This window comes from Molossus molossus, unplaced genomic scaffold, assembly GCF_014108415.1.
Source record: "Molossus molossus isolate mMolMol1 unplaced genomic scaffold, mMolMol1.p scaffold_m16_p_7, whole genome shotgun sequence".
NCBI classification, from domain to species: Eukaryota; Metazoa; Chordata; class Mammalia; order Chiroptera; family Molossidae; genus Molossus; species Molossus molossus.
The window spans coordinates 108,015,869-108,086,908 of NW_023425401.1; the positions used below are offsets into that span (position 1 = coordinate 108,015,869).

Genomic DNA, 71,040 nt, shown 5'->3' on the forward strand with positions numbered 1-71,040 from the left:
CAACCTCCATGAGGTAATAGCTGTGGTTTTGGATTTTCAAGAAAGACACCTCCTCGTCTACTACCATCACCCAGAGCCCAGCCCTGGAGTTGTGCCACTCAGATTTCTGTTCAAGAACTTACCATTCACCTGCAAGGAGCGATTCAACGGACCCCTCCAGTTATTAACTCCTTCAGGAAATGCCTTGGCTTTAAAAAAAAGTTTTTATTGATGCTGAGAGAGAGAGGGAGAGAGAAACAGCAATATGAGAAACATTGACTGGCAGCTTCCCGTACTAACTGGGGGTCGACACCACACAGACTGGGGCAGTGCCTTGGATTTTAAGCTAAGGCCACAATTTTCTTTTTATCGTTTTAGTTAATCCTCACCTGAGGTTACTTTTCCATTGATTTTTTTTTTTTTTTTTTTTTTTTTAGATAGCGTGGAAAGGAGAGAGGGAGGGAGCGAGAAACATCGGTGTGAGAGAGACATCAATGGTTGCCTCCTGTACAACCCCTACCACCGGGGCTGGGGATCGAACCTGCAACCCAGGTACATGTCCTTGACCGGGAATCAACCCCATGACCCTTAGGTTTGAAAGCCAGTGTGCTAACCACTGAGCAACACCAGCCAGGGCTAAGGCCACAGTTTTCTTGGGCAGCCCCAGCCCTGTGAGTGGGTGGGGTCCTAGTGCCTGGTTATTTCTGCCCAGCACAAGACGCCTCGAACAGGCAGGATTTGCTCCAGAGCCCTGTGTTCAGTTGGCTGAGACCGTCAGAGCTGCTCATGTTCCTGCTGCCCGCACCTGCTTCCTCTCCTTTCCTTTCCTAGATGTTGGATCTACATCCTGCTCTAGGACTTTGCCTCCAAAACCCTGCTTCCTCCTCGTTCTGCCTTTCACGGGCGTTGTCCCCCAGTAAAACTCTCGCACTTCTGTCTCGGCACCCACTTCCCGAGGACACGTCTTCTGGTGCTCAGTTCTGTCTTCACTGCTGGCGCACAGGGATTTCCCTCTACTCCTTTCTCCCTTAGCTCGAGATTTAACATTATGTTACTCACATCCATGTGGAATTTCCAGGTGTTTGTATCAGGAGCGTGTTTCCGGGTATACAGTCCACAACATGTGCATTTTTTTACTTTTTGACCAAAATTTCTTAAAGGCGGAAATTATTTAATTGCATATATTTAATGTCTAAATTGTGCTTTAAATGCTTGTAAATAATCATGTATATATTGTACAAGACTCAGGGTTTAAAGGGGTTTGACAGTTATTCCAAATCAGGAATTTCGTTGTATAGCTGGCAGGGAATACAGCCTTGCTATGGTGAGTCTACCGCCTCGTTTTATACACACACCTTCATACACATTTCCAGGAACACGTTATATACAAAGTCAGGGAGAGGCTGACAAGCTGACAAGAGTCTGAGCAAGGGTCCCTAGAGAAACATGGGTGGCATCAGAGACGGGGCACAGCTGGGTGAGACTAAGCCATGACCTGAGGGGTGAGGAGTGCACCAGGTGGCTGCAGCAAGGGGACGGGAGGCGCTATGCAGCGGGAACATGTGCAGGGACGTGGAACAGCAGGGCAGGCACTTCACCTAGAGGGCGCAGGAGATGAGGACGAGGAAGGAGCCCCACCTCACGAGGGTCAGATGTCCCGTGCTTAATGCAGGCGCCTCTGCAAGTTCAGAGTGGCAGAGAGACAGTCTCCTCTGGACTCCCCAGAGGAACTAGCCCAGCTGACACCTTGATTTTAGCTCCATGAGACTCATTTTGACCTTCTGACCTCCAGAACTGCAGGATCAATCTGTGTTGGCTTAAGATACAAGGTTCAAGATAATGTCACAGCAGTAGTGGGAAACTAACATACGAACGGACCACTGTGCTTTGGCCTAGACACTTCAAGAGCAGTAGGTTCAGAGCGAGGGTTCCCAGGAGTTTGGGAGCAGTGTTGGGTCCCTGCCACTGGTGGTCTCCCTAACTACTGATTGGGAACCCCCTTCTGGACATCTAAAACAGAACTCAACCCAAACCCTCTCCTCCCGAGTTCTTTGTCTTGGAGAGCACAGCTGAGCCAGAAGCTTCTGAATCATCCATTTAGTGAACCACTAAATGGTCGAAGGTTCTGGCAGAAAGTGTCCTGCAGGCAGAGCACCAGGCGAGAAGGCATGAGGACTGGGAAGGGGGTGGTGGTGGTGGAGATGAAAACATGAGGTAACTCTTAACTTGTTAGCTCTGGTTGGTGGGAATACCGGCGTAAGCCTGGGTCTACAGCCACGGGGCGGACTTCACTCCAAGACCCGGGACACAACTACGAGGATCACTCGTCCTTTCCGTGCCTTGGCCCCGCCAGGAGATGCAGAGAAAACATCCCGCGTCAGCTTTGCTTTGATGGTCTGCACTTCTCCTGACCTCCCTATCTGCACGTGTAGCATATCACGTAAGACTAAATTACATAAACCGTGATTATCTTCTGAAGCAAAGTGATGGGATGTTTCGATTCCCCCCTCCCAAATGTCATTTTTGCCTCCACTGACTCAAATTTTTCAGGAATCTTCCATTCCTAGCTCTTAGGGGCTGTCTTCTCCCTGGGCCCTGGGCAGTCTTCCCAAGTGCCTGAGGAAGACGCTGGCAGTGCCCACACAGCCTTGGGGGGGGGGATGTTGAGACGTATCAGCACCAGAGACGCAGGTCTAAGAACAGAACCCACCAAACCACCTCGGTGCTGGTTAGGTTTTATTTTAACAGGGCATTTCCTCTTCATTTGTTTTTCAAAATATCAGTTATATCAATTAGAGGTGTAAACAGGTACAAAATATACAGTACAAAGAAACAATTTTCTTAACTAGTCTATTGTCTAACAAAAGTACACATGGGGGAGCTGAGTGAATAGCAGCCCTGGTCTCTCCTCTGCGGGGTTGGGGAACACGTCACCCGTTTTGGATAAGGGATCCAGTGGCAGCTTCAACAAAACAGGAATGGTTACTTGTGTGGCTGGGGCCAGCACTGTGGAATCAAGAAACCCGGGCCCACGTCTGATTCCACTGGTAGGATGTCAGCGGAGAAGGAGCAAGCATCATCCATACCCCACCTCTCAGGCCTTGCTGGGAGCACACGCCAGGGAGGCCTGGGCTCAGCTAAAGCCTGAGGCCTGACCACTTTGCTCCTGCACTTGTGGAACGTCCCTTCTGAGAGGGTGAAAACGAAGAGCTTCCCTTCCCCAAACAGGTTCTGGGAGGACAAGCGGTGTCCAACCTGAGGCTTTTCCCAACTGCTGGCCCCAGCGGCCTCCACAGTGCAGGCTGAGATGTATCCCCTTTGAGTAATTTACTTCCTCACCTTTAACAAGAAAGAAGACTTGCCCTGCGGGTTTTACAAGGTCACGGTAACAATCAAATGGGATGTAATGTGAAAGCACTTTGACAATGAAAACCTCTATGCAGGGGTCACGAGCATGTTTGCAGAGTGGAAGCAGGTTCAGGTGCGGTTGGTAGGCCAGGCTGTTTCTGGCTCCGCTGGTTCCTAGCTGGTGGCAGCACTACTCCTGCCCGGTCACCTCTGCAGCCCTACCCCTGTGTTTTCAGACAACTTTCCTTCCCGAGGTCATGCAACAGGGCAACACTGTCGAGCTCCCTTCTGACGGCAGAGGCGAGTGGGGAATGGAGCTGCTGCTCCAGGCAAGTCCTCTCCCTGCTGAGTGAGGCTCGGAGCCCCAGGCTCAGCCCCGCCGCCCCGGCCCAGCAGCGCCCAGCTCCGCCAGGGCTCCGGGCTAAGGCCATCTCATCCCTCGGAGTCAGTGGGGCCAGGGAGCTCTCGGTCCCTCCTCACTGTGTCCCGAGCCCCGCCAACCTTCCAGCACACTCTGTCTGACTTGGTAAGGACACAGCCACATAAACACACGCTCTGGAAACCGAAAGTATGCTAGAAAGTTTAAACTGGTACTACGACTATTTTCCAGCTTCTTCAAGAATAAAAAAAAAAGTTTCGTAATTAAATTACTTAAAATTCTATGGTGCTGTTTCACAATCAGAGTTCTACTTTGTTTAGAGGTGGAAGCCATATTAACAGTTTCTCTTCTTCCAGTGATCAGTTCAGCAACGTGGGGATTTAGTCTCCCAGTGTCCACTCCCGCCTCTGCGTGAGCCGCCCCCCGACGTCTGGAAACGGGACTTTTTACACGCCTGGCCCGCAAGGATCGGAGGGCTGAGCCGACACTGGCCGTCCTGGGGTGCCTCACAGGTCCCCGCCATCGGTGGGTCCCAGGACACTCAGGCCACAAGTCCAGTCGGTCACAAGGTCTGTGGAGGCCAAGGGTCCTTTGGAGGCGGGGCTCTTGAAGGGGTCTTGGGGGCCGGCCGGGAGGGGAGGCAGCGGCTGGCCCCGGGCCGGGCCCTTGGCCCCGGCCGCGTGGTTGCGCTGGTGCTTGCGCAGGTGGTCCTTGCGGATGAAGCTCTTGCCGCAGACGGTGCAGGTGAAGGGCCGCACGCCCGTGTGCGTTCGGTAGTGGTCGATGAGCTTGGAGCGCTCGGTGAAGCGCTTCTCGCACTCGGTGCAGGGGAAGGGCCGCTCGCCCGTGTGCAGCATGCGGTGCCGGATGAGGTGGGCTGGCCGCGTGAAGCAGCGCCCGCACTCCCCGCACCGCAGGGCGCTGCCGTCCCGCGCGGCCCCCGCCGCCCCCGCCGCCCCGTCGGGCAGCCCGCAGCTGCGCTGGTGTGCGCTCAGGCTCACCTGCAGCTGGAAGCTCTTCCCGCATGTGGCGCAGGTGAAGGGCCGCCCCCCCGTGGCCGTGGCCGGGTGCTTCTTCAGGCTTGGCTTGTGGCCAAAGCTTTTGGTCCGGCCAGGGTATTTACAGGGGTCACTGAAGGGTCTCGGGGCCTGGCCTGGGTCCAGAACAGCCTCTCCATTGTCAGGGGAGGTATAGGGCAGCCCCTCGGGCCCAGTCCTCGGGTTCAGACCCACAGGAGGTTTACACCTGAAATTCCAGCCCCACCGGACCCCCCCAAGGAGCCAGTCTCCTGGCGGGGTCTCATCCTGGGCCACGGCAGGGCTGGGCTCCCCCATGTCCCGCTCAGGCCGCGCGGGCTCTCTAAGCCCCAGCACGGGGTCCTGGCTGGGGAAGGAGCTGCCCTGGCTCTCCCAGGCGCCTTCCTGGACAGGACTAGGGAAAAACCTCGCGGCTTGGCCTGGTCCAAATAAAGTCCCGTGGGCCTCTAGGTCAGTAGGGTGCACTGGTGTAGCCACCACCTCCTCTTCCTGGACTTCCGTTTTTATCACAATTTTTACATCTGCTGAGAAAGACAGAAAGACCAGGTATCATTCTATCCCCTGACCCGCTTAGAGTGAAGATCTGATACTTTAACCTAAAGATTCAGTAGCTCCTCGGCCCTCACCCAGCATGCTGAGCACTGCTCTGCGAGCCTAGGGATCCAGCTCAGCAGAGCGCCCCCAGGTGGTCATGCAGCTGCTTCAAACCCTGCACAAAGACACCCCAGTTCTAAAACCTCACAGGTAAAGCAACCATCGCATCTGCTCACCGGGTTCCATGTCTGCTTTGCCTGTTAAGCCTAACCAAGAACTTATCTTGAGGAAGGAACTCTGACCACCAGTGGCGATGTATCTGAGGGGCAAAGGCACCAGACTGGGGCTCAGATAGATCTGAGATGGCACCATGGCTTCCCACAGACCAGCTGTGGACTGCAGGATAATATTTTTTCTTTTTTTAAATCCTCAACCAAGACTATTGCTCCATTTATTTTCAGATAGAGTAGGAGATAGAGCAGGAGGGAGGGAGAGAGAGAGAGGGAGAGAGAGAGGGGGAGAGAGAGAGAGGGAGAGAGAGAGGGAGAGAGAGAGAAACATCGATGTGAGAGAGACACATCGATTAGTTGCCTCCCACACAACTCCAACTAGGGATGGGGACAAACTGCCACTGAGGTACATGCCCTTGACCGGAATCGAACCCATGACTTTTGGTCCATGGGCCAACGCTTTAACCACTGGGCAAAACTGGCCAGGGCAAGGATAATTTTTTGTTGTTGTTGTTCAGACAGAGTGGGAGGGAGAGAGAGGAAGAGAGAGCGAGAGAGAGAGAGAGAGAGAGAGAGAGAGAAACATCGATGTGAAAGGGACACATCGAGTGGCTGCCTCCCACATGACCCAACCAGGGCCAGGGACAAACTGCAACCGAGGTGTATACCCCCAGTGGGAACCGAACCCAGGCCTCTCTGGACCGCAGGCTGATGCTCTAACCGCTGAGCCAAACTGGCCAGGGCAAGGATAATTTTTTTATTCTCATTCATAAAAGCAGATATGTTTTTATTGGTTTACTGAGAGAGGAAGAGGGTGGGGGAAGAAAGAGAGCGAAACATGGATGTGAGAAGGAAACACTGATTAGATGCCCTCTGTACATGCCCCGAATGGGGATCGAACAGGCAATCTAGGTCGTGCCCTGACCGGCTGTCTGGAATGAAACCCGCAACCTTTTTTTTTGGTGTTATCAGACGACACTCCAACCAAGTGAGCCACCTGGCTAGGGCTGTAGGATAAGTTCTTAAGCAGCAGCACATCTGTGAACATCCCAGTCACAGGGCTGTATGAGGGCTACACCAGATAACATGTCTAAAGGCATCTCGCATGATATTTGGCATGCAGCATGCAGCCAATAAATGTGGTCCGCGAGCTAACAATATTATTAAAACTGTAAACGTGATTTGATGTAAATGTATTTGAATTTCATTCCTGACGTTTTATATCAGGGATCTAGGCTTTTAGCACATATTTGGGGTGCTAACATATAAAGTAACAGAAAACGGGTCTTCACAACAGAAGTAAATAGAAAAGAAACACATAAATTTGGAAGTTTGCTTCCCAATTTTGGCCTTTGGACACCTGTCTTTGGCAGTGCCGATATCTAAGAAGTGCTTCTGGGATGGTTGTTTTTTCCATGCAAGAGAGGAGCCAGGCTCCGGGCCTGTGCAAGAGGTACATCCTCTCAAGGGGTCAGCGTATCAGCACTGACTGGTTAACATGAGAAACGAGCAGTTGGAGACATCAACATGCTCAAGGAAGGCCGTCCAAGCCTAAGAATCTGGACGGAGATAAAAGACAGACCCTAGTCCTAACATCAGACACCTAAATACCCACTGGCTGAAAGGTCAGAGCAGTTCACTAGTAAGAACGAGGCCTGGGCCCTGGCTGGTTTAGCTCAGCGGTTAGAGCGTTGGCCCGCAGGATAGAGTCCCGGGTTCGGTTCCCGCTAAGGGAACATACCTCGGTTGCAGTTGTCCCTGGCCCTGGTTGGGGTCGTGTGGGTGGCAACCAGTCTATGTGTCTCTCTCACATCAATGTCCACCCCCCACCTTCCCATTCTGTCTGAAGATAAATGCAAGAAAAAGCCCTGGCCGGTTTGGCTCAGCGGTTAGAGCGTCAGCCTGCGGTCCGGAGAGACCCAGGTTCAGTTCCCGCTAAGGGCGCGTACCTCGGTTGCAGTTTGTCCCCGGCCCTGGTTGGTCGTGCGGGTGGCAGCCACTTGATGTGTCCCTCTCACATCAATGTTTCTCTCTCTTCTCTCTCTCCCTCCCACTCTATCTGAACAAAAAGTGGAAAAACCTCCTCAGGTGAGGATAAAAAAATAAAAAAAAGATAAATGCAAGAAAAGTCCTTGGGTGAGGATAGAAAAAACAAAAACAAAAATCGAGGCCTGGGCTGAGGCAGCCTTCAGGGCAGACGTGAGTCTTTCCCGCCCTCCCTCTGCCACCCATACCTTCCGTGGAGGCGGCCGTGTTGAGCTTCAGGGTCCCGTCGGAGCATGCGGATGAGGGGTGGTGGGGAGGGAGATCCGCCTGCCAGGAAGTGGGTGCAATAGTGGTTGAGAAGCTGGAGTGGACCCCTGCCAGGAAGAGAGCAGAGCCTGTGTGTTAGAGAACAGAAGTGGCAGAGAAGCCCCACCGGACAGGAGAGCAGGCAGACCCTGAGACCCCACCCTGGGCTTTCTGCATGAGCCTAAGGACCCCACTGCTCCTGAACGCAGGTTTCTCTGGCTCCCCTCTGGGAGGCTGAGACATCACTGGCTCATTTCATGCGGCCCCTCCTTACTATGAGGCAGCCGGTGGCTCGCACGCCCAATGCCGAGGGCAAGAGAAGTGCGGCTGCTGAAGGCGAGGCGGAGAAGCACCAGGACAAGGGCATCGCTGAACCCAGAGGGGCCCAAGGTGTCCTTTGGTGCAGGCCCTGTCTTAGGGTGGGGGAACTTCTAAGCTAGGCAGGCCAGATGTTTGAGAGCCCACAGCGCCCACAGTGCGGGCTTCCAGGCACTCCTGCGCCAGGTTTCTGCCTCTCACTCCGGGTGTCTGCTCCCCATCTGAGCCACTCACCAGAAGCAGCATCTGTAGAGACGTCTCCTGCCCCGGAATCCAGCTGGCTGAGGCCCCAGGGCTCCTCCCCGATATCTGGCTGTCCGGCTGCCCACGCCTCTACACCCAGAGCCTGCTGCTCCTGGAGCTGGAGCTCACCCTCCTGCTTGATCTGCATTAAGAGGTCAGGGGCAGGAACCGGGGGTCCCGAGCCTAAGAAAGGGAGAGTGTGTGAGCACACAGCATCAGGGCCCCTCGGCCCTGAGGGGGACACACAGCCAACCAAGGAAACAGACCTGACAAAGGTCACACAGCAAGAGATCCTGTAGGAAGGGAAAGCGAGGGCAAACAGGGCCCAAGGGGCTCCCTGGCAGAGCACAGCACTGAGCATGTGGGGAGGGAGCGGGAGGGTGAGGGACACACCAATGCATTCTCAGGGCTACACCACTGGTACATGGGGAAGACTACGCTGCTCTGGGGAGATCTTTCTCTCACTTTGAACATACATGTATTTAAGTGAGCACAAAAGAAAAAAGATTCTAGGTATGAGAATCAAAGAGAAAACACAGTGAAATCAAGAGTTTGAGTAGGGGCCAAGAGACCCAGGAAATAGTTGGGACTGGATGCAGGCCTTAGGGGCTGGGGCTTTGATGTCCAAGTGGAGCAAAAGGGAGTTGGGCTGCCTGGTTCACGTGAAGCCAGGAGCCATACGGCTCTGTCCCAGCTGTGAGATGGGAACTAGAAACACTCCATCCAATGGGCCTATAAGGAAGCCGCTATGAATCCATACTACCCACATAGTGCAGAGAACCTAACCTGAGAAATTCACAGAAAGACCGACTGAGAACCACGGCAACCCAGGAGGCCCAGCACAGGCAAATGCCAACCTGCCCCGCAGGAGCCCTTACTAAAAAGCTAAACTTACAAACCATACGAGGAGCCAAATGACATGACAGTTACAGCAGAATCCATGCCCCAGAATTATAGAAAAAAGAATAAGCTGAAAGATACAGTAATATATCTAAAATATTCAAATAAATACAGGAAAGAAGGAAAAGAATCTCTAAGGCAAGAACAGGAAATTATTTTTTTAAAGGCAGATTTGAAAAAGAACTAAATATATGTGACATTCTAGGAATGACAAAATAAATGAAAAATTCAATGGATGGTTTAACAATAGACTGAACAGAGCTAGAGAGAAGATCGATGACTTGGAAGATGGATCTGGGGAGATAATGCACAGCAAGGCACTGAGAGATTAAAAAAGTGAAAGGAAAGTAAGAGACAAGGAGGACAGAATGAGAAGTTCCCACACATGCTGGTTGCTGGTAGAAATCCGAGGAGAGCACAGAGAAACGAGTGAAGAGGAATACGGAAGGAAATAATGGCTGAGGATGTTCTCAAATTGAAGGCATTGAGACCACAGTTTGAAGGAACACACCAATTCCTCCTAAGTAGGACATAAAAAATATAAATCTTGACAATGTTCTGTAAAATGGCATAACAGCAAAGACAAAATCTTAAAAGGTACCAAAGAGAAAAGAACAATATTTGGACAGAGAGCAGGTTTCCATCAGCAAACAAGGTCTCAGAAGATAATGAAATATCTTCAGAACACCAAGAGAAAATATCTGTCAACTCATTTTATGAGGCCAGTATCATTTTGTTTGCACAAACTTGAGGACAGTATATAAAAAAGGTTACAAGAGCTCTGGCCAGGTGGCTCAGTTGGTTAGAGCATCGTCTTGTACAAAAAAAAAGTTGTGGGTTCAATTCCCAGTCAGGGTGCATATGGGAGGCAATTGATCAATGTTTCTCTCTCACATTGATGTTCTGTCTAAAAATCAACAAAAACACATCCTCAAGTGAGGATTAAAAAAAAAATTATAAGATTATTTCCTTTATAAACAGATATTACAAGATTCTAAATGAAAGAATTACATATCAAACCCAGTAATATATTTTCAACAAAGAAAGAGACGATACATTATGAACAAATGGGTTTATCCTGAGAACTCAAGTTAACTTTAGAAAATATAGTGATATAACTCACAAAGTTAACAGATTAATGGAGAAAACAATGTAACCATTTCAACAGATGGAGAAGTGGCATTCAGCACTTCCATTTCTGATATGTAGCCTGATGTGCAGAGAAATCCCTCCCAGTAAGGAGTATCTACCTAAAAATGCTGGGTGAAGTATAAAACAATACAAAAAAATAGTTAAGCATGGATTACCTAGAAATAAAGGAAGGAAAATAAATGAGGTCAGAACCTCTAAGAAAGCCTAAATCATCCACAGTAAATCGTAGGGCATCTCCTGATCCCCTCCTACCTGGGCTGTAACAGATGGTACACATCTGGTATAGAGGAGTGTGGAAAGTCTGGGGCTCAAGCAGGGTGGGCTGGAGACAACTTCCATCACATATAACCCTGGGACCACAAAGGGCAACATTCTCAGTGGACTAAATTTAAAACAAAAGGGGAAACCTACCCTGCAGAAGAAACATGCCTATTCAGGCCTTGGCTACATGCTGTTTACAAGACACACCTAAAACAGAAGGATGCAAAAGCAGAATAAAAGAATAAAACATATACTAAGCTGCCCTGGCTGGTGTTGCTCACTGGTTAGAGCATCAGCCTGCACACTGAAGGGTCCCAGGTTCGATCCCCGGCCCTGTCGGGACACGTGCAGGAAACAACCAATTGATGTCTCTCTCTCACATCAATGTGTTTCTCTCTTTCTTTCTCTTCCTCCCCTTCTCCCTCTCCCTCCCTTCCACTCTCTCTAAAAATCAATGGAAAAAATATTCTCGGGTGAGGATCAACAACAACAACAAAGATATACTAAACCAAAATAAACATTAAAAAAAAAAAAAGGATGTAGTTACACCATGGCACATGGTGTAATAGACTTGAAAAGAAAAATATTCACAGAAACAAACAGGGACTACTGCTCAATGTCAAACAGCCCAGGACGATAAAGTAACTCTAAAGTTTTAATCTAATAACACAGCTTCAAAATAATAAAGCAAAACTGACAGAATTCCGGGAGAAACGAACAAATGCACCTTTGTCATTTCGACATACCACTTTCTGCAATGATAAATCTTGCTGACTAAAGGCTATAGGAAATCTGAACAACACTACTAACTAAACCAATCAAATGGACATATGTATAATCTAAAGAGAAGGAAAACACAAGCTTTTCAAGACACGCAGAGCATTAAGGAAAATAGAAAAGATTAGTATTTTACACAACTATTTTCTAACTACAACACTATTAAGTTAAAAATCAATACCTAAAATTAAAAAATATGTATTTGCTTTCTAAATAATCCAAGGCCCTATGCACAAATCACAATGAAAATGAGGTATCTGAAAGCCAGTGATAATGAAAGTATCACTTATCAACATGTGTGGGCTGCATCTGCAATGGAACTTAGAGGACATTTGATAGCCTCGTGTGTTCATATTAAAAAGGAGTAGACAGGTCAAAAACCAATGGGTCAATGCAAGATGTCAGAAAAGAAAAACAGCAACAGAAACCTTTAAAAAGTAGAAGGAAATTATATGAGTGTAAATAAAAGAGAGCCAAAAATCTTGTTTGTTTTATTTTTAATCCTCACCCGAGGACATTTTTCCATATTTTTTTGTTCAGATGGGGGGGGGTGGGGGGAGAGAGAGAGAGAGAGAGAAACATCGACGTGAAAGGGACATATCGCGTGGTTGCCACCCGCACAACCCAACCAGGGCCGGGGACAAACTGCAACCGAGGTACGTGCCCTTAGCAGGAATCAAACCTGGGTCTCTCTGGACTGCAGGTTCACGCTCTAACCACTGAGCCAAACTGGCCAGGGCCAAAAATCTTGTTTTTTAAAGAGAATATTAAACCAGTACATTGCTAGCAAGATTATTAAGAGAAAAAGAGAACGCACCAATAACTAACATGAAGAATTAATAGGGACACAATTATAGATGCAGCGGAGATTTAAAAGATAAAGAGAATAGTATGAATGTTATTCCAGGTAGTACGGAAACTCTGGAGACATAAAAAAATTCCTTAAAAAAAAAACTGTAAGTTGCCAAAACTGACTAAAGAAGGAATGGAAAACTGAAACAGTCCTATAATTATTAAGGATGTAAATCTCCCTGACAACGAAAAGTTTGGGCCCAGATGGTCTCACTGGTGTTTTCTACTGAACATTCAAGGAATAGATAATTCCAATATTACACAAAGTCTCTGAGCAAATAAAAACAGACGGAACATATCATAGCTTATATCTTTATGTCCCAAACAAAGACAGCCTGAGAAAGAAAAGTTACAGGCCAGTTTCATGAACAAAGATCCAAAGAGCCTGCACAGCCCTGGCCAGTGTGGCTCAGCTGGTTGGGCGCGTCCCATGCACCAAAAGGTTGCTGGTTTGATTTCTGGTCAGGGCACAATTCCCAGGCACATGCCCAGGTTTTGGGCTTGATTCCCAGTAGGGGGCGTGCAGGTGGTAGCCGATGGATGTTACGCTCTCACATCCATGTTTCTCTGTCTTCCTCTCCCTTCCTCTCTCTCAAAATCAACAAAAATATATTTTTTAAAAATCCCAAACAAGATAATTAGTACTAAATGCAGCAATGTATGTAAAGGGTCATGACAAAGTTAGATATATCCCATTACTGCAAGGTTGATTCAACATTAGAATGTAACATAATTCACCATACTAGCAGGTTAAAGGAGAAAAATCATATCTCAACAGATACCCAAAGAGCATTGGAAAAAAAACTCAACTGCTATTCCTGTTAGAAATATATCTGTCTGTTCAACTAGAAATATAGGAACCTTCTTTAACCTGATAAAGGCATTGATATACATTTATTATACTCAATGTGAAAAGTTAACAAGCCTTTCTTTAAAATCATGAACCAATAAGATACTTGTTATCATCACATCCATTAAAGAAATTTCTGGGAGTTCTCAGCACAAGAAAACGAAAAAAGTTTCCTGAAAGAAACAAAAAATTCTTATGGCTCAAATTTGATATATGATTATCTTTTTAGGAAATTTGAAAATAATCTATTATTAGGAAAGTTATTAGCATTAATCAGAATTTTAGCAAGTTTCCTGGACAGAAATACCGATAAATGAAAGAGAACTGCACTTTTGAACGCTACTAGGGTTTTAAGGGAGCCCCTTAATGACTATGTTTCTTTCTGTCATGGTTTCTTTTTCTTTTTATTGAATTTACTGGGGTGACATTGGCTAATAAAATTATATAGTTTTCAGATGCAGGAGTCCAGAACACATCATCTGTATATTGTACTGTGTTCACCACGCCAAGTCGAGTCTCCTTCCACCACCAATTATCCCCCTTCACCCTCTTCTAACCCCCCGTCATGGACTTTAACAGAGGAAGGCAGGTGTAAAGTATTTTTATCACTGATAATTGAGGGTGCAGCTTTTATCTGTGGGCATGAGGGGTTCTTCTACTGACATCAGGATCAGGAAGTCACCAGCTGGACCACGGACGGTCAGGGAGGCTGTCCCAGCACAGCAGCATAGCCGCGTGTCCCCTGGGGGTGGCCCGCTGCCCAAGGGCAGAATGGGCAGGACCGGGCTTGTTCAGCCCTTGCTCCCAAACTGTCTGCTGAGGTATGTCTGTGGTGGGACCCCTGGCGGGGTACACAGTGGGGCAGAGAGTGGGATGTTACATAACTGGGCCCTAGCTGCACGAGAAAATGCATGGGGGGGAGGGGGTTTGTTCTTGTCTCAAGCCCTGAGCCCATAAAAGCAACAAATAGAAAGTGCAAGTTACAACAGGTACTACTACTGTCCTAGCCGGTTTGCTCGGCGGTTAGAATGATGGCTCGTGGACCAGAGTCTCAGGTTCGATTCTGGTCAAGGGCATGTACCTTGGTTGCAGTTTGATCTCCGGCCCTGGTTGGGGTCGTGTGGAAGGCAACCAATCGGTATGTCTCTCACATCATTGTTTCTCTCTCCCTCCTACTATCTGAAAATCAATGGAAAAATATCCTCTGGTGAGGATTAAAAAAAAAAATTTGTTTTTTAATCAAAAGGTACCACTGACAATAGCGACTAAAAATAAGTTAATTAATTAAAAAACTATATATACATATATATATATATATGGAGCCCTGGCCAGTATGGCTCAGTTAGTTGGGCATCAGCCTATGCACCGAAAGGTCTCGGTTCCGTTCCTGGTCAGGACACATGCCTGGGTTGCAGGCTGGATCCCTGGTCGAGGTGGGTATGGGAGGCAGCCATCCTCGGGTGAGGATTAAAAAAAGAAGAGCCCTGGCCGGTTTGGCTCAGCGGTTAGAGCGTTGGCCTGTGGTCGAGAGAGACCAGGGTTCGGTTCCCGCTAAGGGCACGTACCTCGGTTGCAGTTTGTCCCCGGCCCTGGTTGGGTTTTGCGGGAGGCAGCCACTTGATGTGTCCCTTTCATGTCGATGTTTCTCTCTCTCTCTCCCCCTCCTACTCTATCTGAACAAAAAATGGAAAAATGGCCCTGGCCGGTTTGGCTCAGCGGTTAGAGCATCGGCCTGCAGTCCAGAGAGACCTGGGTTCGGTTCCCGCTAAGGGCACGTACTTCGGTTGCAGTTTGTCCCCGGCCCTGGTTGGTCGTGCGGGTGGCAGCCACTCGATGTGTCCCTTCACGTCGATGTTTCTCTCTCTCCCTTCCTCTCTCTCCCTCCCACTCTATCTGTACAAAAAATGGAAAAATGTCCTCGGGTGAGGATAAAAAAAAAAAAAGGGAGAAAAAAAATCTTAAATCTTAGGGAAAAAAGTACAAGGAACCCAGGACAATATCTAACAAAGAAATGTACAAGCCCTTTTTTGGAGAAAATTATTAAACTTCATCGAGGCATTACAGATGAGTTAAAAGGAAGGACTTATACTATACGCAGATAATAAGCCTCACTAGAGTAAAGGGGCCAATTCTATCCAACATGATTAATAAAACAAACGCAGTTCCAACCACAAGCCTGCAGGGATTTTCAGGGACCTTGGTAAGGTAGTCTGAAAGTTCACCTGAAAGAGTGCGGGGGAAGAAGACCCAGGGTGCTCGTGAGAGAGAACCAGGGCCTGACCCCTACTGCCACGGAAATCCATTCCAGGTGGATTCAGAACTTGGAACACTCAAGGCAAAGCTTTTAGTAGAAAATATAAGATGGTGTATTACGACCTTGAGATAGGGGAACATTTTTTTTTTTTGGTACGTGCCCTTAGCAGGAACCGAACCCGAGACTCTCTGGTCCGCAGGCCGACGCTCCAACCGCTGAGCCAAACTGACCAGGGCTATTTCTTCATTTTTATGACATAAGGAGAAATCATAAAGGTAAAAACTAAAATATGAATATATTAAAAGTGTTTGTTCTTTAAAATACACCATAAATGAAGAACTCAGCAATAGTATTCAGAATATGTAAAGAACTCTTACAAATCAGTAAGTACAGAGAAGACAACTGAAAAGAAAACAGACAAGACAAACAGGCATTTCACAGAAGAGGAAGGAGAAGCAGCCCACGAGTAGGGTACAACTCTCAATCGCATTAATCAGGAAAAATGCACGTTTCAAACTACAAATTTTAACCAGTTTCACTCCCACCAGACGGGCAGAAGATGAAATGTAGGCCATGTCCCGGGCTGATGAAGGTGAGGTGCCGCGGGGACCGCGGGGACCGGGGGGCCCGCGCGGCACGCTGACTGGTCCCACCAGCTTGGAGAACTCTCGACATTACCTGGAAAAGCCGAACATGCATGTTTCCTGCGACCCAGCACTTCCACTCCCCGGTCTATACCTGGAGAAACTTTTACACGTGAATTTTCACAACAGCATTGTTCTTGAAAGCAAAAAAGTTAGGAACAACACGGACACTCGTCAACAGTAGGAGGAGTACATGCAGTGTGTTACATCCATGAAGCAGAAAACGACAACGTGGTGAAAGTTGTGAGGATGAGTGAACTATATCTGCATGGATGACTCTCAAAAACATGTCAAGTGGAAAAAGCAAGTTAAAGAAGAATATATATGGTATGATTTTATCCATAAACAGTTCAAAATCGGGCAAAACTAAACGTTATTCAGAAATACATACATAGGAATGAAAAAGGAAAGAAAAGCAAGAGACCGATCGTGTCTGTTTCTGAAATTTTTGTGTCTGTAAGAAAAACAAAGGGACACAGGCCCAGGGAGGGTCTGGTCGTGATTTGTTTCTTATGCTGGGGTGTTGTGAATATGGGGTTTTACTGTCTTTCTCTAAACTTTACCTGACTTTTGTTCTGTATGTAATTTTACGTATGTTATATAAAATACACAGTAAATGTACTTTTAAAACAGTCAATCCAATATGACACTTGTTCACAATAAAAACTTGAACTAGCAATGGAAGGAAACATATTTAAGCAAAGAGACTCTTCAAGTCTATGGTAAAAATCACCCTCACTGCTGAAACGCTAGAAGCTCTCACAGATGCCAGCCAGCACCACCTCTGTTCAACAAGGTCTCAGCCAGACAGCTAAGGAAGAAATATAAAGTTATAGACATTTAAAGAGTGTTATCTGCCCTGGCCAGTTTGGCTCAGTGGTTGAGCGTTGGCCTGTGGACCAGAGACTCCTGGGTTCGGTTCCCGCTAGGGGCATGTACCACAAAAAATAAGTAAATAAATAAATAAACTCTATTAAAAAAAGAAAAAAAGAAAAAGTGTTGTGTTATCTGCCTGGTGTGGCTCAATGGATTGACCATTGTCCCATGCACTGAAAGATTGCTGGTTCACAATTCCTGGTCATGGCACATGCCTGGATTGTGGGCTCAATCCCCAGTATGGGGGTTGCAGGAGGCAGCCAATCTATGTTTCTCTCTCATCGATGTTTCCATCTCTCTCCCCTTCTCCCTTCCTTTCCATCTGAAAAAAAAGAGCGTTAACTGTGGAGGGTACCACTGCACACATAAAAAAATCTGAGATAATCTGAACAGACAAGTCATTAGACCTAAAAACAGAGTTGAGCAAAATTTCTTTTATTAAACAATATCAAGAGCATAGCCATTCACCTGAAATAACTATTTAAAACATGTAATTGATTTAAAAATCCCATTCCGCCCTGGCTGGTTTGGCTCAGTGGTTAGAGAATCAGCCCTTGGACCAAAGAGTCATGGGTTTGATTCTGGTCAAGGGCACATATGTACGTTGGTTTGATCCCTGGCCCTAGCTGGGGTCATGCAGGAGGTAACCAATTGATGTGTCTCTCTCACATCAATGTTTCTCTCTCTCCCTCCCTCCCTTCCTCTCTCTCTCTGAAAATCAATGGAATAGTCTCGTGTGAGGATTTAAAAAAAGCAAAAAAACCCCCAAAAGCCCCATTCAATATTGATTGGTGTGGCTCAGTTAGTTGGAGCATGGTCATGTGCACTGAAGGGGTTTCAGGTTCAATTCCTGGTCAGGGCACATGCCTGGGTTGTGGGTTTGGTCCCTGGTTGGGGCACATATGAAAGGCAGCCAATCGATGTCTCTCTCACGTTGATGTTTCTCTCTCTCCCCCTCTCTCTCTAAAATCAGTAAAACATATCTTTGGGTGAGGATAAAAAAAAAAAAAAATCCCACTCAAAATACAAATAACAACTCTGGGGAGAAAACTAAAACATGTGCAAACATACACAGAGAAGCCTTCAGGAGATGAGTCTCCCCATGGAGAGAGGGGCTCAGTGTTGGAATAAGGGTAATTCTCCAGAAACAAAATTATGAAGTGCAATTCCTATCAAATTCCAACAGGATTTTCTGAGAACGTGACACAAAGATTCGGAAATTCACGGAGAACACAGATTCAAGAACAGCCGTGAAGAGTTTTGAAGAACAAGTGGGGAAGGCTTGGTCTTTTAGAGTCAAGGCTTCCTAGGAAGGTCAGACAGTCCGTGTGGGCGCAGACGGACAGAGACCACGAAACAGAAGACAGAGCCCGGAAACCACGTTTCCTTGTGGAAACCTGGCTCATGGCACAACTGGCATCACCAGTTACCACAGGAAGACAGAATACCCAGCGAACTTTGTTGGAAAGTCAAACGTGCTTGTGGGGAAAATTTTTTAAATTCTCTCTTGCCATCTACACATATATTAATTCTAGGTCAATTAAAGACTTAAATGTGAAAAGCAAAACTTTAGAAGTTTTATAAGAAATTACTGGAAGATATCTTTCTGAGCTGGGGAGAGGTAGGGAAAGGTATCTTAAGACAGAAAAGCACAGCCCTGGCCACTCTGAGTCAGCAGTTAGAGTATCGGCCTGAGAACAGAAGGGTCTCAGGTTCGATTCCCAGTCAAGGGCACCTCGTACCTGAGTTGCAGTTTGATCCCTGGCCCTGGTCAGGGTCATGTGGAAGGCAACCAATGGATGTGTCTCTCTTTCTCTTCCTCCCTCCCTCTCTCCCTTCCTTCCATTCTCTCTGAAAGATCAATGGAAAAATAGCTTCAGGTGAGGATTAACCAACAACAAAAAAGAGAAAAGCACAGATCAGAAAGGAAAAGGGTGATATGCTTCCCCGTGAGGACTGTGCAGCGAGAAGACCTGCTGCAGACCGGGAGAAGGTACCTCGACGCAAAGAAAGGCTTGTGTCTAGAACCTATAGAAAGAAGTTCTGAATCAATAAGGAAAAAACAATAGAAAAACAGAAAAAGACACCACACTGGGGAAGAAACCAAATAAACCTATGAAAAGGATGCTCAACTGCAAATGCAAATTAAAACGAGATATGATTTCATTTCCATCAGATTGACAAAAATCTAATTCTGAAAAGTGGGCACGGATGAAGAAAACAGGCACTCCCTAGGTGCTGGGCAGCAGCACATGCGTGTGCCCACAGGAGAGCACCGTGGCCACGGCACAGGTGCAGACCAGCATGCCCATCCTTCCATGCAGGGCCCCACCCTGAGTCTATTCCCACGGAGACATCACTGTGTGGCCACAAAGAGACAAGTTCAAGAATGTTCACTGTAACGCCATGTGTAAGAGAAAAATCAGATGGATGATAAATTGTAATACAGTTGCTTTTGGACTAGGAAGCATCCATGAAAATGCATGAACTTCATCTATATGCATCAAGAGACATAAATATGAAATACAGAATATTGAGTGATAAATGACACTGATGTAATTTTTCAAAACAAGGAAAACCATGTTATATATTATTTATGGCCAAATATGTACATAATAAAACTTTTAAAATGTGTGGGGAAAAAATAAACACCAACTTGATGACGATGGTTGTTACCCGAGGGTCAAATGAGACAGATCTACAAAGGAATTTAGCTCCGGCCAGTTTGGCTCAGCAGTTAGAGTGTTGGCCTGAGGGTTCAATTCCTGGTCAAGGCCACGTACCTGGATTGCAGGTTCCATCCCTGGCCCTGGTCAGGGTGTGGGCCAGAGGCAACCAATCGATGTGTCACTCTCACATCCATGTTTCTCTCTCCATGTCTCTCCCGCCCCTTTCTCCCTTCCACTCTCTCTAAAAGCAATAGAAGAAATATCCTCAAGTGAGGATTAACTAAAAATTAAAGAGGAATTTAAACTGTATCAGAAATGCTTTCCATACACACACGTATTTTCAACGACACACAGCACACAGCCAGCACGTACTGAGGGAACCCCTATGCTGGGCCAGCAGTATTCTAGGGCCCAGAATGATTGCATGAGCAAGACAGTAACAGTTCTTGTCTTCTCGAAATTTACATTCTAAGGGGGTGGGGGGAGGCACAACCAGGCATACATACATCTATAAATAAATATGAAATGTTTAAAATGTAACAGATGACGATATCTTCTCGAAACAAAGCGGAGAAGGGGGGCTGGAGCTCCTGGGGAGCAGGGCTGCACCTTCAAACAGGGAGATCAGGGAAAGTCACACTGAAGCAGAGGCCGGAGGTGATGGACTGAGCGGGGAAACACCCGGAGAGCTGTCCCAGAGGGCACAGCAGGTGCGAAGGCTGGCAGGCGGGTGCTGGAGCGCTGGAGGAACAGCAGGGAGGACGTTAGGTCAGGAAGAGCGAGGGACACAGCAAAGGAAAAGTGGCGAGTGAAGTGGCAAGTGAGGGCGGGGTGTCCTCTCAGACAAAGCGCATCTGGGAAGCGAGTGACCAATAGTGCAAATGTCAGCATTTGGGGGTCAGGGAGGGGGACAGACTGTCTGCACCACGGATCTCCCTGGTGCCTGGACAGGAGTAGGTGAAAGGGGCAAGACAGTGGGAGGAGGGGTGGAGGCAGCAGGGAGTGCGCACAGTGGGGGACAGAGAAGTGGGGTGGGAACTGCAGGGGCAAGAGGGTGTCTATGTCCAGACGGGGGAGGAGGGAGGCAGGTAAGAAATGCTGGGCCATAGCCTGGCCAGTGTGGCTCAGTGGTTGAGCACTGACCCTGCACCAAGAGGTCTCCGGTTCGATTCCCGGTCAGGGCACATGCCCAGGTTGTGGGCCAAATCCCCAGTGGGGGGCGTGCAGGAGGCAGCCAGTCGATGTTCTCTCTTCAATGTTTCTCTCCCTCTCTCCCTCTGCATCCGTCTCTCTCTAAAACCAATAAATGATGGTGATGGGCCCAGAACCTAGGCTGGCTGAGCGGGAAATGCAGCCAAGCGGGGCAGTGAAGAGGCGGCAGGCCCAGGGCCCGAGGGAGCTGGGGGACAGGAGGGATGCTGGAGTCAGCAGTGACCCTCGAGGGCAGGAGGATGGGGAAGGTGTGCTGAGGCCGAGGAGATGGAAGAGGTACATTACTGTCACCCCCGTCAGGGGAACGGCCACGGGGTGGGTGGCAGAGACGGAGTGAGGGTGGGGGGCAAAGGACCACCCTCGTGGGGGCTGCCATCACCAAGAACGATGACAGGAGCAGAGATGAGGGTGTGGAAGGTCTGCAGAAGGCAGTGAAGAGATGGGGGGCATGTAATTCAAGGGAGGGGAGAGCCTGGCACAGAGCAGCCCCTGCCAGACCAGGGGTGGGAAAGGAGAGGCTGCCGGGGACAGTGTCCCTGGACCCAGGGCTCGTCTGAGCAAGGACAGTGGGGAGGGATGCTCAGGAAGAGCCTGAATGTGGGGGTCTTGCGAAGACTGAGTTGCACAAGGCACGGCAGTAGGGAGCTAAGACGCTGGAGAGGAGGTCTGATAGGGGCCGCACCAAGCCGAGGGGTGAGGGTGAGTGGGGTTTGGATCAGGGCCGTACAGGGTTCCCCATGACGTGCTCAAGGCCAAGAACAGAGGGCAGGACACTGTGGGGGTCTTGCCAGCAGCCACCCTGTTTCCAGGTCCCCTTTAATGGTGGTGTGGAAACCAGAGAGGCCCATGTATAAATGCTGTAAATGTAATGAAACAAGCCCACCATGAACCTCCCACCCAGGCTAAGAAAGTACAAGCCCCTGTGTCACCACCTCTTTCTGCCCTTTGTCCTCTATCTTTCAGACTGTCCTCGGCACCTGAATGGTGACTACTCTGGGCACATCTGCTGACGAAGTGGCTGGTTGTGTACCCCATCTGCCTTTGGAAAAGTGGAAGTCTAATCTCAGTGAAACAGCAAACAGAGAACACACTTCATTCACCACGAATCACACACAGTAAGACTCTGGTAACACAGGTGTTCGGAAGAAAGGGAAACCCAGGCGGTGGGGACAGACGAGGAGGAGGCGGGTCTGCCTTGGCAAGGGGCAGACTGTCATCCCCCCCCAGCCCGGCCAGGGTTTCACTTCAGTCATGTGGCTTTTCTTGCGCATCTACCTGTCCTTTCCTTAACTTTCAAAGGTGCTGACTGGCTCTAGGAAAACCTGAGACAGTGATATCCGGTATCCAGATTCACTTTAAACCAATCTGTGGTTCTAAATCATAGCGAGATGTGTGGTTAACATGTGGCTAGTGGGTTAATGTTCTGTGACGACTAATGAATTTCAACGAGATGTGGTTCTTGGATGGAGGAGAGGCTGACTCTTTGTGAAGCTAGCTATGCACGAATTAAATGTTGTCTTAAAGAGAATCCTACCTTCCCTATCAATGCCTTTCCTACACGTCCGCTAATTCAGTGCAGCTGGCTCTCTCTTCCCCAAAAGGCTGGGTTTGCTGCCTGTTTCCTCACTGGGATGTATTCCTGAGTGTTAGCGGATAGGTCGTAACTCAACTATAAAACAACACTTAGAAAGCCACACCCTCTCTGGCCCTTTACTTCTGTTTCCATCAGATTGCCTGGTGTCTCCCTGGCCCCAGCCCAGACCCTCACCTGGACTTGGGTCCACAGGAACATCCGGAACCTTGGGGGCTGTGCGGCGCCAGCCACACGGCTCCTTCCCTTGCTCAGTCTGGGACAGGACCTCGGGCTTGGAGATGGCATAATCTGAGGAAAGACGTACAGGTTAGCTTCTGCCTTGTGGTTCCTGTCAGAGCTGGGGACAGGCAGCTTGAGAAACCAAGAATGGCCAAGAAACTAATTTCTTGATTGGTGGAGAGCAGTGTTCTCAACCCCAGGCAGGTCTGTCCCCAGGGAGACGTCGGCTGGAGGAGAGGTGCACCTGGGGGTGGAGGTCAGGATGCTGCTGCCCCACAACACAGTCACCGGCCCTAGCTGGCACAGTGCCGAGGTGGAGAACTCTGGTCTCGTCTCCACACTGAGAAGTGGTACACTCGGGCCAACTGAAAGGTACGCTCACTCCCGCACCTGCTCCGTTCTCACTAAGGGAGCCTCACTGCCTCCAGGCCCGGGGCCAGAGATGTTCCGAGAGGAAAGGAGTCCAGGGAGAAAGAGCCCGGCCCGTCTAGGGGCATCACATGCAGAGAGCGGCGGCAGCCCCAGGGTCTGGGGAGCAGTCTTGGGCGTGAAGACAGCACGGCTGCAGGGAGTGTGGTCTGCCCACACTCTCCTCAGACCCAGAGGAGTGTCACGGTCAAGGCCACGCATCTCAGTGAGAGGCGGCTAAAAGAAACATTCTTTCTCCCATGTGGGTGGATTAGATCCTAGATCTGAGTGGTAGGGGCCTTCTCCACTCCAAGTCTCAGCGGGAGGATGGAAACGGCCATGCTCCATCCCTGGTTAGGAGAGAGGCCACCCCGCCTCTGTCTGGCATCTCATGAGCTTCACCAGGTAGAAGGGAGCTTTCAAGGCAGTCAGCCAGTGCTCACCTTTAAAAGAGGAGGTTCGCCCTGGCCGGTTTGGCTCAGCGGTTAGAGCATCGGCCTGCGGTCCAGAGAGACCCTGGTTCGGTTCCCGCTAAGGGCGCGTACCTCGGTTGCAGTTTGTCCCCGGCCCTGGTCGGTCGTGTGGGAGACAGCCACTCGATGTGTCCCTTTCATGTTGATGTTTCTCTCTCTCTCTCCCTCCCACTATCTGAACAAAAAAAACAAAAAAAATGTCCTCAGGTGAGGATAAAAAATAAATAAATAAATAAAAATAAAAGAGGTGGTTACTCTTTACATGGTCAGAGTTCCTAGGGATTTATGCAGCCTTGCGATAAAGCCCACCGGCATGAAAAGAGAGGTCTGAGGACTCCCCAAATAACACTGAACGGGGAAGCGAGCGTCCGGCCTCACCCAGGGAGACGAGCGTCTCGTAGTTGCCCCTCATCACGTGCTTGTACAGCTCCTTCTGCCACTCGTCCAGCTTGCCCCACTCCTGCTCCGAGAAAGACAGCCATGTCACCAGCAGTCACAGGCACCTGGAACCACAAGTTCCACCAGGCACAGCCCCGCGGGCAGTCCTACCCCACAGGCCCGGGTTACCTTGGGGGCCTCCCCCTTGCTGCCCGGGGGCAGCCGCAGGACCCAGAAGTTCCTGTTCCTCAGCAGGTTCTCCATGTTCTCCAGCCGCCTCTGCAGCAGCCCGTACTCCTGCAGCAGGGTGCCCAGCACGGCCCACTTGCCCTCCAGCTGGTTCCCGAACTCCACGGCCGTCTTCTCGCAGTCGGCCAGCTTCTTCTCGGCCATCCCCGCTCGACCTTCTAGGGACAGCAAGCGGGCAGCCTGTGATTCGATCTTCCTCTCCATTGCCTGAATTGTAGCTGCCATCGTCCAGGGAGAAATCTTCCAGACACAGAGAGAGAAGACCAGGATCAATCCTTCCACCCGTGGTGCTCCATTGTGCCAGCTGCCCTAGGTGTGGGGGAGCTGGGCTGGGGGCAGGAGCCCCTATGTGAAAAGTGGGGATACCCTGTGCCACATGCCAGGTCTCAGTCTAGCGATCACCTCCTCTGGGTGTCTTAGACATCACCTAAGCCTGGGCGGCCGCTGTCCCCCCAGGCCTCTGCAGCACGCCATGCAGACCCGCGGTGGTGGTGACCGCCCTGCAGTGATCTCCTGCATCTCCTGAGTGGCCTCGGAAGGCTGCAGTGCCCCTTCTCAAAGCACGGCGCATGGCCTGCGGGAGGCGCCCAGGGCAGTTCTGCTAAACACATGGCGGCCGAGCACTGCTGGGTGTTACAGTGGAGAAATGGTAAACTGCAGGTTTACGAGAGCCCAGCCAGCACTTCCCATCACGATCACATAGGACCCGGCTACTGATGATGACCTAGCAAAAAATACAGCTGGTTCACCGAAACGGCACAAACAAGAGCGCTGCTCAGTTGCTTTTTTTAAAAAAAAAAGCAGTTCCTGTCTCCTTTTACTAAACATAAAAATCGAATGGTCATTTCCTCTCCTCACAGGACAATCTGAGTTTGTCCCTTCCCCAGGCGCCACCCCCCAAATTAAAAATCACCGTCATTGCAAATCTCTACCAGCCAAGAGTTAGACTTTTTGCTATAACACGAGTCCCCCAGAACCCTCGAGATTCTGACTTTTTCTCTCACTGTTCCTACTTCTCCCAAGGGGAGAATTATTGTCATTTTTTGTTGTCGTTAATCCTCACCGAAGGATACTTTTTTTCCATTGCTTTTTAGATAGAGTGGAGGGAGGAAGGGAGGGAAAGAGAAACATCAATGTGAGAGAGACACATCGATTGACTGCCTCCTGCATGACCCAGACTGGGGCCAGGGATAGTGCCCTTGACCGGGAATCAAACCCGAGACTCTTGGGTCCTCAGGCTGACACTCTGAGTGCTGAGCCACACCAGCCAGGGCGGTGTCAGACATTCTTGTAGCTGCCCCGGCTCAGTGACACACCTGCAGACTGGGGGGAAGGTGAGACTGTGGCATGTGCGGCAACCATGCCACAGACATGGAGCTTCCCCACACAGTGACTTTCCTGTCTCGGGAAAGTTCACACATTGGCTTGAATGATCGGCAGTTGGGGACACTGAGAAGAGGGCACATATTGCTTTGGGTGGGGGCTGGACCACCTGACTCACCCACACCCACATCTGAAGGTCACACCCACATGTCACAGAGTGGGGGCACTACTCATGCCTCTTCCTGGCGTGCCTGAGGATCCGCGGTTCCTTACAACATCCTGGAAATTACTCCTAAACAAATGGTTGGTAACTATTTGCAAAATAAAGAAATGACTACGAGGAACCAGTGTGGATTAACTTGGACAAAGTCACTGAGCACTAGAACATGAGTGGACACCTCAGGAAATAGTGACAGAAGGAGAGTTTGAGCAGGGGCCGGACAACTGTCAAGGATGGAGTGTCAGAGAATCTGGCTGTTTGCAGGGAGGCTGGACCAGATGACCCCTGACCTGAAGAAGGAAGGGCTCTGGCTGCATCTCAAAGGATAGGGAGGAGCTGGACAGGCAGAGAACTGTAACAAGTGGACGTGTGTGGGACTCCTGCCCTCCAGAGGCTGCAGGTACTGCACTGGGGTGGCACCTCTTCCCCTCCCCCCGTCAGTCCCCACTCTGTGGTCTCAGCCTCCAAGAGTTTGCTCCAGAATTCTCCTTTTACTTCATTACCTAGCTGCCCACCCACTAAAGTCCTACGCCAGGGGCCTCCAGGTGCACCTGACTGCCATCATGACAATCTTTGTGTTGCAGTCAAAGGCCTCGGAATAAACTCCTGTTTTTATAAACAATAAGGCACCCGGTTTTCTTACCATTTTAACAGGACCAGGGAGCCCCGTTAAGGCCTTCACACTACCTGGTGTGAGGTGGCGCCTATTTCTGCTCGAGTACAGCTCCTTACTAAATGGTGGCTGGACAATATGGGGCTGTCCCCAGACTCCTGCCGGGGAAGCCGGGGCCTCTGTGCTTGAGAGGAGTGGGTGGTGAGAACCCCCGACCCTTCAACAGCTCCTCATCCATGTGGTGGAAGTCCTGGCATTCAAACCCCTTCCAATCCTCCCGCAGCCGGCGACCAAAGCCATCTTTTTCAGGCGCAAGGACACCTTTCCGTTCCTTGAACATGCTGGCACTGCCGCCTCTGTCGGTGCCCGGAGCCGTCCTCCCCACCTGAAATCCTAGCCTTCCCTGCGAGCCCAGCTCAAATCACAGAGGCGCAGGCCAGGAGAGGTGCGGATTGCAGAGGGCGGCCCCTGCCCTCGCCTTCCCCCGCCTCCCAAGCATGTTCCACCTCGATGCAGGAAGCACTCACCTCTGTTTTGCACTCTTATTGCCTGCGTCCCTGCCAGCTGCCCCCAGTGTGGTGTGTTCCCGAACACACAGCGGCTGTGTCTTTGCACACACTTCCTAGCTGGGCAAGTTAACTCTCTAGGCCTCAGGTTTTCCTTTTGTACGACAAAGAGAGCCAGTACCTACCCTCTGGGCTTGCGGGGAGGGCAAAATCATGCCTAACCGGGCTGGTGCGGTGCCCGTTTCTACACACGGGGGCAGCTGTCTTCCGCCCGCAGCCCAGCGAGCTGGGCACTCGGTACTGGGTGTCTGCGGAATCCAAGCCGCTTCGGACACCTCCCAGGTGCCACCAGGCCGCTGGGGGGAGCTGCGAGGGCAGGGAACGCAGGGCAGAGCGGTGGGCAGAGAAAGGAGACGCGGGGGGTGGGGGCGCCCAGATGAAGGGGCCCGCGGGTGGGGCCGGGGCAGGAAGCCGCGGAGGGCTGCAGGAACTCGGCGCGGGGCCGCCTCTGGGGCGGGGACGGCCGGTTCCGTCCCGCTCGGGCTCATCCCGGAATGGGGGGGCCCGGCCGGCGGGTGCCGTAGGCCCTGGCGGACCCTGCGCCCCGCTCGCCGCAGCTCCAGGCCCGGTGGCCCAGCCCGGTCCCCGGAGCCCCTCCCCGGGCCTGCGGCGCCGTGTGCTGGGCCCGGGCCCCGAGTCCGCGCGCGCGGGCCGCCCTTACCGGAGCCGCGGCCGCCTCGGCCATGGCCCTGCGCTGTCCGGCCCGGCCCGGAGGAAGTCGCCGCCGCCGCGCGGCCCCACGCAGGCCGGCTCCGGCCTCTCCGCAGGCGCCGCCCGCGCGCCCGGCCCGCCGTCCCCGTCCGCGGCGCGCGCTCCTCGCTGGCCGGCCCGCGCCGCTCTGTCCGCAGACGCGCCGCCGCCGTCAGCGCCCGGCCGGTCCACACTGCATCCTGGGAGCCGGCGCAGGCCCGTGAGGCTTCCTGGAGGCAGCGCGGCCGCACAGCCCCACCTGCAGCCCGAGAGGCGAACGGCAGGCGCCGCCGGCCCCGCCCCGCCGCGCCGCGCCCCGCCCCGCAGACCCCCGGACCCCCCGGAAACGGCCGCGCGCGCGCTGAGTCACCGCCGGGACCCGCGCCCCACCTGCCGCGGGCGCCTCCGGCTTCGGAGCCGGCGTCCCGAGGGACTCGGGGTCGGAGAGGGGTCGCCCCGCTCCGGGGACCTGCCGGGCCGCCCCCGTCCCGCCGCGACCCCCGGGGCCCCGCTGCGCCGCACCTGCCGCTCTGGACGCTGCCGGGCGATCCGGGCCGCTTCCTGCGTCGCTGCCTATTGGGCGGCCGCGGCTCGCTTCTGCCTTCGGTGGGAGACGGAACAGACTCTCCCAACAATAGGGACGCAGCTCGGCGAACCCCACTCGGAACTCGCCACCGTGTTCATTATCACCCACACGCCCTTTTAGTGAAATGATCAGGGGAACACGGGGCCGGCATGTAAGATTCTTTGGGTGGAGAAACTGGCACGGGAAGATGTTCTGATATTTGAAGAGACGCCGGTCCAGAACGGTCCGGTTTTATTTTTTAAAAGGAGTAGGTGTGGGTAACAGGACAAGTTTGGAAGCATCGTCTAAGGGGTCTTTTTTTTTAAAAAAACTGAGACTGCAGGCCATGTTTACGCATTTTTCTAATTTCTCCCAGTTTAAAATGTTTGTAATAGTATTGTGTCGTAGTTTGTAATACCAAGAATCGTGTCTTTAAACAAGAAGGAAAAATAATAATAATAAATTGGAAAGACTCCCAAGGTGAACCTGAGCGGGCGGATGGAAGGAGCCTTTGAAGGGGGCCCCCCTGTGGTCACAAGGATGCATTTCCTTTCCGTTTCTTCTACGTGGGGCTCCTTCCTGAAGAGGAACCCGCACCACGTGCTGCAGACTGTGCCCCAACTCCCACCGAGCCTCTCCACCCCCACCAAGCCTGCAGCCAACTGTGCCGTGGCCAAGCCCATAACTTTTAATATTGGTACCATTCACTTGACACTTAGAGAAAAATGTTAATACAGGGGAAGAGTGTCCTAACTCACCTTATAGATGATACGTTTCTTGAGAACAGGGCTTAATCCTTATTTCTTTTCTCTCCCTAGGGTACCTGAGACAGGGTAGGTTTACAGAGCATAAAGTAATGAATACACATCTTAACTGACTGTGATATGTGGTGTGAACTGTGGCCCCAAGAATCCGTCACTCTCTTCTGGTCTGTTACCACTGCCACCTCCTTCACCCTCCTAGAAAAATCTAAGGTGGGTGGTCTGCAGCTCACCTGGGGAGCAGGCTGGTGAACATGATCCCCATGTTCTGCTCTGGGCCTTGTCTCTCCAGGGTGGAAGAGAGGTCACCTTGAGCAAGTACAGATGAGGAGTACAGATTCATAGGTGGGTCTTACTTCCAGCAAACTCCCAATGTGGAAGAATCCAGACGTAGGAAACAAGTATCAGTTTGTTTTTAGGTTTATTTTAAAAAATTCAATAACTAAAGTTATTATTGAATTGGCCCATAACTAAGTTTTCTACAGCTTTTGAAAATAGTGCTTTGGTTACAAAAATTAGATTTCTCACCATGTATATTCAGGAACACTTATTGTGTGAAACGTGGCCAACCCAGCAATGACATTATTCATTATAAGAGAAACAAGCTCTTTACTCGGACTCTGACTCATATTTTAAGCAATTTTGTTTTATAAGGCTGCACCTTGAGTCTTCACTTTTTTACGAACTTGTGATGAATACAATACTGCCTATGGCTTTGGGGGGAGGGGGTGGAGAAGCCAGTCACATCAAAGACTAGTCAGATGAAATTGGCATAATTTTATAGGGACACCTAGTCCCTTCTAGCTTGGCTGGGGACAAAGCTCAGTAGAAATTAGTCAACAAGTCCATACTGCATACCAACCAGATCCTAAGCCTGGTGATGGTCATAAAGACTATGTAATCAAGGTGATCATAGTTCACCTTGGTTTCATAGAAACCAGGATTTTTAGTATAATAATGGTGTGGGTTTTTTTTCAAAAATTTTTTTCAAAACATTTTCTTCTTTTATTGATTTTAGAGAGAGAGGAAGTGAGAGGGAGAGAGAGATAGAAACATTGATGAGAGAGAACATCAATTGGCTGCCTCCTGCATGCCCCCCCCCCCCCCCGGGGATGGGGCCCACAACCAAGGCATGTGTCCTGACCGGGAATAGAACTGGCAACCTCTTGGTGCATGGGTCGAGGCTCAACCACTGAGCCACATCAGCCAGACTAATAAAAGTTTTTATGTCACTTATTGGTGCTAAGAGATAGTCTGGGAGATGTAACTTGAACCCCAAATAGAGACAAACCTGGGACAATTTATAGATTCATGTGAAAAAAAGAGAACATCTGAAATCATAAGAATGATTTCTTGTCCTAAGAAAACAAGCATGTAAAGTCATTTATTCAGTTGGTTGGAGCATCATCCGGATGTGCCAAGGTTGCGGGTTCAATAAATGGGTAAAACAACAAATCGATGTTTCTCTCTTGCTCTCCCTTCCTCTTTCTCTAATATCAATACATTTGAAATATAAAATAAAAAATAAGACATCAAATACTGAGGAATAAAAATAATCAAAGATGTGCAATGTCAATATCTCCCTATAGAAAACTACAAAAATCACAGAGAAATAGTAAAGACCTCAAAAATGGTGGGATATACTAAAGAGAATAAGACACAAAATATAGTAACAATATCAGTTCTCATTCCATCTTTATCTATAGATTTCAGAGTAAGCTCAACCACATAATTTTTTTGCGTGGATAATTACACACTGATACTAAAAATTTCTATGGGCATTTAAAAGGCTGGGAACTTTCTTATCCATTAGAAAGTTAGTCGAAGGCATCCTGGCACCTCGAAATATTTCAACAAGTATTTTCTAAGAACAAATGCATTTTTTGCCCAGCCGGTGTGGCTCAGTGGTTGAGTGTTGACCCATGCACCAAGAGGTCATGGTTTGATTCCCGGATTGATTTGATTCCTGGTCAGGGCACATGCCTAGGTTGTGGGCCTGGTCCTCACTGGGGGGAAGCAGGAAGCAGCCAATCAATGTTCTCTCTCATCAATATTTCTATCTCTTTTTCCCTCTCCCTTCCCCTCTCTCTAAAATCAATAAAGAAAAAAAATTTGTTTTAATGTATTCTCCTACAGCACACTCAGGAAGTTTATTAGTGATACAATTTGATCACCTATTCCAGAGATTTTCAACCTTTTTCATCTCATGGCACACATAAACTAATTACTAAAATTCTGTGGCACACCAAAAAATATATTTTTGCTGATTTGATAAGAAAACAGATATAATTTTGATTGATTTACAAAATTATCATCACCATCATCTACTTTTTTGCTCCAACGTGACTTTTAAAAAAATCTGGTGCTTATACTCATATATAAGGTTTCTGGTACCAAGATTAACCAATCAGATGCACACTTATTATGCAACATGACCAATAAGATGCAACTCTATTATATGACCTGTATACTTATGGTTCAAGGCAGGGCATTCATACCAGATGGCTATGGTTGTGTTGTCTGTTGTCATTTTTTAATTTGACAATCTAAGGGAAAAGAGATCGGTACCCTTGACTAAATAGTCAGGTATTGCATGTTTTAAAAATTATTTTGGAACATTGGTTGAAAATCCCTGATCTGTTATACAATCTATATTCTATATAGGGTGGGGGAAAAGTAAATGTACAGTTGATAGTATGGAAAATAATACACTAATTGATAAATAATAAAAGAATAAGCTCTGCTTTGCATACTCACAACTGTAAACGTACTTTTCTTCTATGCTGTATGTCTCAATTGTCCCAATAATGTTATTTATTTTGTCTTTGATTTCCAATACAAGACCCAATCAAGGCTCATGTATTATATGTGGTAGTCCTATTTTTAGATCACTTTAGTCTAGAAGAGTTCTCTGGTCCTCTAGTTTCTTTCATGAGATTGACATTCTTGAAAGGTCAGAGCTAGTTGCTTTGCAGAATGTCCCTGTAGTCACTGTACATAGGACAGCAAGGGTGGGTCTCACGAACATAACATTGGGAGAAGGAGTTTAAAAAAATAGGCCAATAAATATGTTAAAAGCTGAGAAAGTGGTTACTTTTGGAGAGAAGGATTTATGTGATTGTTTCCTCATTATTTAAAGGTCAATATTCTAGCAAAATGACTACATGGATGATATTATGTCCTTCTCGGTGCGTTCCATTGAGGGAAATGATGTCAATGTGTTCTACTATAGATGAAGTTGCATTTGATTATTCAATTAAAGTGGTGTTTGACAAAATTTTCTATATCCTGTTCCCCCCAATTTTCACCAAACAAATTTAGCATCCATGAATGATTCTTCCCTAAATCAATATTTACAGTGATGGTTATAAACGCGATTTTATATTTCTATCATTCCTTTTACATTTATTAGTTGACTTTTTTGTAAAGAAGAGCTTCCCTTTCTCCACCCAAAATTAAGAAGCTTATTAACATGGATTCATGGATTATTTAATTTAATGAGCTACATAACATATTCCTATCTTTATTCATTTTGATGCTCAAATTGTCCCCAAGTTAGCTAGTGGTGAGCATCTTCAGGCTGGCCCGGTGTTCTGTTGCATGTCCCCATCAGATTTTGAGCACTTTCTAACTTCTGGCACAAAATGTTCTGTTGTTCATCTTTTAGGTTTCTTGCCCAGCCCTGGAATCAGCCATTTCTCCAAGAGTTCCTGTTTCCTTTCAGTGGTATTTGGTAACCACGACCCGAGCATAAGGAGTGCTCAGTGCAACCGAGCTGTTGCTTCTAGCCCCTTTCAAAGGACAGAATTAGGACGTGTGTGTGTACGCATGCACGCACGTGTATTCACACAGTTATGCACAATTCCAGTCCAACTCCACAGTTCTTCCTTACCTCTCTCAGTTCCATATTTACATTTCCTGCCTCAGTTAGACTCCTGGTTACCCAAAGTATCAATATATTTACTCATTTGCTCAAAAGTAGGTTTTGAAAGTTATACCAAAACAACTTACTAAATCAAGTTCAATCTCTCATTGTAACTCAATATCCCCCCCCACCCCCAAATGTATACCACTGTGCTTTCTTCATTTTATCAATGTTAGGGGTTTTTTGGTTGTTGTTAATCCTCACTGAGGATATTTTCTCCATTGATTTTTTTCTTAGAGAGAGAGTGGAAGAGAAGGGGAAGGGAGAGAGTGAGAGGAGAGAGAGAGCAAGAGAGAGAGAGAGAGATCAATGTGAGAGAGTCACAAGGATTGGTTGTCTCCTGCATATGTCCCGACCAGGGCTGGGGATTGAACCTGCAACCCAGGTACGTGCCCTTGACCAGGAATCAAACCCTAGAACCTCCAGTGCACAGGCTGCTGCTCTAACCACTGACCAACACTGGCCAAGGCAGGGTTCTCGTTTTTATGTTTATCTCCTCAGGCTTGTTACTTTAGTTTTGGAAATGCAAAACATTAAAATGATTCATAGGTTGAGGCTATAGAAAGGTGTATACACAAAGAAGAGTCATTCCCTACTCCACCCCTTATCTCATTTCCATCACCTCTGAGTAATGTTCCATTTCTTGATCTGGATGTGGGGTTACACAGGTGGTATTTAATTTGTAGTATTCACAAAGCTGAACACTTACGATCTGTGAATTTTTGTATGTTTCATACTCGAATGAAGAATTAAGTGAACCCAATGAAATATGCCAGTCCGCGTTTGATCAGAGCAGCCTCATCATCAAGTATTATTGAATAAGGGAATTATTATAGAAAGTAGACCTTGCACAGTTGTAGGATGAGCTCGGAGAAGTAACAGTCCAGAAGGGGGAGTTGGAGGATCAGAGAACAGTCACTAAGGAGCCTTCGTACAGCAGAGCACGGTGACAAAGTCAGAGACATGGGGCCATCAGGGAAGGCACGTGCTGATCTTGGCACTGGCATGGGACCACGACGGGGCTGGTGAAAAAGCTGATAGAAAATTGCCACTCTGCTTCGCGACCACCTCTGTAGGTCCTCAGCCAAGCACCTGGAGGCTGCACAGGATCTACTGGGTAGGGACAGGCCTGGTGGGATAGCAGGCCTCACGTGCTTCTTTAGGTGGTATCTTTTCTCTGTCCTTTGGGATCTATGTGGCCTTTTGATTTCAGTGGTGCCTTCCCGTGTTCCTGCCAGTTGGCAAGGGCTTGGTTCACTTTCCAGGTCTGCAGTGCTGGGCCTCAGGCCAGCGTTGGTCCAGCACAGGCATCTCTGGTCATGGTTCCTCCGCACAGTCCCTGCCGCTTCAGCTGTGCTGACCTTCTGGTCTGAGCTCTCTTGGGACAGCTGGGTGGCTTCCTGGGCCCCAGGATGGAGGCTGTGGCCTCTCAGTCCAAATTATTCCAATAATTTGCCTGGGCCCTGGCTGTATGGCTCAGATGGTTTGGAGCATCACTGAAAAGGTTGTGGGTTCAATCCCTGGTTGGGCACGTATGGGAGGCAACCAACTGATGTTTCTCTCTCACATCAATGTTTCTCTCTCTCTCCTTTTCTCTCCATAAAATCAATAAAACATATCCTCGGGGAGGATTAAAATAATAACGATAATAACAATAATAATTTGCCTGGGCTTCCTGGGTTCCGTGAAGACTCTGCCAGAAGCCAAGAAGTAGCTGTGGGGAGAAGAAAGCAGAGCGGAGGAGGAGATGGGCCACAAGGCTCCCAACCCAGCCCAGGTGTCAGAGGGTGGGGGAGGGGGAGTGCTGCAGGCCAGGCGTGTTTAAAGTCAATGGAGTTTGCTGGGAGAGGAAGGATGGAGGGGACGGTTCAGCTCTCAGCAATGAGTTTCCAAACCGGTACCTTTAAAGTGACGCTAAGAAAGATGAGATTGGAAGATCTAAGCAGGGTTTTCTCAGGGCCAAAGGTACTGACTAATTTTGCTGTAAGGCAAATTTTTCACATCTCCAGAACCTTCTAAGAATTAATAGAAAGTGCACAGATGTGGGTGTTGCAACACAGGTGAAAAGGTATCTAGTCAGAGGTGTATAGCAGGTAAGGGGGTATAGCTCAGGGGTAGAGCATTTGACTGCAGATCAAGAGGTCCCTGGTTCAAATCCGGGTGCCCCCTGCTCCATTGGTTTTCTTATTCATAGCCATTGCTCATATTCCCATTTCCTTTCATCCATGCCAATCACGGACCTTCCTGTAATCGGAATGCACAGGTACAATTGCTTTCTGGGTGGGTTGCTGCTCCCTTGTCTCCCCGTACTAACTTTGGCGTCTGGTGTTGCCTCTTTGTACTGTCTCATTTTTCCAGCTCTGTTGGGTCCTCAAAGAGAAGGCGGGGACCCTCAGGCAGAATTCTGCTGGGCTTTCCCAGGGCAGCAGAAGAGAGCTGTGGATACAGGACTTTGCAGGAACAAACAATAAATGGGAACCCTAAGCCATCACCCTCGCCTTCCCACCGACAGCTTGGCACAGTGGAGTGGTGGTCAGAATTACAGAGACGAATCCGCATCCAGGATCCCTGTGCGGGGTTGACCTTGCCCTCGGGGAGCTGGTTTCTCCGCGCCAGAACTCACTTTCTTCAGCCTCAGGCCAAAAGGCCGTCTTAGCTACTCCAACAAGGGAGACAGAGATTCTGCCGTGTTGCTCCTCCAAACCCCAGCTGATGGGGCTCTGTGACACTCTGAATCAGGCCCCTTTCTGTCCTCCCTGAAGGGAGAAAGGTGAAGGGCTGGGAGTCCAGGTAGGTGGGTCCTTTTGGAAATGGTGGGCCAGCTCTTGGGTTAAACAAAAAAGCAACGGGAAATGTTTTGGGGTTTCTTCAAGCAGCTTCTCTCCTCTTCTCCTTGGATGACCCCCCCAAGGAGGGAGGCCAGGAGAGCTGCAGAGCTCAGGATGGTGTCTCATTATGTACTGGTCCGGCAGCTTCTAAAACATTAGTCCAGGGCCTTGCAGAGCCGCGTGTACACGCACACACGAAAGGTATCAATTAGGCTTCACGTTAATATCCAAGGGGGTATAGCTCAGGGGTAGAGCATTTGACTGCAGATCAAGAGGTCCCCAGTTCAAATTCGGGTGCCCCCTGTGTACCATTTTGAATAATCTTCCCAGGTCCCTTCAGAGCCCGCCTTCCATCGACAAGCACGCTGGGAGGTGAAGTCCTGAAGGAGGTTGAGGACTCAGGAGGCTGCAGTCCAGTCACACTGCTGGACTCATTAAGGGTGAAGGTGAGCTGTTCCCTGCAGACCTCTGGCGGCAACCGGAGCACCCGGCCAATGTCAGCTTTATTTTCTAAGTGTCAGAGCCTCCCAGGTGCCCAGGGGTGAGTTAGACAGTGTTACCTTGGATGAGTCGCTCAATCTCTCAAGCTGATTGGCTATTTTTTTTTTTTTTTTTTAATCCTCACCCGAGGACATTTTTCCTTTTTTTGTTCAGGTAGAGTGGGAGGGAGAGAGAGGAACAGAGAGAGAGAAACATCGATGTGAAAGGGACACATCGAGTGGCTGCCACCTGCATAACCGACCAGGGCCGGGGACAAACTGCAACCGAGGTACGCGCCCTTAGCGGAAACCGAACCCTGGTCTCTCAGGACCGCAGGCCGACGCTCTAACCGCTGAGCCAAACCGGCCAGGGCCTGATTGGCTATTTTTAACAAGTTTCTGGTTCCTGTCAAGTCTAAGAGTATCCAATTCCAGATGAACAAAGAATCTGTCTCTCTGTTAGGGTTAGGGTTCTCTCTCTACCCCTTTCCCTAGTCCTGTGTGCCTAGTCCCACCTGGGACCCACAGATCTCGAGGGCTACTGAGGACTGTGAAGCAGAAACTGGACACTGGGCTTTATCTGGCCCTGCTGAAGACACGGATGGACTTCTTCCACGGCACGACGGAGGGAAATGGGACTTTGGAAGCCCAGGGGCAGGAGCAGCCACCACCAGTAAACCACCTTGCCACCTCACAACCTCCCGTGCATGGGACCTGGAAATGCTCTTCTCAAGATCCCGTGGGAGAGCCCGACTCCCACCCACAGCACAAGGAGCATTTCTGTGACCCAATGTTGGAGGCCCATGGTTAGAGCAGAGAGAGTCTGTGAGGAAGGTGCTAGAGATCTGACTTCGTTCTGTGGACAACAGGAGCCCTGCACACAGCAAAGATACAACACAGTCAACTCCTTTATTTCAGGACATCGCTTAGGAGACATCACAAAGAATGGAGTTTGCTGCCAGACAAGGAAATAATATGACCTTTTTAAGCACCTACTATGTGCTAGTACCATGCTGGGCAATTTATCTTAAGTTGCCATATTTGTCACAGAAAACTTGTCCCCATTTAAGGGAAAGAAACGGGAACGGATAGAGTTCAAGAGCTCGCCCAACAACACACAGAGCAAGGAACCCCATGCAGAGGAGAAAAGGAATTCTGGAGAAACTTACAGGATAAAACCATAGGACTAGGGGACTGATGAGATGGAGAGATGAGGAATAATTTGAGGAAGTCAGTCAGATCATGAAGATTACCTTAATCCAAAGTGAAAGAGGACAAGGTGGGAAACCTATTCTTATTTAGGTTCGAGACTTGAGTGTGCTTTTGGCAGGGGAAGGAACAGGACTGAGAAAGAACTGAATTCAGTTAAGGGAGAAGAGTACAGATAGAGCCCGTCCGGTGTGGCTCAGTGGTTGAGCATCGACCCTGCACCAAGAGGGGCCAGTTTGATTCCTGGTCAGGGCACATGCCCAGGTTGTGGGCCAAATCCCCAGTGAGGGGCATGCAGGCGCAGCCAATCGATGTTCTCTCTCATCCATGTTTCTATTTCTTTCTCCCTCTCCCTTCATCTCTCTCTAAAATTAAAAAAATAAATAAATAACAACACTTCAACTATATGATGTTCATGGGAGACACCTATAAAACATAAGGATAGAGTCATTAAAAATAAAACCACAGAAAAATATACTAATAACAACCTTATGTAGTGTGGTTATATTATTACCAGATGAAATAGTTTTGAGGCAAAAAGGGATTTTAAAAAGGCCTTTTTTTTGTAGTGAAAAAAGTTCAATTTACTAGGAAAGTATAGCAATTCTAAATTTGATGCACCTAATAACATAGTCTTAAAACATATTAAGTAGAAATGAACAGGATTAAAAAAGAGAAATGGATAGACCAACAATCATGTGAGATATTTCAATATTCCTCTTTTGTGAATTGATAGAACAAGCAGATATAAGAGCGGGAAAATAAAGAAGGTTTGAACAACATGATTAACAAACTTATTTAATTAACATGTAAAGATCATTACACTCCATAGTTGCAGAACTTGCCTTTTTTCCCCTAAGCACACACGGTATACTGACAGAAATTGACTGTATACTGAACGTAAAGCAAGTCTTCACAAATTCCAAAGCAATTAGATCACAAAGAATATGTTTTCTGACTAAAATAAAGCTAGAAATCAATAACATAAAAAAAATTCTAAAAGATACAACAAATAACCAGAAAACTCCTATACGTTTGGAGTTTAAAAATTATATGCTAAATAACTGATGGAGAAAAGCAGTAATTGCAGTTGAGTTAGCAATTAGAACATATTTTTATTTAAATGATGATGAAAACACTACATATTGAAACTTGTCAGTTGCAACTATAGTAGTACTCAGAGGGCAATGTATAGCCTTAATGGATCTACAGTATTATGAAAAGAAAAAGCAAAAATTAACTAACTAAGTGTCTATCCCCCAAAAAGGCATGACGGGTACAATAAAATAAACCCAAAGAAATAAGGAAGAAAATAATAAAAATTAATTAGTGAAAGTATAAATTGATGAAATAAAAAACAAATTTATGCCCTGGGTGGATTGGCTCAGTGGTTAGAGAGTCAGCCCTCGGACCAATGAGTCATGGGTTCAATTCCTGTCAAGGGAATGTACCTCGGTTGCAGTTTGTCCGCAGCCCTGGTCTGGTCATGCGGGAGGCAGCCAGTTGATGTGGTTCTATCTCGTCAATGTCTCTCTCTGCGTCTCTCTCTGTCCCTCTTTCCTACTCTATCTGATGATAAACAGAAAAGTACCCTTGGGTGAGGAATCAAAAAAAAAGAAAACAAATTTATGAGATAAGGTCAATGAAACAAATATTGTTCTTTGAAACAAATAACGAAAAGGATAACCCAGACAAGACTGACAAAGTAAAAAGAAAAACCACTAATAACCAATATAAGGAATTAAAAAGCAGACATTACTACAATATCCAAAGATGTTAAAAAGATCGTAACAATATTATGAGTGACATCATGCCAATTAAATGCCAATATTAAGATGGCATGGCAAATTTCCTAGAAAAATACACCTTACTTGAGTAGAGAAGAATCCTTAGTCTGATAGATGGTGCTGGTCCTCTCTTCCTCCTCATTACGCCACTCTAGTTGGTGTAGCAGAACAAAGCTGGTTCAAGGAGACAATACAAGATTTTGGCTGATACTGGTACTAGTATGCCAACCTCCTGTGCAATTAGTGGCAAAGCTCCATGCTCTCCTGTCTTTCAGCAAGGTTCTTTCCTTCATTCCAAGGCTTCCACTGTTATGTAGTCCTTCCAAACTTCTCTGTAAATATATAAAGGTGGCACAAACTAAAAATGTCTCCTAGAATACCGGGGAGGGTATATCTAATTGTGTCCAGCTCAAGAATATGTTTTCTTCGGGGAAAGAAAGTATGGGGAAATATAGACATCCTGATGTATTGTTTGTAACTTCTCTCTAATAAAACCTTACTTTACACTGACACTAGTAGTATTTGTCCTCTGGCTTAGTTTTACCAAAATTGACACAAGAAGAAAAAGAAATCATGAATTATTCTTTAACTACTGAGGACATGGAATTCATAATGAAAATATTTACCATTGTAAAAAACCCTCCAGACACAGGTAGTTTCAATATGTGTTATACCAAACACTTAAAGAACAATGCAAATTATTATTTTTATTATAAGTTACATGAACACTTCTGGAGAATAAAAACTGAAGCAGTGGTATATTTTCCAGCTCATTTAATGAAATTAGTTTAATGATATATAAAAAAAAAATCAAACACACACACAAAATCAAAGACAGGATAAGAAGACAAAACAACCGTCCAATATCACTGGTCAACATGGATTTCTAAACCATAAACAAAAGTATTAGGAAATCAAAGAACTGTATTGGCATAAGACCATTAACACTTTTAGGGCCTCCTATGTCTGCTCATCCGCATACTTTTGTCAATTTCTTGGAGTGGATCATTCTCTATCTATATTAACTGAAGAAATGGGAGTTGGGACGGTCATCCCGTGTCCTAGTTATATTTTAGTAGAAAGTACCCTCAATGGAATGTCAGGCCATGAGGGTCAGCCCCTCTACAAGTGGGTTTGGATAGACACCTCAATGAGGTGGAGTTTGTGTTTCTCAGGCACCCACCATGATGGCACAGGTGTTTAACCTGAAGGTCATACTGACAGCCAATGTCAGAGCTTCTCCAGGCTGCTTGCCACACCCCGGGACTGTAGGCCAGGACACAGGCTTTGGGCTTCTGAGGAGGGAGCCTGTCTCCTGTTGTACAACAGCTTGATGAGTTTTCACTGAAGCAGGTCTGGGAACTCCCAACAGAGGTCCATTCTGAAGTGGCAACTCATAAGTTTATAGGTAGCCTGGGTGTGGCTGTAGAGATGAACAGTGTTAATTAAGTCATACCATAGCAGAAGGGGGTATAGCTCAGGGGTAGAGCATTTGACTGCAGATCAAGAGGTCCCCGGTTCAAATCCGGGTGCCCCCTGTGTACCGTTTTGAATAGTCTTCCCAGCTCCCTTCACAGCCCGCCTTCCATCTGACAAGCACGCTGGGAGGTGAAGTCCTGAAGGAGGCTGAGGACTCAGGAGGCTGCAGTCCAGTCACACTGCTGGACTCATTAAGGGTGAAGGTGAGCTGTTCCCTGCAGACCTCTGGCTCAACTGGAGCACCCGGCCAACGTCAGCTTTATTTTCTAAGTGTCAGAGCCTCCCAGGTGCCCAGGGGTGAGTTAGACAGTGTTACCTTGGATGAGTTGCTCAATCTCTCAAGCTGATTGGCTATTTTAAACAAGTTTCTGGTTCCTGTCAAGTCTAAGAGTATCCAATTCCAGATGAACAAAGAATCTGTCTGTCTGTTAGGGTTAGGGTTCTCTCTCTACCCCTTTCCCTCTGTCTCTCTCTCCCTGCATCATGTGTGCCTAGTCCCACCTGGGACCCACAGACCTTGAGGGCTACTGAGGACTGTGAAGCAGAAACTGGACACTGGGCTTTATCTGGCCCTGCTGAAGACACAGATGGACTTCTTCCACGGCACGACTTAGGGAAATGGTATTTTGGAAGGCCAGGGGCAGGGGCAGCCATCACCAGTAAACCACCTTGCCACCTCACAACCTCCCATGCACGGGTCCTGGAAATGCTCTTCTCAAGACCCCTTGGGAGAGCCCGACTCCCACCCACAGTAGAAGGAGCATTTCTGTGACCCAATGTCGGAGGCCCATGGTTAGTGCAGAGAGAGTCTGTGAGGAAAGTGCTAGAGTTCTGACTTTGCACCAAGAGGGGCCCAAGCACCAAGAGGGGTCAGTTCAATTCCTGGTCAGGGCAAATGCCCAATTGTGGGCCAAAACCCCAGTGGGGGGCATGCAGGAGGCAGCTAATCAATGTTCTCTCTCATCCATGTTTCTATCACTTTCTCCCTAACCCTTCGTATCTCTCTAAAATAAAAAATAAAAATAAATAAAAACAACAACGCTTCAACTATATGTTGTTCATTGGAGACACATATAAAACATAAGGATACAGTCATTAAAAATAAAACAACAGAAAAATATTCTAGGAACAACTATATGTAGTGTGGCTATATTATTACCAGATGAAATAGTTTTGAGGCAAAAAGGGATTTTAAAAAGCCCTTTTTTTGTAGTGACAAAAGTTCAATTCACCAGGAAAGTATAGCAAAGCAAAATCTGATGCACCTAATAATATAGCCTTAAAACATATTGAGGAGAAATGAACAGAATTAAAAAAGAGAAATGGATAAACCAACAATCATGTGAGATATTTCAATATTCCTCTTTTGTGAATTGATAGAAGAAGCAGACATAATACCGGGAAAATAAAGAAAGTTTGAACAACATGATTACCAAACTTACTTAATTAACATGTAAAGATCATTACACTCCATAGTTGCAGAACTTGCATTTTTTTCCAAAGCACACAAGGTATACTGACAGAAATTGACTGTATACTAAACATAAAGCATGTCTTAACAAATTACAAAGCAATTAGATCAAAAAAAAAATGTTTTCTGACTAAAATAAAGCTAGAAATCAATAACAAAAAAAATACTAAAAGATCCAACAAATAACTAGAAAACTTCTATACGTTTGGACTTTAAAAATTATATGTCTAAATAACTGACTGAGAAAAGCAGTAATTGCAGTTGAGTTAGGAATTAGAATATATTTTTATTTATTTATTTTTTTGGTACGTGCCCCTAGCGGGAACCGAACCTGGGAGTCTCTGGTCCGCAGGCCAACACTCCAACCGCTGAGCCAAACCAGCCAGGGCAGAATATATTTTTATTTAAATGATGATAAAAACACTACATATTGAAACTTGTCAGTCGCAACTATAGTAGTACTCAGAGGGCAATGTATTGCCTTAATGCATCTACAGTATTATGAAAAGGAAAAGCAAAAATTAACTAACTAAGCATCTATCCACCAAAAAGGCATGATGGGGACAATAAAATAAACCCAAAGAAATAAGGAAGAAAATAATAAAAATTAATTAGTGAAAGTATAAACTGACGAAATAGAAAACAAATTTATGCCCTGGGTGGATTGGCTCAGCGGTTAGAGAGTCAGCCCTCGGACCAATGAGTCATGGGTTCAATTCCTGTCAAGGGCATGTACCTCGGTTGCAGTTTGTCCCCAGCCCTGGTGTGGTCGTGCGGGAGGCAGCCAGTCGATGTGGTTCTATCTCGTCAATGTTTCTACCTGCGTCTCTCTCTGTCCCTCTTTCCTACTCTATCTGATGATAAACAGAAAAGTATCCTTGGGTGAGGAATCAAAAAAAAGAGAAAACAAATTTATGAGATAAGGTCAATGAAGCAAATATTGTTCTTTGAAACAAATAACGAAAATGGTAACGCAGACAAGACTGACAAAGTAAAAAGAAAAACCACTGATAACCAATATAAGGAATTAAAAAGCAGATATTACTACAATATCCAAAGATATTAAAAAATTCGTCACACAATATTATGAGTGACTACATGCCAATTAAATGCCAATATTAAGATGGCATGGAAAATTTCCTAGAAAAATACGCCTTACTTGAGTAGAGAAGAATCCTTAGTCTGCTAGATGGTGCTGGTCCTCTCTTCCTCCTCATTACTCCACTCTAGTTGGTGTACCAGAACTAAGCTGGTTCAAGGAAACAATACAAGATTTTAGCTGATAATGGTAGTAGCATGCCAACCACCTGTGCAATTAGTGGCAAAGCTCCATACTCTCCTGTCTTTCAGCAAGGCTCTTTCCTTCATTCCAAGGCTTCCACTGTTATGTAGTCCTTCCAAACTTCTCTGTAAATATATGCGGTGGCACAAACTAAAAATGTCTCCTAGAATACCGGGGAGGGTATATCCAATTGTGTCCAGCCCAAGAATATGTTTTCTTGGGGGAAAGAAAGTTTGGGGAATTACAGACATCCTAATGTACTGTTTGTAACTTCTCTCTAATAAAACCTTACTTTACAATGACACTAGTAGTATTTGTCCTCTGGCTTAGTTTTCCCAAAATTGACACAAGAAGAAAAAGAAATCATGAATTATCCTTTAACTACTGAAGACATGGAATTCATAATAAAATGTTTACCATTGTAAAAAACCCTCCCGGCACAGGTAGTTTCAATATGTGTTATACCAAACACTTAAAGAACAATGTAAATTATTATTTTTATTGTAACTTACATAAACGCTTCTGGAGAATAAAAACTAAAGCAGTGGTACCCTTCCCATCTCATTTAATGAAATTAGTTAAACACACAAAAAAACAAAGACCGGATAAGAAGACAAAACAACTGTCCAATATCACTGGTCAACATGGATTTCTAAACCATAAACAAAAGTATTAGGAAATCAAAGAACTATATTGGCATAAGACCATTAACACTTTTAGGGCCTCCTATGTCTGCTCAGCTGCATACTTGTGTCAATTTCTTGGAGTGGATCATTCTCTATCTATATTAACTGAAGAAATGGGAGTTGGGACGGTCATCCCGTGTCCTAGTTATATTTTAGTAGAAAGTACCCTCAATGGAATGTCAGGCCGTGAGGGTCAGCCCCTCTACAAGTGGGTTTGGATAGACACCTCAGTGAGGTGGAGTTTGTGTTTCTCAGGCACTCACCATGATGGCACAGGTGTTTAACTTGAAGGCCATACTGACAGCCAATGTCAGAGCTTCTCCAGGCTGCTGGCCACACCCAGGGACTGTAGGCCAGGACACAGGCTGTAGGGCTTCTGAGGAGGGAGCCTGTCTCCTGTTGTACAACAGCTTGATGAGTTTTCACTGAAGCAGGTCTGGGAACTCCCAAGAGAGGTCCATTCTGAAGTGGCAACTCGTAAGTTTATAGGTTGACTGGGTGTGGCTGTAGAGATGAACAGTGTTAATTAAGTCATACCATAGCAGAAGGGGGTATAGCTCAGGGGTAGAGCATTTGACTGCAGATCAAGAGGTCCCCGGTTCAAATCCGGGTGCCCCCTGTGTACCATTTTGAACAGTCTCCCCAGCTCCCTTCACAGCCCGCCTTCCATCCGACAAGCACGCTGGGAGGTGAAGTCCTGAAGGAAGCTGAGGACTCAGGAGGCTGCAGTCCAGTAACACTGATGGACTCATTAAGGGTGAAGGTGAGCTGTTCCCTGCAGTCCTCTGGCGGCAACTGGAGACCCGGCCAACGTCAGCTTTGTTTTCTAAGTGTCAGAGCCTCCCAGGTGCCCAGGGGTGAGGTAGACAGTGTTACCTTGGATGAGTCGCTCAATGTCTCAAGCTGATTGGCTATTTTAAACAAGTTTCTGGTTCCTGTCAAGTCTAAGAGTATCCAATTCCAGATGAACAAAGAATCAGTCTCTCTGTTAGGGTTAGGGTTCTCTCTCTACCCCTTTCTCTCTGTCTCTCTCTCCCTGCATCGTATGTGTCTAGTCCCACCTGGGATCCACAGACCTCGAGGGCTACTGAGGACTGTGAAGCAGAAACTGGACACTGGGCTTTATCTGGCCCTGCTGAAGACACGGCTGGACTTCTTCCATGGCACGACGGAGGGAAATGGGACTTTGGAAGCCCAGGGGCAGGGGCAGCCATCACCAATAAACCACCTTGCCACCTCACAACCTCCCGTGCATGGGACCTGGAAATGCTCTTCTCAAGATCCCGTGGGAGAGCCCGACTCCCACCCACAGCACAAGGAGCATTTCTGCGACCCTATGTTGGAGGCCCATCGTTAGAGCAGAGAGAGTCTGTGAGGAAGGTGCTAGAGTTCTGACTTTGTTCTGTGGACTACAGGAGCCCTGCACACGGCAAAGAAACAACACAGTCAACTCCTTTATTTCAGGACATCACTTAGGAGACATTACAAAGAATGGAGTTTGCCGCCAGACAAGGAACTAATATGACCTTTTTAAGCACCTACTATGTGCTAGTACCATGCTGGGAAATTTATCTTAAGTTGCCATATTTGTCACAAAAACTTGTCCCCATTTAAGGGAAAGAAACGGTAATGAATAGAGTTCAAGAGCTCGCCCAACAACACACAGAGCAAGGAACCCCATGCAGAGGAGAAAAGGAATTCTGGAGAACTTACAGGATAAAACCATAGAACTAGGTGACTGATGAGATGGAGAGATGAGGAATAATTTGAGGAAGTGCAGTCATATCATGAAGATTACCCTAATCCAAAGTGAAATAGGAGGAGGTTGGAAACCTATTCTTATTTAGGGTAGAGACTTGGTTGTGCTTTTGGCAGGGGAAGGAACAGGACTGAGAAAGAACTGAATTCAGTTAAGGAACAAGAGTACTGATAAAGCCCGTCCGGTGTGGCTCAGTGGTTGAGTACCGACCCTGCACCAAGAGGGGCCAGTTCGATTCCTGGTCAGGGCACATGCCCAGGTTGTGGGCCAAATCCCCAGTGGGGGGCATGCAGGAGGCAGCCAATCGATGTTCTCTCTCATCCATGTTTCTATCTCTTTCTCCCTCTCCCTTCATCTCTCTCTAAAATCAAAAATAAAAATAAAATAAAATAAAAAACAACAACACTTCAACTATATGTTGTTCATGGGAGACACATATAAAACATAAGGATACAGTCATTAAAAATGAAACCACAGAAAAATATACTAATGACAACCTTATGTAGTGTAGCCATATTATTACCAGATGAAATAGTTTTGAGGCAAAATGGGATTTTAAAAAGCCCTTTTTTTTGTAGTGACAAAAGTTCAATTCACTAGGAAAGTATAGCAATTCTAAATTTGATGCACCTAATCACGTAGTCTTAAAACATATTACGATAAGTAGAAATGAACAGGACTTCCGGTCAAGATGGTGGCGTAGGTAAACGCGGTATGGAGTCCTCCCACAACCACATCAAAGTTACAACTAAACTACAGAACAACCATCATTCAAAACCGCCTGAAATCAAGCTGAATGGAAGTCGTACAACTACGGAACTAAGGAAAAAAAAAAAAGCAGCTACATCCAGACCGGTAGGAGGGGCGGCGGCGCGAGGGGGGGGGCGGCGGCGCAGCGGCGAGACGGGCTGGTCCCACACCCAAGCGTGGTGGATAAAAATCAGGAGGATCCCGTGGCTGGGAAGGTCCTTCCTGAGGACTGAGGGTTCCCCGTCCCACACCAGGTGTCCCGTTCAGGGTTCCAGTGCCAGGAAGAGAGTCCCCATAACTTCTGGCTGGAAAAACCAGCGGAAACTGAGGCTCAGGGAAGCTGAAGCGGCTGGAGCCCCAGGCAGCTCCTTAAAGGGCCCGCGCACGGACTTATCAGACTCTCTCCCTCTAAGCTCGGAGGGGAGGCAGCTCGAAGGGCACCAGAGACACACAGGGAAGAACTGAGCTGTTTGGCACTGGAGCGAGAGCTGGAGAAGGGGCTTCCTCGGGGACAAACGTGCTGTCAGAGGCCTTTGTTCCTTTGGTGAGCCCTTCCTGGGGGCGGCAGACAGAAGCCATATCTGGGACTCCAGCAACCTGGCTCACACTCGTAGCCCCGCCCTGGTGACTCCCTGAGGCCCCGCCCCGTCCCACACAACTTTCAAGCTGTTGCCACTTGCTTAACCATAGGATTGGCCGGTCTTGGATCCTGCTTCAGGCTTTTCCTAAATTCTTTCAAACGAGCAGCACCGGGTCTCAGCGAGCCCCATACCTCTCATTAAGTAATACACAGAAACAAACACAGGGAGGCAGCCAAAATGAGGATACAAAGAAACAGGTCCCAAATGAAAGAACAGAACAAAACCCCAATAAAAGAACTAAGCGAAAGGGAGATAAGCAACCTAACAGATACTGAGTTCAAAATACTGCTTATAAGGATGCTCAATGAACTTAGTGAGAACCTCAGTGAACTTAGGGAGGGCATCAAGAGCATAAAAAAGTACCAGTTAGAAATCATGGATACACAGTTAGAATTAAAGGAGGCATTAACTGAAATAAAGAATAATTTACACAGCTTCAATAATAGAGTATGTAGATCCAAGGAGCAAACCATCGATTTGGAATATAAGGAAGCAAAAAATCCCCAATCAGAAGAGCAAAAAGAAAAAAGAATCCAAAAAAATGAGGATAGAGTAAGGAGCCTCTGGGATAACTTCAAGCGTGCCAACATTCGCATCTTGGGGGTGCCCGAAGGAGAAGAGAGAGAACAAGAAATCGAAAACCTGTTTGAAACAATAATGGCAGAAAACTTTCCTAACTTGGTGAAGGAAACAGACATACAACACAGAGAGTCCCAAACAAGATGAACCCCAAGAGGCCCACACCAAGACACATCATCATCAAAATGCAAAAGGTTCAAGACAAAGAGAGAATATTAAAAGCAGCAAGAGAAAGGCAGCTAGTTACCTACAAGGGAGTACCCATTAGGCTGTCAGCTGATTTCTCAAAAGAAACTTTGCAGGCCAGAAGGGAGTGGCAAGAAATATTCAGAGTGATGAAAACCAAGAACCTACAACCAAAATTACTCTATCCTGCAAAGCTGTCATTTAGAATCGATGGACATACAAAAACTTTCCCAGACAAGAAAAAGTTAAAGGAGTTCATCACCACCAAACCGTTATTATATGAAATGATGAAGGGTCTTTTTGAAGAAAAAGATAAAATGTATGAACAAACAAAATGGCAATGAATACATATCTATCGACAATGGAATCTACAAACAAAATGAACAGGAAGAACAGAAACATTCTCATAGATACAGAGAACATTTTATTGGTTGCCAGTTGGGAATGGGGTTGGGGGAATGGGTGAAAAAGGTGAAGGGATTAAGAAGCACAAACTCATTGCTAGACTGACAAACCTCAAAGGGAAAAGGGTTGGGGGGGGGTGGGAAGAAATAAACCAAAGAACTTATATGCATAACCAATGGACACAGACAATAGTGTGGGAAAAGGTGGGAGAGGGGCGGGAGTGGGGAGGAGGGGGTCAATGGGGGAAAAATGTGGAACATCTGTAATACATTTTACATCCAACAATAACGATTTGGAAAAATAAAAAAAAAATAAAAAAATAGAAATGAACAAAATTAAAAACGAGAAATGGATAAACCAACAATCATGTGAGATATTTCAAAAATCCTTTTTTGGGAATTGATAGAACAAGCAGACATAATAGCAGAAGAATAAAGATTTGAACAACATGATTAACAAACTTACTTAATTAACATGTAAAGAACATTACACTCCATAGTTGCAGAACTTGCCTTTTTTTCCCTAAGCACACATGATATACTGACAGAAATTGACTGTGTACTGAACATAAAGCACGTCTTAACAAATTCCAAAGCAATTAGATCAAAAAGAAAATGTTTTCTGACTAAAATAAAGCTAGAAATCAATAACAAAAAAAAATTCTAAAAGATACAACAAATAACCAGAAAACTACTATAGGTTTGGACTTTTAAAATTATATGTCTAAATAACCGACGGAGAAACGCAGTAATTGCAGTTGAGTTAGGAATTAGAATATATTTTTATTTAAATGATGATGAAAACACTACATATTGAAACTTGTCAGTTGCAACTATAGTAGTACTCAGAGGGCAATGTATAGCCTTAATGCATCTACCGTATTATGAAAGGAAAAAGCAAAAATTAACGAACTGAGCATCTATACACCAAAAAAGCATGAAGGGGACAATAAAATAAACCCAAAGAAATAAGGAAGAAAATAATAAAAATTAATTAGTGAAAGTATAAATTGATGAAATAGAAAACAAATTTATGCCCTAGGTGGATTGGCTCAGCGGTTAGAGAGTCAGCCCTCGGACCAATGAGTCATGGGATCAATTCCTGTCAAGGGCATGTACCTCGGTTGCAGTTTGTCCCCAGCCCTGGTGTGGTCATGCGGGAGGCAGCCAGTCGATGTGGTCCTATCTCGTCAATGTTTCTACCTGCGTCTCTCTCTGTCCCTCTTTCCTACTATATCTGATGATAAACAGAAAAGTACCCTTGGGTGAGGAATCAAAAAAAAAAAGAAAACAAATTTATGAGATAAGGTCAATGAAGCAAATATTGTTCTTTGAAACAAATAACGAAAAGGATAACCCAGACAAGACTCACAAAGTAAAAAGAAAAACCACTATTAACCAATGTCAGGAATTAAAAAGCAGACATTGCCCTGGCCGGTTTGGCTCAGCGGTTAGAGCGTCGGCCTGTGGTCCTGAGAGACCCGGGTTCACTTCCCGCTAAGGGCACGTACCTCGGTTGCAGTTTGTCCCCAGCCCTGGTCGGTTGTGCGGGTGGCAACCACTCGATGTGTCCCTTCACATCGATGTTTCTCTCTCTCTGTTCCTCTCTCTCCCTCCCACTCTACCTGAACAAAAAAAAATAAAGGAAAAAAAAAATAAAAAGCAGACATTAGTACAATTTCCAAAGATGTTAAAAAGATCGTCACACAATATTATGAGTGAATTTATGCCAATTAAAAGCCAATATTAAGATGGCATGGAAAATTTCCTAGAAAAATACGCCTTCCTTGAGTAGAGAAGAATCCGTTGTCTACTAGATGGTGCTGGTCCTCTCTTCCTCCTCATTACTCCACTCTAGTCGGTGTAGCAGGACTAAGCTGGTTCAAGGAGACAATACAAGGTTTTAGTTGATAATGGTACTAGTATGCCAACCTTCTTTGCAATTAGTGGCAAAGCTCCATGCTCTCCTGTCTTTCAGCAAGGCTCTTTCCTTCATTCCAAGGCTTCCACTGTTATGTAGTCCATCCAAACGTTTCTGTAAATATATGTGGTGGCAAAAACTAAAAATATCTCCTAGAATATAGGGAGGGTATATCCAATTGTGTCCAGCCCAAGAATATGTTTTCTTGGGGGAAAGAAAGTTTGGGGAATTACAGACATACTGATGTATTGTTTGTAACTTCTCTCTAATAAAACCTTACTTTACACTGACACTAGTAGTATTTGTCCTCTGGCTTAGTTTTCCCAAAATTGACACAAGAAGAAATAGAAATCATGAATTATCCTTTAACTAGTGAGGACATGGAATTCATAATGAAAATGTTTACCATTGTAAAAAACCCTCCAGGCACAGGTAGTTTCAATATGTGTTATACCAAGCACTTCAAGAACAATGTAAATTATTATTTTTATTATAAGTTACATGAACACTTATGGAGAATAAAAACTAAAGCAGTGGTACCTTTCCCAGCTCATTTAATGAAATTAGTTTAATGATATAAAAAAAACAAAGACAGGATAAGAAGACAAAACAACTGTACAATATCACTGGTCAACATGGATTTTTAAACCATAAGCAAAAGTATTAGGAAATCAACAAACTATATTGGCATAAGACCATTAACACTTTTAGGGCCTCCTATGTCTGCTCAGCTGCATACTTTTGTCAATTTCTTGGAGTGGATCATTCTCTATCTATATTAACTGAAGAAATGGGAGTTGGGACGGTCATCCCGTGTCCTAGTTATATTTCAGTAGAAAGTACCCTCAGTGGAATGTCAGCCTGTTAGGGTCAGCCCCTCTTTAAGTGGGTTTGGATAGACACCTCAATGAGGTGGAGTTTGTGTTTCTCAGGCACCCACCATGATGGCACAGGTGTTTAACTTGAAGGCCATACTGACAGCCAATGTCAGAGCTTCTCCAGGCTGCCGGCCACACCCAGGGACTGTAGGCCAGGACACAGGCTGTAGGGCTTCTGAGGAGGGAGCCTGTCTCCTATTGTGCAACAGCTTGATGAGTTTTCTGTACCGCAGGCCGATGCTCCAACCGCTGAGCCAAACCGGCCAGGGCACAGCTTGATGAGTTTTCACTGTAGCAGGTTCGGGAACTCCAAAGAGAGGTCCATTCTGAAGTGGCAACTCATAAGTTTATAGGTAGCCTGGGTGTGGCTGTAGAGATGAACAGTGTTAATTAAGTCATACCATAGCAGAAGGGGGTATAGCTCAGGGGTAGAGCATTTGACTGCAGATCAAGAGGTCCCCGGTTCAAATCCGGGTGCCCCCTGTGTACCGTTTTGCACGCTGGGAGGTGAAGTCCTGAAGGAGGCTGAGGACTCAGGAGGCTGCAGTCCAGTCACACTGCTGGACTCATTAAGGGTGAAGGAGAGCTGTTCCCTGCAGACCTCTGGCGGCAACTGGAGCACCCGGCCAACGTCAGCTTTGTTTTCTAAGTGTCAGAGCCTCCCAGGTGCCCAGGGGTGAGGTAGACAGTGTTACCTTGGATGAGTCGCTCAATCTCTCATGCTGATTGGCTATTTTAAACAAGTTTCTGGTTCCTGTCAAGTCTAAGAGTATCCAATTCCAGATGAACCATGAATCTGTCTCTCTGTTAGGGTCAGGGTTCTCTCTACCCCTTTCTCTCTGTGTCTCTCTCCCTGAGTAAGGTCAATGAAGCAAATATTGTTCTTTGAAACAAATAACGAAAATGATAACCCAGACAAGACTGACAAAGTAAAAAGAAAAACCACTAATAACCAATATAAGGAATTGAAAAGCAGACATTACTACAATATCCAAAGATGTTAAAAAGATCGTAACAATTTTATGAGTGACTTTATGCCAATTAAATGCCAATATTAAGATGCCATGGAAAAATTTCCTAGAAAAATAAGTCTTACTTGAGTAGAGAAGAATCCCTTGTCTGCTAGATGGTGCTGGTCCTCTCTTCCTCCTCATTACTCCACTCTAGTCGATGCAGCAGCATTAAGCTGGTTCAAGGAAACAATACAAGATTTTAGCTGATACTGGTACTAGTATGCTAACCTCCTATGCAATTAGTGGCAAAGCTCCATACTCTCCTGTCTTTCAGCAAGGCTCTTTTCTTCATTCCAAGGCTTCCATTGTTATGTAGTCTTTCCAAACTTCTCCGTAAATATATGCGGTGGCACAAACTAAAAATGTCTCCTAGAATACCGGGGAGGGTATATCCAATTGTGTCCAGCCCAAGAACATGTTTTCTTGGGAGAAAGAAAGTTTGGGGAATTACAGACATACTGATGTATTGTTTGTAACTTCTCTCCAACAGAATCTTACTTTACACTGACACTAGTAGTATTTGTCCTCTGGCTTAGTTTTCCCAAAATTGACACAAGAAGAAATAGAAATCATGAATTATCCTTTAACTACTGAGGACATGGAATTCATAATGAAAATGTTTACCATTGTAAAAAACCCTCCAGGCACAGGTAGTTTCAATATGTGTTATACCAAGCACTTCAAGAACAATGTAAATTATTATTTTTATTATAACTTACATGAACACTTCTGGAGAATAAAAACTAAAGCAGTGGTACCTTTCCCAGCTCATTTAATGAAAATAGTCTAATGACATAAAAAAAAACAAAAACACCACAAAAAACAAAGACAGGATAAGAAGACCAAAAAACCGTCCAATATCACTGGTCAACATGGATTTCTAAACCATAAACAAAAGTATTAGGAAATCAAAGAACTATATTGGCATAAGACCATTAACACTTTTAGAGCCTCCTATGTCTGCTCAGCTGCATACTTTTGTCAATTTCTTGGAGTGGATCATTCTCTATCTATATTAACTGAAGAAATGGGAGTTGGGACGGTCATCCTGTTTCCTAGTTATATTTTAGTAGAAAGTACCCTCAATGGAATGTCAGCCATGAGGGTCAGCCCCTCATCAAGTGGGTTTGGATAGACACCTCAATGAGGTGGAGTTTGTGTTTCTCAGGCACCCACCATGATGGCACAGGTGTTTAACTTGAAGGCCATACTGACAGCCAATGTCAGAGCTTCTCCAGGCTGCTTGCCACAACCAGGGATTGTAGGCCAGGACACAGGCTGTAGGGCTTCTGAGGAGGGAGCCTGTCTCCTGTTGTACAAGAGCTTGATGAGTTTTCACTGAAGCAGGTCTGGGAACTCCCAAGAGAGGTCCATTCTGATGTGGCAACTCATAAGTTTATAGGTTGCCTGGGTGTGGCTGTAGAGATGAACAGTGTTAATTAAGTCATACCATAGCAGAAGGGGGTATAGCTCAGGGGTAGAGCATTTGACTGCAGATCAAGAGGTCCCCGGTTCAAATCCGGGTGCCCCCTGTGTACCGTTTTGAACAGTCTCCCCAGCTCCCTTCACAGCCCGCCTTCCATCCGACAAGCACGCTGGGAGGTGAAGTCCTGAAGGAGGCTGAGGACTCAGGAGGCTGCAGTCCAGTCACACTGCTGGACTCATTAAGGGTGAAGGTGAGCTGTTCCCTGCAGTCCTCTGGCTCAACTGGAGCACCCGGCCAACATCAGCTTTGTTTTCTAAGTGTCAGAGCCGCCCAGGTGCCCAGGGGTGAGTTAGACAGTGTTACCTTGGATGAGTCGCTCAATGTCTCAAGCTGATTGGCTATTTTAAACAAGTTTCTGGTTCCTGTCAAGTCAAAGAGTATCCAACTCCAGATGAACAAAGAATCTGTCTCTCCGTTAGGGTCAGAGTTCTCTCTCTACCCCTTTCTCTCTGTCTCTCTCTCCCTGCATCATGTGTGCCTAGTCCCACCGGGGACCCACAGACCTCGAGGGCTACTGAGGACTGTGAAGCAGAAACTGGACACTGGGCTTTATCTGGCCCTGCTGAAGACACGGCTGGACTTCTTCCACGGCATGACGGAGGGAAATGGGACTTTGGAAGCACAGGGGCAGGGGCAGCCATAACCAATAAACCACCTTGCTGCCCACAATCTCCCGTGCACGGAACTTGGAAATGCTCTTCTCAAGATCCCTTGGGAGAGCCCGACTCCCACCCACAGCAGAAGGAGCATTTCTGCGACCCAATGTTGGAGGCACATGGTTAGAGCAGAGAGAGTCTATGAGGAAGGAGCTAGAGATCTGACTTCGTTCTTTGGGCAACAGGAGCCCTGCACAGTCTAAGAAACAATACAGTCAACTCCTTTATTTCAGGACATCACTTAGGAGACATCACAAAGAATGGAGTATGCCGCCAGACAAGGAACTAATATGACCTTTTAAGCACCTACTATGTGCTAGTACCATGCTGGGCAATTTATCTTATGTTGCCATATTTGTCACAAAACTTGTCCCCATTTAAGGGAAAGAAACAGGAATGGATAGAGTTCAAGAGCTCGCCCAACAACACACAGAGCAAGGAACCCCATGCAGAGGAGAAAAGGAATCTGGAGAAACTTACAGGATAAAACCATAGGACTAGGTGACTGATAAGATGGAGAGATGAGGAATAACTTGAGGAAGTGGAGTCAGATCATGAAGATTACCTTTGTCCAAAGTGAAAGAGGAGAAGGTGGGAAACCTATTCTTATTTAGGGTAGAGACTTGGTTGTGCTTTTGGCAGGGGAAGGAACAGGACTGAGAAAGAACTGAATTCAGTTAAGGGACAAGAGTACAGATAGAGCCCGTCCGGTGTGGCTCAGTGGTTGAGCATCGACCCATGGACCAAGAGGGGCCAGTTCGATTCCTGGTCAGGGCACATGCCCAGGTTGTGGGCCAAATCCCCAGTAAGGGGCATGCAGGAGGCAGCCAGTCGATGTTCTCTCTCATCCATGTTTCTATCTCTTTCTCCCTCTCCCTTCATCTCTCTCTAAAATCAAAAATAAAAATAAAATAAAATAAAAAACAACAACACTTCAACTATATGATGTTCATGGGAGACACATATAAAACATAAGGATACAGTCATTAAAAATGAAACCACAGAAAAATATACTAATGACAACCTTATGTAGTGTGGCCATATTATTACCAGATGAAATAGTTTTGAGGCAAAACGGGATTTTAAAAAGCCCTTTTTTTGTAGTGACAAAAGTTCAATTCACTAGGAAAGTATAGCAATTCTAAATTTGATACACCTAATCACGTAGTCTTAAAACATATTAAGTAGAAATGAACAGAATTAAAAACGAGAAATGGATAAACCAACAATCATGTGAGATATTTCAAAATTCCTCTTTTGGGAATTGATAGAACAAGCAGACATAATAGCAGGAGAATAAAGATTTGAACAACATGATTAACAAACTTACTTAATTAACATGTAAAGAACATTACATTCCATAGTTGCAGAACTTGCCTTTTTTTCCCTAAGCACACATGATATACTGACAGAAATTGGCTGTGTACTGAACATAAAGCACGTCTTAACAAATTCCAAAGCAATTAGATCAAAAAGAAAATGTTTTCTGACTAAAATAAAGCTAGAAATCAATACCAAAAAAAAAAAAAAAAAAATTCTAAAAGATCCAACAAATAACTAGAAAACTCCTATACGTTTGGACTTTAAAAATTATATGTCTAAATAACCGATGGATAAAAGCAGTAATTGCAGTTGAGTTAGGAATTAGAATGTATTTTTATTTAAATGATGATGAAAACACTACATAGTGAAACTTGTCAGTTGCAACTATAGTAGTACTCAGAGGGCAATGTATAGCCTTAATGCATCTACCGTATTATGAAAAGAAAAAGCAAAAATTAACTAACTGAGCGTCTATACACCAAAAAAGCATGAAGGGGGCAATAAAATAAACCCAAAGAAATAAGGAAGAAAATAATAAAAATTAATTAGTGAAAGTATAAATTGATGAACTAGAAAACAAATTTATTCCCTGGGTGGTTTGGCTCAGCGGTTAGAGAGTCAGCCCTCGGACCAATGAGTCATGGGATCAATTCCTGTCAAGGGCATGTACCTCGGTTGCAGTTTGTCCCCAGCCCTGGTCTGGTCATGCGGGAGGCAGCCAGTTGATTTGATTTTATCACGTCAATGTTTCTACCTGCGTCTCTCTCTGTCCCTCTTTCCTACTCTATCTGATGATAAACAGAAAAGTACCCTTGAGTAAGGAATCAAAAAAAAAAGAAAACAAATTTATGAGATAAGGTCAATGAAGCAAATATTGTTCTTTGAAACAAATAACGAAAAGGATAACCCAGACAAGACTCACAAAGTAAAAAGAAAAACCACTAATAACCAATATAAGGAATTAAAAAGCAGACATTAGTACAATTTCCAAAGATGTTAAAAAGATCGTCACACAATATTATGAGTGACTTCATGCCAATTAAATGCAAATATTAAGATGCCATGGAAAATTTCCTTGAAAAATACTCCTTACTTGAGTAGAGAAGAATCCTTTGTCTGCTAGATGGTGCTGGTCCTCTCTTCCTCCTCATTACTCCACTCTAGTCAGTGTAGCAGGACTAAGCTGGTTCAAGGAGACAATACAAGATTTTAGCTGATACTGGTACTAGTATGCTAACCTCCTATGCAATTAGTGGCAAAGATCCATACTCTCCTGTCTTTCAGCAAGGCTCTTTCCTTCATTCCAAGGCTTCCACTGTTATGTAGTCCTTCCAAACGTCTCTGTAAATATATGCGGTGGCACAAACATAAAATGTCTCCTAGAATACCGGGGAGGGTATATCCAATTGTGTCCAGCCCAAGAACATGTTGTCTTGGGGGAAAGAAAGTTTGGGGAATTATAGACATCCCGATGTATTGTTTGTAACTTCTCTCTAATAAAACCTTACTTTACACTGACACTGGTAGTATTTGTCCTCTGGCTTAGTTTTCCCAAAATTGACACAGGAAGAAATAGAAATCATGAGTTATCCTTTAACTACTGAGGACATGGAATTCATAATGAAAATGTTTACCATTGTAAAAAACCCTCCAGGAACAGGTAGTTTCAATGTGTTATACCAAACACTTAAAGAACAATGTAAATTATTATTTTTATTAAAACTTACATGAACACTTACGGAGAATAAAAACTAAAGCAGTAGTATCTTTCCTAGCTCATTTAATGAAATTAGTTTAATGATATAAAAAAACACACACACAAAAAAACAAAGACAGGACAAGAAGACAAAACAACTGTCCAATATCACTGGTTAACATGGATTTCTAAACCATAAACAAAAGTATTAGGAAATCAAAGAACTGTATTGGCATAAGACCATTAACACTTTTAGGGCCTCCTATGTCTGCTCAGCCGCATACTTTTGTCAATTTCTTGGAGTGGATCATTCTCTATCTATATTAACTGAAGAAATCAGAGTTGGGACAGTCATCCCGTGTCCTAGTTATATTTTAGTAAAAAGTACCCTCAATGGAATGTCAGCCATGAGGGTCAGCCCCTCTTCAAGTGGGTTTGGATAGACACCTCAATGAGGTGGAGTTTGTGTTTCTCAGGCACCCACCATGATGGCACAGGTGTTTAACTTGAAGGCCATACTGACAGCCAATGTCAGAGCTTCTCCAGGCTGCTTGCCACACCCCGGGACTGTAGGCCAGGACACAGGCTTTGGGCTTCTGAGGAGGGAGTCTGTCTCCTGTTGTACAACAGCTTGATGAGTTTTCACTGAAGCAGGTCTGGGAACTCCCAAGAGAGGTCCATTCTGAAGTGGCAACTCGTAGGTTTATAGGTAGCCTGGGTGTGGCTGTAGAGATGAACAGTGTTAATTAAGTCATACCATAGCAGAAGGGGGTATAGCTCAGGGGTAGAGCATTTGACTGCAGATCAAGAGGTCCCCGGTTCAAATCCGGGTGCCCCCTATGTGCCATTTTGAATAGTCTTCCAAGATCCCTTCATAGCCCGCCTTCCATCCGACAAGCACGCTGGGAGGTGAATTCCTGAAGGAGGCTGAGGACTCAGGAGGCTGCAGTCCGGTCACACTGCTGGACTCAATAAGGGGGAAGGTGAGCTGTTCCCTGCAGACCTCTGGTGGCAACTGGAGAACCCGGCCAACGTCAGCTTTGTTTTCTAAGTGTCAGAGTCACCCAGGTGCCCATGGGTGAGTTAGATAGTGTTACCTTGGATGAGTTGCTCAATCTCTCAAGCTGATTGGCTATTTTAAATAAGTTTCTGGTTCTTGTCAAGTCTAAGAGTATGCAATTCTAGATGAACAAAGAATCTGTCTCTCTGTTAGGGTCAAGGTTCTCTCTCTGTCTCTCTCTCCCTGCATCATGGTGCCTAGTCCCACCTGGGACCCACAGACCTCGAGGGCTACTGAGGACTGTGAAGCAGAAACTGGACACTGGGCTTTATCTGGCCCTGCTGAAGACATGGCTGGACTTCTTCCAAGGCACGACGGAGGGAAATGGGACTTTTGAAGCACAGGGGCAGGGGCAGCCATCACCAGTAAACCACCTTGCCACCTCACAACCTCCCATGCAAGGGTCCTGGAAATGCTCTTCTCAAGATCCCGTGGGAGAGCCCGACTCCCACCCACAGCAGAAGGAGCTTTTCTGTGACCCAATGTTGGAGGCCCATGGTTAGAGCAGAGAGAGTCTGTGAGGAAGGTGGTAGAGTTCTGACTTTGCACCAAGAGGGGCCCATGCACGAACAGGGGCCAGTTCAATTCCTGGTCAGGGCACATGCCCCGGTTGTGGGCCAAATCCCCAGTGGGGGGCATGCAGGAGGCAGCCAATCAATGTTCTCTCTCATCCATGTTTCTATCACTTTCTCCCTAACCCTTCATATCTCTCTAAAATAAAAATAAAAATAAAAAATAAATAAAAAACAACAACGCTTCAACTATATGTTGTTCATGGGAGACACATATAAAACATAAGGATACAGTCATTAAAAATAAAACAACAGAAAAATATACTAATGACAACTATATGTAGTGTGGCTATATTATTACCAGATGAAATAGTTTTGAGGCAAAAAGGGATTTTAAAAAGCCCTTTTTTTGTAGTGACAAAAAGTTCAGTTCACCGGGAAAGTATAGCAAAGCAAAATCTGATGCACCTAATAATATAGCCTTAAAACATATTAAGTAGAAATGAACAGAATTAAAAAAGAGAAATGGATAAACCAACAATCATGTGAGATATTTCAAAATTCCTCTTTTGTGAATTGATAGAACAAGCAGATATAATACCAGGAGAATGAAGATTTGAACACCATGATTAACAAACTTACTTAATTAACATGTAAAGAACATTACACTCCATAGTTGCAGAACTTGCCTTTTTTTCCCTAAGCACACATGGTATACTGACAGAAATTGACTGTGTACTGAACATAAAGCACGTCTTAACAAATTCCAAAGCAAGTAGATCACAAAGAATATGTTTTCTGACTAAAATAAAGCTAGAAATCAATAACATAAAAAAAAAATTTTCTAAAAAATACAACAAATAACCAGAAAACTCTTATAGGTTTGGACTTTAAAAATATATGTCTAAATAACCGATGGATAAAAGCAGTAATTGCAGTTGAGTTAGGAATTAGAATGTATTTTTATTTCAATGATGATGAAAACACTACATAGTGAAACTTGTCAGTTGCAACTATAGTAGTACTCAGAGGGCAATGTATAGCCTTAAGGCATCTACAGTATTATGAAAAGGAAAAGCAAAAATTAACTAACTAAGCGTCTATCCCCCAAAAAGGCATGAAGGGGACAATAAAATAAACCCAAAGAAATAAGGAAGAAAATAATAAAAATTAATTAGTGAAAGTATGAACTGATGAAATAGAAAACAAATTTATGCCTTGGATGGATTGGCTCAGCGGTTAGAGAGTCAGTCCTCAGACCAATGAGTCATGGGTTCAATTCCTGTCAAGGGCATGTACCTCGGTTGCAGTTTGTCCCCAGCCCTGGTCTGGTCATGCGGGAGGCAGCCAGTTGATGTGGTTCTATCACGTCTATGTTTCTCTCTGTCCCTCTTTTCTACTCTATCTGATGATAAACAGAAAAGTACTCTTGGGTGAGGAATCAAAAAAAAAAGAAAACAAATTTATGAGATAAGGTCAATGAAGCAAATATTTTTCTTTGAAACAACGAAAATGATAACCCAGACAAGACTGACAAAGTAAAAAGAAAAACCACTAATAACCAATATAAGGAATTAAAAAGCAGACATTACTACAATATCCAAAGATGTTAAAAAGATCGTAACAATATTATGAGTGACTTTATGCCAATTAAATGCCAATATTATGATGGCATGGAAAATTTCCTAGAAAAATACGCCTTCCTTGAGTAGAGAAGAATCCTTTGTCTGCTAGATGGTGCTGGTCCTCTCTTCCTCCTCATTACTCCACTCTAGTCGGTGTAGCAGGACTAAGCTGGTTCAAGGAGATAATACAAGATTTTAGCTGATAATGGTAGTAGCATGCCAACCTTCTTTGCAATTAGTGGCAAAGCTCCATACTCTCCTGTCTTTCAGCAAGGCTCTTTCCTTCATTCCAAGGCTTCCACTGTTATGTAGTCCTTCCAAACGTCTCTGTAAATATATGCGGTGCCACAAACAAAAAATGTCTCCTAGAATACTGGGGAGGGTATATCTAATTGTGTCTAGCCCAAGAATATGTTTTCTTGGGGGAAAGAAAGTTTGGGGAATTATAGACATCCTGATGCATTGTTTGCAACCTCTCTCTAATAGAACCTTACTTTACACTGACACTAGTAGTATTTGTCCTCTGGCTTAGTTTTCCCAAAATTGACACAAGAAGAAATAGAAATCATGAGTTATCCTTTAACTACTGAGGACATGGAATTCATAATGAAAATGTTTACCATTGTAAAAAACCCTCCAGGCACAGGTAGTTTCAATATGTGTTATATCAAACACTTAAAGAACAATGTAAATTATTATTTTATTAAAACTTACATGAACACTTATGGAGAATAAAAACTAAAGCAGTGCTATCTTTCCCAGCTCATTTAATGAAATTAGTTTAATGATATAAAAAGAAAACAACACAAAAAAAAACAAAGACAGGATAAGAAGACAAAACAACCGTCCAATATCACTGGTCAACATGGATTTCTAAACCATAAACAAAAGTATTAGGAAATCAAAGAACTGTATTGGCATAAGACCATTAACACTTTTAGGGCCTCCTATGTCTGCTCAGCCGCATACTTTTGTCAATTTCTTGGAGTGGATCATTCTCTATCTATATTAACTGAAGAAATGGGAGTTGGGACGGTCATCCCGTGTCCTAGTTATATTTTAGTAGAAAGTACGCTCAATGGAATGTCAGCCCGTGAGGGTCAGCCCCTCTTCAAGTGGGTTTGGATAGACACCTCAATGAGGTGGAGTTTGTGTTTCTCAGGCACCCACCATGATGGCACAGGTGTTTAACTTGAAGGCCATACTGACAGCCAATGTCAGAGCTTCTCCAGGCTGCTTGCCACACCCCGGAACTGTAGGCCAGGACACAGGCTTTGGGCTTCTGAGGAGGGAGCCTGTCTCCTGTTGTACAACAGCTTGATGAGTTTTCACTGAAGCAGGTCTGGGAACTCCCAAGAGAGTTCCATTCCGAAGCGGCAACTCGTAAGTTTATAGGTTGCCTGGGTGTGGCTGTAGAGATGAACAGTGTTAATTATGTCATACCATAGCAGAAGGGGGTATAGCTCAGGGGTAGAGCATTTGACTGCAGATCAAGAGGTCCCCGGTTCAAATCCGGGTGCCCCCTAATTTTGACCTTTTATATTTGTGTTGCCTTTCAATGTCTTCTTTCTCACTAGACATCAATGTGAAGATTTTTTTTTCTTTTTCTGGAACCAGTAAATGGTGAAACTTTAATGTGATAGGTGGTGGTCCTGAACTCCAACTATACATTAGAATCACCAGAAGAGTTCATAAATGTGCCATTTCCCAGGCCCCACCCCAGACCAATTAAATCAGAATGTCTAGGGTGGAGCCCAGGTATGGTAAATGCTCCCCAGGGCTCCTGGTCTACAGCTAAGTTGAGAACCACTTTAGAGCTCCCTGGAACCTTCTCAGACCCAGAAGACCTCTTCCCACCGTCTGCCCAGCCTCTTGGGCTCGGGATCTCCTCTCAGCCATCCTATGTGTACAGCATTTGCAACGGGACCTACTCAGCATCTTCCAGGAACAGTTGCCGTTTCAGCACATCTTCATTTCCTTAATCTTCCCGTTCTTGGTCCAGGCGTTGTCCCTGCGACGGGCTGGAACCGGCCTATTTCCCAGGCACACCACCCAGGCCTGTGGCTCAGGGAGAGAGCCTCATGGGGCCTGAGAGAGTTTGCAGGAGATACACTATCAACCTCGTCAAATGTAACTTCAGGCTGTGTAACTATTAAAGACAATGTTATGTCTTACTCGAGCTTTAACAGCAATCTTCGGCAGAAGGAACCAGTGAAGTTCATCAACCATCTCAAAACCAGAGAATGGGATGGCTTTCTATGGGTTTGGGAACAAACAGCAGAGTATTCGGTAGACAGTCTCAGAATCAGCTGTGCGTTCAGAGAGACAGCACGGACTTCAGAAGGACAGTTCCTATTTTTAGTATCCCTTATATTAATCTTTTATGACCGCTCTCACAACCACCTAAAATGTATTGCAGGATCCTTCAGGTTTATAGAAAGAATAAACAGAAGTTTATAGTTTAGATGGCTTAAAATCAGGTTCTCACAAGAAAATGTTTGACAGCAAGAAAGTGTTACATTTCTTTAATATGGAATGGCAGGAAAGCACAGAAGAGAAACAGCCATTTAAGACAGAGCACGGCGTCCAGCTGGTGTGGCTCAGTGGTTGAGCGTCGACCCATGCACCAAGAGGTCGCCAGTTCTATTCCCGGTCAGGACACATGCCCAGGTTGTGGGCCTGATCCCCAGTGGGGTGCATGTAGGAGGCGGCCAATTGATGTTCTCTCTCATCAATGTTTCTCCCTCTCCCTTCCTCTCCCTTCCTCTCTCTCTAAAATCAATAAAGGAAAAAAAAAAGATAAAAAAAAAAAAAAAGACAGAGCACAGCGATCTAGTCTTCCTGGAGACTGTCTAACTGGATAAGTCAGCAGATAAATCTTGGTCTGTCCCCCCGGCTCCCCCCGCCCCCTGACTGTAAATATTCTGCCTCCTCTGAGTTCTCTTAGCAGCATAGGACATAAGTGCCTGAATAAACAAAACTTCTTTTATCTTCAGGAAGGTGCTTCAGTTTCCCTTTTGTTAAAGCTGATTCCTTTTATTAACAAGACTTGAATTTTTGTTGTTGCTAATCCTCACCAGAAGATATTTTTTCCACTGATTTTATTTTTAGAGAAAGGGAGGGAGAGAGGGAGGGAGAGAGAGAGAGAGAGAGAGAGAGAGAGAGAGAGAGAGAGAGAGAGATAGATTGAGTTGTTGTTCTATTTATTTATGCATTCATTGGCTGATTCTTGTATGTGCCTAGTCTACTCACACACAACCTGGACCTGAGCATCACTTAAAACTATTCCCACTGAGCCCTGGCCAATTTTTCTCAGCGGTTAGAGCATCGGCCTGTGGTCCAGAGAGACCCAGGTTCGGTTCCCGCTAAGGGCATGTACTTCTGTTGTAGTTTGTCCCCAGCCCTGGTTGGGTCGTGAGGGTGGCAGCCACTCGATGTGTCCCTTTCACATCGATGTTTCTCTCTCTCTTCCTCTCTCTCCCTCCTGCTCTATCTGAATAAAAAAATGGAAAAATGTCCTCGGGTGAGGATTAAAAAAAAAACCAAAATACTATTCCCACTGAAGACCTTAGATCTGAGAAGTTCTTTCTGATGCCTCTTCTGGTTTTTACCTTGTCTTATCCTTACTGCTAATAAAACTGTGTGTTATTCTCCTTTGACCTTACTCTCTGTCCCCTCTCTGTGTTTCCGTGATCTTGGCTGCTTGTGGCTCACCTGTCTGCTGACCCATTATAGACAGACGCCATGACTGACCTCGGCATCACGATTCCAGCCCCTTTGAGGTCTTTGCCTGTGGTCTGTCTACCTCTTCACGATGCCCTTCTTCTTCTGTGGATATGCAACACCACTGACTTCCTCCACCTTTGCTCTAGGTGGCCAGTGTTTGCTGGAGTCGGTTATAGAGCCAGACAATGGTCCCACTGCAAACCTGTGCAGTCTGACCTCAACTGGCAGCCCTCTGCTGATGAGCAATGACGCCATTCCTAATTCACCTCTTCTGCATTGCCCAGTGTCCGGGGCAAATTCTGCCCTGCTTCTCAAGCAGTAAGTGCCACCCTGCCTCCTCTGGTCTCTTTAGAAGACCTGCTTCCTCCTTGACTGTGAAGACCAAGGCCGTCTGGCGCGGGGCCCCTGGGCATCCGCAGGCTACTCTCGTCCCCTCCACCTCTGACACCAGAAGCCTGGCTCCTCTGTGGCGCCAGTCCTGCGTCTTGATTCGTCCCTCCTGCTTTTCCTGGACCTTGTTCCAGCCTTTACGGCCTCTCTCTTTGTTCACACATCTTACACGTGCGGACGTGTACTGGCCCCTCGCTCTCGGCAAGCAGCTCCGCAGGCTCAGGCTGCAGGGACGGTGGTGAAGTGTGATGTGTGACGCGACGGAAGTACAAGGCGCCAGGGCAGCGCATGGCAGGGGACCCGCCCGTTAGGGAGTCCGGAAGGCTTCCCAGGACAACCCCCTTCTCTGCCCAACCCCCTGCTTCCATCTGCTCCGCTTCACAGAAGCAAAGGCTTCAGCGACCATCTGTCACATTAGTCTCAGTCTTTGACTCAAGTCTCTCAGGAGCACTTTTTTCAATTCACGTTGGACTGTCACTCTGTCTGGTTTTTGTTTCCTTTGTCCCTCACTGTTGCCTCTCCCCAGTCTCTTTTGTTGGTTCCTCCTCAGCGCCTCACTTTCTAAACATTTGAGGGTGTAGGACTCCGTCCCCAGATCTCTCCCCTTCTCCGCTCACATGGGCTCGGTGATCTCATTGCATCTCGTGGTTTTAAAGGCAGGTGACCCTCGACGTTCTGTCTTTCTCTAGGACCTCCCCGCTGAACTCCAGCTTCATTTCCGACATCGCCCTGTGGCCGTCGAACAGATGGCCCCAATTTAATGGGTCCCAAGTGGAAGCCCTGATTTCTTTCTTTCTTTCTTTATTGATTTTAGCGAGAGAGGAAGTGAGAGAGAGAGATAGAAACATCGATGAGAAACAACATCGACTGGCCGCCTCCTGCACGCCCCCGCTGGGGATCGGGCCCACAAGCTGGGCATGTACCCTGACTGGGAATCGAACCGGTGACCTCCTGGTGGATGGGTCGATGCTCCACCACTGAGCCACACCGGCCAGGCGAAGCCCTGATTTCCAGTGCCTGTTCAGACTTTACTTCCCCGGCCACCTCCCGGGTCTCCGAGAGGCAGCTCTGCCTCCCAGTGCTCAGGCCAAGAACCCTGGCGCTGTCCCGGACCTGTCTCTCTCTCTCACACCCTGCACGACAATCACCAAATGCTGCTCACGCTCCTTCCGTACCCATCATGGTCAGACCACTTCTCACCACCGCCAGCAGCGCCGTACAGACCCCCACAGACCCGCACAGACAGAGCCAGTCACCTCTCAGCAGGATAACTGCAGTGAGTGATCCCTGCCTCTCGGTCCTTGTCCCCAAGTCCCCTCAGGGCAACCAGAGGAGGAAACCAGCTATTTCAGTCCTCCGCACAAATCCCTCCATGGCTCCCCATCTCACTCAGAGGGAAAGCTAATGTCCTTATGTGATCTAGCCCAAAGACAGGCATGGGCTCTTGAAGCTACAGTGGTAGGCAGATATTTACAAATATTCACGAGAATAAAAAAAAAAGGAAAATCAGGAGAATGTTAGAAAGAGGCAGGGATATTATAAGAAGATATTATTGGGCTGGATATCTAAGCTATTTCAGGAGGCAGGAAATTTCCCTTTGAAGTGATGCTTGAGCCATTTTATGACATACTAGTAGGGTACAATACTTGTGGTAGTTAATATGCAAAAGTAATGTGTCTTGCCCTGGGCAGTGTGTTAAGTGGTTAGAGCATTGGCCTGCACTGAAGGGTTGCAGGTGGGCACACACCTCGGTTGCAGGTTTGATCCCTTGCCTCGTCAGGGTGTGGTTCGGTGTGTGCAGGAGAGATGTATCATTCTCACACCGATGTTTCTCTCTCTCTCTCCCTTTCACTCTCTCTAAAAATCGGTGGAGGAAGATATCCTCAGGTGAGGGTTAACAAAAACAAAACAAAACAAAAGACTCCGTCACCATTATTTTGACTTTACTGGGAGCCTCAGCTGACCGGGGAGGTGAGCATTCCTCATTCTGTTCAGACTCCTGCACAGAGTGCCCGCCCCTCTGTGAGCTCTCCTTTACCTGTGCTCCAGCCCATTCCGGTCTGGGAGACCTCAGGGAAGGCTGCCAGAGGTCAGGGTGGAGAAGGTGAATGTGGCCGAGGGCCAGGGGCAGGTGCATCAGAGCCCCGGTGGGGCAGGGTGCAGGTCGCAGGCAGCGGGGGTGCCCTTGGTCTTCAGACCAGCCAGGGACAGTGCCATCTAGCTGGGTGGACGGTGGACAGCCAGTGTGTGAAGCAGGAGTGGCCACACTAGAGGGGAGGGAGTTGAGAATGGACAGGAGTGAGAAATGCCTGAAACAGGGAGAGGTCACTGCTGAAGCAGAGACTGGAGGGCTCTGGGGTTCGAAGTGAGTGCTGGAGCCCTGAGGAAGAGGGAGGGGCCGGGAGGACCGCGCCGGAAAGACTCCCTGGACAGCCGGCGCTTCTCCTACTGGTTTTGACCACTCGGGGCCTGGGAGGCTCAAGTGTGGACATTTGGGCTATTCCATGTGTAAACTGGAATATAAAAGAATCCCCACCCACTCCCTGGGAGTTACCTTTATTAACTACTTGGTCTATTTCCTCCCATAGGTATAGATGTATATGTATGTGTGTATGTACATGTATGTGTATAGATGTATGTAAGTGTGTGCATAGATGTGTAGGTATGTGTGTGTATGTATATGCATGTTTCTACATACCTATCCTTGCAGGTGTGTATAATCTTTTTTATCATATAGTAATATGTATACATAGTAGCCTTTTAAAAGCCCAAATAAGCTCACATCATACATAAGTCATGCAATTTGCTCTTCTCCCTTACGGGTGTTGTGTCAGCATCTTTCCATGGTTGTACCCTGGCTCGATTTGATCTTTTACTGTTGCCTTGTATTGCACCCTGTGACTGTACGTAATGTCTGTAACCAAGTCCCTGTCGGGAGGTGGCTTCTTAGGTGGTCTCCAGTGTATTGCTAACAGAAAAGGAGGCTGTGATGTCTCCACATTCTGTCGTGGTGCACACATGCGCGTTCCTGAAGTTCCTAGAAGTGGAACTCTCCTAGAGTATAACTGTCCCGCAGTAACATTTTATTTTTACAAAGGTGACATGCTCAATATTGAAAAGTTGAAAGATAAAGAAAAGCACATAAAAAGTCTAAATCATCTCTAATTCCCCTGACACACTGTTTTGTAACCTGTCTTTTCACTTCATGACCGATCATTTACGTCATTCCCTGTCATTAAGTGCCCTTGAGACATGGGCTCTGAGTGTCCTTCAGCGCAGGGGAAGGCACTGTGGCCTGTGTGAGTTATGTCCCCAGCGCAGAGTGCCTGACGTGCAGCAGATGCTCAGAGACTGTTACTGACAGAGAGGGTTACCTGGACGATTTTAAGGGTCTCCCAACCTGTCGAGGTCGACAGGGCTACCAGGGGTCCTCAGCAAGGTGCACAGAGAAGTGATGGGGAAGAAGAAGGGCTGGTTCCTTGCAGGAGGGAGGCCAGAGCTCAGAGGAGCAGAGCTGGGCAGGGCATCCCATCCAGCAGGACTGAGTCCAGGTGTGTCCACACAGGTAAAAGGTATTCATTTTACCACTTCTCCAGGTTAGGGGTAGAGCTCAGGACATTAGGGGGTTGAGCTCAGGGGTAGAGCATTTCACTGCAGACTAAGAGGTCCCAGGTTCAAATCTGCATGCCCCTACCTAAGCTCCCTTTTAATCACAGCGCGTCCTCTATGCCCAGTCCCCCAGGCCAGAACTCCTGGAGAAGAAAGACAAAGCCACTCACACTCTTTGATCCACAACTCCTCAAAAAGCAGACTCCATTTAAATGTACAGATTCTTGCCCTGGCCGGTTTGGCTCAGCGGTTGGAGCGTCGGCCTGCAGTATAGAGAGACCCGAGTTCGGTTCCCGCTAAGGGCACGTGCCTCATTTGCGGTTTGTCCCCGGCCCTGGTTGGTCGTGCGGGTGGCAGCCACTCGATGTGTCCCTTCACATCGATGTTTCTCTCTTTCTCTCTCCCTCCCGCTCTATCTGAACAAAAAATGGAAAAATGTCCTCGGGTGAGGATAAAAAAAATAATAAAAAAATAATAATAATAAATGTACGATTCTCACCAGTGTGGCTCAGTGGTTGAGCGTCGAGCCCTGCACCAAGAGATCGCTGGTTCTATCCCCAGTCAGGGCACATGCCCAGCTTGTGGGCCCGATCGCCAGTGGGGGGCATGCAGAAGGTGGCCGGTCAATGTTCTCTCTTATCGATGTTTCTCTCTCTCTCTCCTTCTCCCTTTCTTTCTCTCTAAAATCAGTAAAAACAAAAATAAAAAATAAATGGAAAGATTCTCTCTCAGGTAACTTTTATGCACATGAAAGAGTACAGGGCCCTGACCCCTGCTCCTGTCCGGGTACAGAGGTGTCGCCCTCTCCTGCCGTGCTCCGCAGCACCCCAGCTGGCTGTACCACAGGAGCAGGCGAATCGGAGGGAGCACCGTGTGTCCCTGCAGTGGGGTGGTGTCAGCTTTCTGAGCCGAGCACCATGGGCTGCAGGCCAGAGGCCCTCGGCTGCAGCTCCATGACCCAGGCCCTAGAGCTCCCACTGGGGCCCACTCCAGTCTCTGACCCACGCCCTGCCCTGCCTGGGCATCCACCCGGGAAGAGGCTTCTGGGAGGCTCTGTGGGGCAGGGCGAGGAGTGAGAGAGCGGAGAAGCCGGTGGGGGGCAGGACTGGCCTGACCCCTTTTCCTCTCTTTCCTCCGTGCAGAATCAGGGACTCCGGAGAGGGACAGCAAGCTGGAATCACACTCCAAAATCAACGCCAATTTACAAATAAGAACAGGAACCTTGGCCGGTTTGGCTCAGCAGTTAGAGCACTGGCCCGCGGACCAGAGAGTCCCGGGTTTGATTCCTACTAAGGGCACATACCTTGGTTGTGGTTCATTCCCGGCCCTGGTCGGGGCCGTGTGGGTGGCAGTCAATCGATGTGTCTCTCTCACATCGATGTTTCTCTCTCTCTCTTCCTCCCTCTCCTCCTCTCGCTCTACCTGAAGACAAATGCAAAAATGTCCTCGGGTGAGGATAAAAATAAATAAATAAGTAAAGGTAAGGAGTATCTGTTCTTAAAAGCTCCCCTCGTTGTTGTCTGAGATCTGACTATATCCAGAACTCCTCAGACACTGAGCCATGTCCCTCTCTCTGGTCAGCCCACAAGGCCTGCTCCACCCAGGACAAAGGCCTCCTTCTTGTCACCCCCGTCTGCACAGTCCTCCGCCCACAGCTGGCCGTCCATGGCCAAGGACATCAGTGTACAAGCTGTATCCGCGGAAGGCCGCTGGATGCGCCCGGCTAGGCTGCCATCCCAGCGGGGAGAGGCGGGGAGAGCAGAGCGTAGTCTCCTGGAAGTGAAGCTCTCAGGCCCGCTCAGCCTCCTGGACCAGATAGGGAGGATGGGCCAGGGGACCACTGCCGACAAGCTCACCGGAGAATCGCTATGGAGAGTCAGAACTGGGAACTGCCAACGACTTCGGTGCCCCATGTTATAGGCTTGAAAAGAGACCACAGTTAAGAGACCCGCCTAAGCACACACACCTGATTAATAACAGGGTTGGGGCCAGATTCCACGGGGCTGCTCTTGGGCTCTTTCCACTAACACCCCTCGCCCCGCCCTGCCCCGCCCCAGGAGCAGGCCTGACCTGGCCCCCTGCCTTTGGCTGCCTCCCACTCCCACAGTTGCACCGTCACTGGGTCGGAGAAGATTGACCCTCCCAGGAAATAACCCGAATGGCTCCCACCCTGCATCTGGTACTAAATGAGACAAGTTCACGGGGCGTGGGAATCTGAACCACAGGCCTCGTCACCTACAGTCAGATGTTCTTCCCCTGTCTCTTCTTCCCTCTGCTCATGGCCTGGCCCTTGGTTTTGATAGGATTCTCCGGGGTGAGGCTGATAGCAGGAAGCTATCAGCTCTGATGGTGGTACAGGGCAAGGCACAGGATGTAGTCTTTTCTGGGATTTTCTGGTGTTCCCCCAAATACTGACCCTTCAAAAGTTTTACAGAGTCAGCCCTGGCCGGTTTGGCTCAGCGGTTAGAGCGTTGGCCTGCGGTCCGGAGAGACCCGGGTTCGGTTCCCGCTAAGGGCGCGTACCTCGGTTGCAGTTTGTCCTCGGCCCTGATTGGGTCGTGGGGGTGGCAGCCGCTTGATGTGTCCCTTTCACATCGATGTTTCTCTCTCTCTCTCTCTCTCCCTCTCTTTCCCTTCCACTCTATCTGAACAAAAAATGGAAAAATGTCCTCCGGTGAGGATAAAAAAAAAAAAAAAAAAGTTTTACAGAGTCAGTAGATCACCCACGTGCCTTAAAATACGTGGGTATTTGCCCGTCCCCAGAGTGTCCGGGTAAATGACCGAAGGACCTCCTGGGGAAAGCTAGGGGAAGAC

The 71,040-nt window shown here is 46.7% G+C and overlaps 1 protein-coding gene and 7 non-coding genes across 9 annotated transcripts; 7 read left to right on the forward strand and 1 right to left on the reverse strand.

Annotated features, from left to right (window-relative positions):
- Positions 1–2,703: 2,703 nt before the first annotated feature.
- On the reverse strand, positions 2,704–27,791 carry ZNF746 (zinc finger protein 746). 2 transcript variants are annotated; one of them, XM_036247256.1, is made up of 7 exons: positions 27,512–27,791; positions 24,069–24,368; positions 23,880–23,961; positions 22,576–22,689; positions 8,352–8,543; positions 7,742–7,867; positions 2,704–5,264 (listed from the first exon to the last, which is right to left on the reverse strand). In XM_036247256.1, exons 1-7 carry the CDS (start codon positions 27,533–27,535, stop codon positions 4,213–4,215), a joined length of 1,890 nt encoding a protein of 629 aa, XP_036103149.1. In that variant the 5' UTR covers positions 27,536–27,791; the 3' UTR covers positions 2,704–4,212. The 2 variants fall into 2 exon arrangements, with proteins under 2 accessions (XP_036103149.1, XP_036103148.1); XM_036247255.1 differs by having other exon boundaries at positions 2,704–5,267.
- Positions 27,792–34,888: 7,097 nt separating this feature from the next.
- On the forward strand, positions 34,889–34,960 carry TRNAC-GCA. The gene has a single exon. It is a non-coding gene; the product is annotated as a tRNA-Cys (tRNA).
- A 5,600-nt stretch (positions 34,961–40,560) lies between these two features.
- On the forward strand, positions 40,561–40,632 carry TRNAC-GCA. The gene has a single exon. It is a non-coding gene; the product is annotated as a tRNA-Cys (tRNA).
- Positions 40,633–44,559: 3,927 nt separating this feature from the next.
- Positions 44,560–44,631, forward strand: TRNAC-GCA. Its single transcript has one exon. It is a non-coding gene; the product is annotated as a tRNA-Cys (tRNA).
- A 6,910-nt stretch (positions 44,632–51,541) lies between these two features.
- Positions 51,542–51,613, forward strand: TRNAC-GCA. The gene has a single exon. It is a non-coding gene; the product is annotated as a tRNA-Cys (tRNA).
- Positions 51,614–53,603: 1,990 nt separating this feature from the next.
- Positions 53,604–53,675, forward strand: TRNAC-GCA. The gene has a single exon. It is a non-coding gene; the product is annotated as a tRNA-Cys (tRNA).
- A 4,396-nt stretch (positions 53,676–58,071) lies between these two features.
- On the forward strand, positions 58,072–58,143 carry TRNAC-GCA. Its single transcript has one exon. It is a non-coding gene; the product is annotated as a tRNA-Cys (tRNA).
- A 3,811-nt stretch (positions 58,144–61,954) lies between these two features.
- Positions 61,955–62,026, forward strand: TRNAC-GCA. The gene has a single exon. It is a non-coding gene; the product is annotated as a tRNA-Cys (tRNA).
- The last annotated feature ends 9,014 nt before the right edge of the window (positions 62,027–71,040 follow it).

Coding starts and splice junctions, on each gene's coding strand:
- ZNF746 (XM_036247255.1), bottom strand. CDS start 27,535: ATGGCCGAGGCGGCCGCGGCTCCG. Junction 7,868..8,351: donor CTCTACAGATGCTGCTTCTG/GTGAGTGGCTCA, acceptor TCTTCCTGGCAG/GGGTCCACTCCAGCTTCTCA. Junction 5,268..7,741: donor CACGGCCGCCTCCACGGAAG/GTATGGGTGGCA, acceptor TGTCTTTCTCAG/CAGATGTAAAAATTGTGATA.